Source organism: Xiphophorus maculatus, chromosome 2 (genome assembly GCF_002775205.1).
Source record: "Xiphophorus maculatus strain JP 163 A chromosome 2, X_maculatus-5.0-male, whole genome shotgun sequence".
NCBI classification, from domain to species: Eukaryota; Metazoa; Chordata; class Actinopteri; order Cyprinodontiformes; family Poeciliidae; genus Xiphophorus; species Xiphophorus maculatus.
The window spans coordinates 9,871,186-9,943,274 of NC_036444.1; the positions used below are offsets into that span (position 1 = coordinate 9,871,186).

Sequence of the window (72,089 nt, forward strand, 5' to 3'; positions counted from 1 at the left end):
TTTTTGTATTTTACTGTGAGATTATGGTAGGACAATAAAAAAGGGATTTATTTTAAGGTCTCTTACACATCTTTACCACGGTTGCCAATATATGGAGAGGGTGCACAGCTGTAAGCCTGATTCACTGCATCAACAGACCAATAAATAGAAAACAGTTGATTGACTATTGATCTAATTTACTTACAGTATATTTCTGTGACAATACATTAGATAAACTGGAATTGACATGATTTGTTTATTGATGTATTGAATTGCCAGTTACTTTCACAAATATTGCCAAGTTTGTCTGCTGCAGTTTAAGCATTTTATTTTGTTGGTTAAGTAAACATAAACAGATTAGAGATTCTTTGTATTTAAATCAAACTGTTGACTCTCCTGCATGTCAGCTTCAGGGAGCAATGGCCATAATGGCTGCTGGATGGTGGCTAAATTCTGGCCTTTTTTTGTAACTGTGTGTGAGAACAGAAACAATTCAAGTTGATAGTGGTAGATGGAGAAGTTGAAGCAGATTAGCCAGAGACCGAAGGGAAAATAGTACAAATGGATGATCTGAAACAGCTTGGCAATAGAAAGCACTTTTTTATTATCTGTGTGTAATGGCTGGACAGGGTTCTCTTTTTTTAACCTTCCTGCAGCTGCTCCTCTGAAGGCCTGGAGGTGCTACTTTTCTGTCTGCTCTGGTGTAATACGAGCCCATCAGTCCTGATGGGGGAGTAGCAAGTTCTCTGGGATTGTGGCTGGATCCTCTCCCGTAGCTCAGTATATTTCTCAGTCAGTGGTAATCACTGTTGCAGCCAACATTTTATATCAAATCAACAGAGCTACACTAGAAGGCAACCTGTCCTCCACTTCAACTGGGAACTTTTTTTATTATCTCAGTATAATTGCGAAGTACAGATAAAGCACACATTTCAGGACATTAGAAGACGTAGGTTGTTTTTTTTGTATTTGTACATTTATACATTATATTTATTACACCTTTATGGAATTCCAGAAATGCCACCATTAAATAAATACATATTTTATTAAATGTCACTCTATTTCAAATTCAAAACAAATACATAATCTATAACATCAATAGGTGTTTAAATTTGCCACTTATTTTTTTAATTATTAATAAAAGCACATTTAACTTCAGAATTATTTAGATGTTCTGTTAACTTTACTCAGTCAAAGATCAGAATAGACTCTGCTGTCATTTTTAATTGGTCAGAACTGGATTTGCTGTGCAAATGAACCAATCTGGTTCAGAAAATTGAGTTAATAATTAATTATAATTTTAGAATAGGACATATTTGAATTTACTAATTTATTTTTTATATTTATCATTGTTCGATATATAAATATTTATTAGATAAACTTTTATTTATTACCTCGTGGCACTTTTGGAATTCCATGCTTTTTCACCCAGCCATATTGCTATTAAACATTTCTTTGAAGTATGTGCAGGTGTTTGTTGACATCAGCATTATGTAGCTTTAGTGGTCTCCAAACATGCAACATCCACTATTTAAGGCAGCATTATTCTAGGAGCAATAAACTAGTTGTAGGAGCAAACGTGAGATGCACAGAAATAAAAAGTTGAATAATGTTTCATATTTCACTCATGTCTCTTTCTTGAAATAAGCACATACAAAACTGCTGCTGGAATTACTCTGACAGTAACCTACAAAGTTACAGCTGTATTGAGGAAGATAACATTTTCTAACACTTCCTGAGTTGATGTTTGTTCTGCTGTCTATTTCTGTTTTATTGACTATTGTTCCTTGTGCCTGCATCTTATAGTAACCAAAGTGGCTGAAATGAAAGAACAGAGTTGCTTCCAGCAACAGATCTCAGCATCTTTCTCTATTTTTATGGTGAAAAGATAAGGACAACATTGTCCAAGAATGCTTAACATAATTTTGGGGGACAGTCAGATCCCATCTTGGTTTGGTGTTCAACATTTATGTCCTATTTCATGTTAACGTGTAATTTTTTTCATTTGCTTTTATTCTCTTTAACAGGAGATGAGTGTAGGTTTGGTCAGATGTGCAACTATGATCAATATATTTTGTTGTCTGTGATTTATAAAGAAAATAAGGTCATCAGTACTTGAAGCAGTGTTTTAACTTTTTTTTTTTTTTGCACTGAAAGATTAAGTACTCATTTCACTTTACATGCCGAAAGCTGAGGTTTTCAGTTGATTTTTTCCCCTTACACCATCTCAGGCACATAAGAGGTTCCACTGATTTTCTTTTTATACTGTATTCAGAATAAATCAACTTAATTGTTAACCTAATTTTCATATTTAATCCTGGCAAGTCTTGTTGCACAACACAAATAATAAAACTTGCCATGACTTTAAATCCAGCTCTGCTTTCTGCCTCTCTGTTACTCCCAGTAGAAATCCAACACACTACGGCGCATACATGTCAGAATATGTGCATTAACGTGTCTGGTGGTGTGATTTGTAGTTTGCCTCATTTTTTTTCCCCTTCAATAGGAAATTGTTGTTTAAATTATGTTAAATATTTAAAACATGTAAATCTTCAAAAAATTCATGTGCCAAATCCAGTTCTTGTTTCGTCTAATCCATTCCAAACCGATGTTTGTACTGTAGGCAAGCTTCTGTACAAGTCAGTATAAAATATTGTTTCTCCCCAATAGTCCCTGTATCTGGTGCCATTAAAGGAAACTATTCAAACTTGAAATAAAGAAAAACAAAAAAAATGTGTCTGTCATTGTGATTTATGTGTTCAGAATCCTCTTTCCAACAAGGAGAATACAACTATATATTTATAGAAAATCTGTTTATTACAAAAAATTCAAGATCGAGTCATTGAGCTCGAAAAATTAAAAATATCAATTTACAACAGTCACAACACAGAAAACATTTCACTAGCAGTACAGAATTACAATGTACAGTTCTTACATTAACCAGCTGTGTTACAAAACTTTAAACTCACTGAATATTTGAGAAATTGAGAACAAAACCCCACTTAGCTTATGTGAGAGTAGGTTGGCTTTAAAAATGGCCGCTGGTTGCTTTGAGGCGTTGGGGCAGACAGGAATCCTATTTTTTTGCCTGCTGCAGAAGTCGTAGACCCCCGACCCAAACTCTGGGAGCCACCCCTGGAGCCAGAGGACGATTTATTGTAGCTATAGCCACGACTAAAATACACAGCGACAAAGAAAAGAGAAAAAACAGACATCAGAAAAGGAAACTTTATTGCCCTCCCCCAAACAGATTGCAACTACTTTTAGCTTTTTTGTCACATGTGAAGTGTTTCAGATCATCAAATAATAATCAAACAGAGATAAGCAGAGGGGATGATGGTGGTGATGGCGGTAGGAGTTCATCCTGCAATTGGTAGATTGCCGGTTCGATTCACTCCGCCATTGTCATTGCCTGGTGGTCATCATTTCAGACTGTGAATACCTTTATCCAAACCAACCAAATTTGAAGGTAGATGGACTACTACTTTCCATATTTAATTGGGTTATCTTGATAAATATAAAAAATATAAATATTAAATTTGTCTGATGATCTGAAATTTTTAAAATGAAGGAAAAAAAAACACAGAAGAAACCTGGGAGGTGGTGATTACTTTTTCACAGAGCCGATGGTAATGAAACTATGACTCTACATACCCTTTAGAGGAATAGCCTTGGTTGCCGTATGCTTTCATCTTCTTAGAATACTTGAAGAATGGAGCTTTTTTCCTCTTTTGTCCCTGAGCAGGCTGGTTGCTGAAATAAGTTGAGGACTCCGTATCGTCATCTTCTGTGCGTCTTGTGTCTATCCAGCCATTTCCAGCACTTTCAGTCTGCTCATCCACTACAGAGAAAAAAATAATAATAATCACAACAGTGTATACCACACACATGCATGTAAAAAAAATCTTGTAATACTGAAGATGCATATCCTCCTACCAGGTAGCTGCCATTCAGAGTATTTCTGAAGAACCTTAATGACTTCAGCTCCATACTTCTCCAGTTTGTCCTCCGTCACTCCATCAATTTGTAAAAGAGCCTCCGGATCGGAAGAAAGTTTCTCTGGACGTGGGAAAGAAGAAAGTTATTAAATTCACTTCAAATCAATTTATCTGATACACAGTCTGAGAAATTACCAGATATCTTCTTCAAGGTAGCAGTGGAGAAGATGTTGTAATAGTGAAGGCCAAACGCTTTGCCCAGCTGCTTGCACAGATCTATCAGCTCCTTCAGACAATTCTGAACCATTTCCTCTCTCTTGGAGATGCTCTTCACAGCAGCTCTCTGCTTCCTGATGCTGGACGCGCTCTCTGTCTCATAGAACTCCACCTAAATGAGACCAATATGGAAGACTGTTGATTTATTCCTCAATAAATAAGACAACAAAACAAAAAAGTCACACTTTGTCCTAAATCTGCAAAGTCCATTTGGGCACCGAAATGTAGCAATTACCTAAGATGAGTTAATACTGAAATCTGAAACGATGTAATTAGTATAACCAACTTAAAATGGATGTATTTTTAACATATAACAAAATAAAACATGCCTCTTCAAAACAGAAAGGCACTATCACACAGTATTTGAATGAGCGTGTAGTGCAACTAACAGTGCAGAATGATTGTTTACTGTTGTAAACAGAAATCTGGCAATTTCCATGAAAAAGACTTTTTGAAATTGTATTTTTGGTCACCTGTTGGCAACGCAAAAAAGGATTGACTGAGCACTCATACAAGAGAGTTAGCTATGTATCTCAGATTATGTGTTTTAATTATTTATGACACAATAGTAATATTGGCTTCCTGGAAGGAACAACCCAAGGCTCAGGGATGAAGACAACACAGCTTCATCAGGAACGGTCAGCTACGTCAGACTGTTCCAGCTTTGCAGCAACAAATCCTTTTGCTGCAGTTTTTATTTTGTCATACCCTTATCAGTACAAAACATCAGCTGGCATCCTTAGATTATTTTGTTACATAAGTCAATAACTGTTTTCTCCTCATGTTCCTCCTGTAAGTTTACTCAAAATAATTATCTGCAGCAGCAAATACTTAACAATATCTCACCACACTATCCAAGTGAAGGTTTTTTTTTTCCTGGACAGTCTCTTTCAAATTGTTATGCTATTAGTTTAAAAAAATCAAGCCTCTCCTTAAAAAAATTTCCTAATCAGCTCTGTTGTGTAACTTGACAGGTGACCAGTTACCTCCATGTGACCAGACAGTATGTTCATTGCTTTGGGTCCAGCAGAAATGTAAGATACCGCTTGGCCATTGTTGGTGATGTAGAGATCTTCGACCAGAACATTATCTAAAACCAGTTTCTTGAAGAGACGGTCTGCATTGTGGCGAGAGTAAGCAGCTCCCATCCCAAACATTCCTGTCTGTATTTTGGCAGATTTAGCCCCTGGAGAAGATATGTTTCAAAACATGAGGTGTATAGTAAATATTGGACTTTTTTTAGTACTAGTTTTATAGAAGGGAATAAAAGCGTTTACCTATGAATATGTCCACGAGCATGTTTAGTGTCAGTCGGTTTTGCTGGGGTGTCTTTCCAAACCTTGCTCCAACTTTCTCACAGTTCTCCTCAACAAACCTCACAATCTTCTTCACATCATCAGTCACCTTCCTCAGTTTATATTCCTGCATAAAAAAAAAGAACAACATTCAATCATTTGGGTCAAGGATGGGTCAGGTTTTCAAACCAATCTCAACAGGAAAAAAAAAGGTTCTTACATTGGGTTTGGCGCAGTTATCACAGCTGACGTCCGGATGGTCTTTACAGAAGTTTCTGTTGAACTTCAGTTCTCCAAAGTAGGCGAGAAGTTGAATCCTTCTGCACTCCATCACGTTCTCACAGAAGTGCACCATGCTGTGGAGGTTGTTGTAATGAGTCGTCTTGGAGTGTTTGTTGCCTTCTTGGTCCACTGTGATGACAAAAGAACAACCAGAAACTACTAAAAGGGAGAACATTACAAATCTCCCTCAAAACTAAGAGATATTTAAAACAACAGTTTCAGTACTATTTGGAACCATGAATTGACGATATTTATTTTGCAACAAGTTGGCATGGATGGTTAATCAAACCATAAGTAGAAATAACAGTATCAAATTTGGATCTATTACAACCAATATTCCCAATACTAATAAGGAACCTAGTTCCATATTACAAGTATCATATTATATAATATAGATTTCTTTTTGGCTTAAGTTTTGGAGTGCTCATTTTGTGGAATACCGTCCCCTGTTTGGCATTTAGGTGCTTGTACAGTAACACAAGTATAATAATCTATTAAATTGTTATTTGTCAGCCTATCTGCAACTGGTTTCTTTACGGACATGCAGAACATATAGCGTGTCAATTATAGTTTTTTAAAAATATTGGGAATTTTTAAAGTGAGATTCTGAGATGTTGTCATCTCTTATTTGTAGTAGAAATACGTCATGTCGCCACAGGCTTGGAGCACATGACAGAAAATAATTCAGAAACCGTCAAATGTTTTAGTGAAGTTCTGAGACTGATTATTTAAAACTCTGTTCTAATCTTGATTCTGGTAACCAGTTCATGCCTCATAATTAATATAGTTTTATTTTTATTATTTTTTGTTACATACTGCTAATGATCCTTTTGATGCGGTGGACATCAGTATAGGAATAAAAGAGAATGCAGTGGGAGATCTCTCCATCTCTGCCGGCTCTTCCGGACTCCTGGTAGTAACCCTCCATTGATTTAGGCAGACTGGCGTGGATCACGTAGCGCACATCAGGTTTGTCTATACCCATACCAAAGGCTATTGTGGCACAAATGACCTGGAGGACAAAAGAACAAACAAACCTAATCAATAGGAAACCTCTGCATCCATCAGCAGGTGAGTTAGCAGTTCCCAAATCTTTTAACATTTAACTGGGAATCTTCATGAGTTGTGATCTAACCTGGCAACCGTCCTGATTGATCCATTTGCTCTGCACATATTCTCTGTTGCCATCGCTCAGTCCGGCATGATACGACAATGCCTGTATCCCTGCTCTCTTCAGACTCTCTGCCAAGGCATCGCAGTCATTACGAGACAGGCAGTATACAATGCCAGAGTCTCCTGCCAGAATGAAAAAAAGGAAACAAAACATGAAAAGTGCTGTTATATATTTCAGCAAAACTGGAGTAATGATAGTACAAAGTAATAGAAACATTACTTCTATACTGACAAAAAATCCTGTCTTTACAGCCAGACAACTTTTTTCCTCCTCAGTAGACTGCTATTGCTGCCCTCAAGTCTTCACATACAGTTGAATTTTTAACCTTGCAGTAACAACAGCGTTCCAAAAATAGCGCCAGGATCGGAAAATGACTGAATTATTTACGTGGGTAGTGCTTCTTGATCCAGCTGATGCAGTCCTCGTCAACCTTTTTGGGTTTCTTGGGCAAAACGGCGTACTTGAGGTTTGTTCTGTTGAAACTCATGGTAAATCTGAAAAACAAACAGAAAGAATGCAGTCACTCCTGGCTATCTGAGGTCGGCGTTCAGAATTGCCGCCATAAATAAGTGATGCGGTCTGAAAGATACACATACACTTGTGGTTTACTCATGTTTAGCTGGTTGAGGATGTCTTTCTGCACACGGGGGGTGGCGGTAGCGGTCAGGGCCATCATTGGTATGTTGGGAAACTTCTGACGCAGTTCATGCAACTTCTTGTAGTCTGGACGGAAATCATGACCCCACTGAAAAACATAGGGATAATTTTACGGTTCATTAAGGTTGATTAAAAAATGTAAGCATAGTTGTCTGTACACACACAAGTGCAACAACATACCTGACTGACACAATGTGCCTCATCAATGACAAAGCGGGCTAGAAGGCCTCGCTCATAGAGGTTCTGCAGAGCAGAGATCAACCTGTTGCTTGCACTCACCTTAAAGGAAAAAGAAAACCACCAAACTTATATATAAATAAAATGTTAGATTTTACAAACACAAATCACTAAAACTCACCTTTTCAGGTGTGGCATACAGCAGTTTAATGATTGGGTCTTTGCGGGAGAGCTGCATATAAATCCTTCCTGCCTCACTGTCACTTTTATCACCAGACAGACTTGTTGCTGGAATCTGAAATTTAGGTAGAAGTTAATTTCTTTATATTTTATTGCGTGTGGTGAAGTAAACTAAATATTACAACAACTTATCTAATCTTATATTCAATGCAAAAAAAAAGAATGACTAAGCAAAGAATGAATGAGGAAAAAATGAGGAAAAAAAAAATAAAAATCACAAAAATGTAACTTTATCGTTTGGTTAACATTCCTTCCAGCTGAGCAATGAGTTTAATCACCTTATGCCAACAGCTTCCATACACAACATTCAACTGGTGCCTGACAAACATACTCACATCTAGAGTGGTGAGTTTCTGGATCTGGTCAACAATAAGCGACTTAAGTGGAGAAACAACAACAGTCACTCCAGATGAGAGACAGGCAGGCAGCTGGTAGCACAAACTTTTACCCCCTCCTATAAAAAGCACACCAAGGTGAGAAAAGAGGTTATTTTTCACATAGATTTGTTAGATTAATTGAAAACAATTGGGACAGGATGCTAAAAATGCAGCAGATTGTTATTGTTGACATCCAGATTTTTGGAATAAATGCCAGAGACAACATTCTTTCAAAAATGGTAACCAAAAGAATTTGCCACTATATGAACTAAATTAAAACACTAACAAGGCAAACAACAGTTCACCTTACTAGAAATGGGTTACATTTTAAGGGTGAGGCTTGTTAAATATAACAGAAGTTTGCTTAAACCAACCTGTTGGCATCAAAACAAATGCATCTTCTCTCAGCAAAGTGGCATTAATTGCTTCCAGCTGATTAAATCTGAACTGATGGAGTCCAAAACGTTTATGAAAAATCTTCATCATCTCCTGCGAATGAGGGAAGTCAAAGCCTCGGAAGCGATCGTGAGCCGGGTTTTTGAAGTTGGGCTCTAAAAAATGCGAGAAAGAAAAATAATCTGTAAAACTGAATCAATGTTAAATAAGAACATATGCAGTGTCCTGTAAAAAATAAAGATTATATAATATTGGATTAGTGCAACATGACATATTACAGTTTCTTGAGAGGTTGATAAAAATACTTCTCCAGTGTAATTTACTGCCATCTAGTGACCAAATGTAAAACTACTGCCTCTAATATTTTTGGGAAAGAAAGAAAATTGTTTTTCCAAGTGAAAATATTCACATATTTCATTTGAAATACTGGTTGCATTTTGCCTTGCCTGGTGAATAAATCTTCTGAGGTTTTGGAGCAGAAACAGGAGTCGCTGGTTTCTTGTCCCATGGCGGCTTGTTTGGTCCTCCTTTTGTCACAGCAGCACATGTAGTGTTTGGGTTTTCACTCAACGTAGACGAAGTTGGAGGTTCATCAAAGTAATCAGGGATGTCAGAATCATTAAAGTCATCTATATCAAAATCGTCAACATCAAAGTCGTCTGCTTCAAAGTCTGTGGTAATTGCATGTGTTGGGGTTTTGGATTTGAGTTGCTCATCTTCCAATTTCTTGGCAGAGAAGAAAGGATCAGTATCATTAACATCAGAGCTTGTTTTCTCTGAGAGACTAAAATGTGGTTTTGTGAAACTTTGGGCTGATGGAGAGTCACAAATACTGCTTTCCGTCTTATTCCCGGGCTTTAAACTGGCACTGTCCAAGTAATCAGAGTCATAGTCCACAGAGATTACTGACAATCTTTGGGAATTCAGAGGTTTCTTAGTGTCCAAAAAGAGGGAACTGCTGGGAGACGTCAGACTAGATGCACTACAACTGGAAAAAGTTTCTTTGTAGCTGGTGTCAGAAATCACTGTGCTGTCCGGCTGCGGCATGCGCAAAGAATCAACCCCACAAGCAAGAATCCTTTTCCTGTAAGAAAAAAGGGAATGACTGCAGTCACACTTAGATTCAACCAAATAAGACATTAGCACATCTTCTGCTGAGTATAAGTGAACAAACCTATAAGCCCTCTTTAGCAAAAGTTCATTCCCACAGGTCAAAGCTATCAGTTCATGTTCGGGGATGGAATCAACCAGAGTACAGATGGACTCCATAATGCTGAAGAGTTGTTCCTCTGCAGGAATGAAAGAGATAAAACTGAGTACAAAAACTTTAAAAAGAAACAGAAAAGGCAAACAGAAAAGCAAGTAAATCAAACTCACTTGTTTTGTCACTGGAGAGGTTATTAGAAGGTTCAAGCAGAGTTGCAGCAGGGATGTTTGATTGGAAAAGTTTGTCTCTGCTCTGTACAATGCCTGAGTGAGTTCTTCTATAAAAAAAAAAGAAAAAAAACATTTTGCTGAATTTTATGAGACCTCAGGTCTGTTCCACATGCAGATGAATGGATTCAATAAGAGGGTTTAAGAAAGTCAACAATTGAATCTTGATTACCGTAAATGTATCTACTCTAAGAATATTCTCTAAAACAATAATTATTAAAGTAGATTTAAATTACTATTTTCTGTTTTCCCCCAAAACGTGTATTCAAAACTAAGAAGCATTTAAAAACTGAAGCAATTTACAAGATTTTTTTCAGTGTTCAGTAGAACAGAAGAAAAACTTTTTGTATAAATACACGTCTTTGTTGTCAAAATTACCTACCTTATCATATTAAAATTAACTCTATTCTCAATCCCATGTATGTGAGGGTGGATGAACACATAGATCAGTAGATCAATAAATGGATTCACAAACACAATGGTAAAAATATATGAAAGGATGGTCAAATGGACAGATGAACATATGGGTAGACAAGAAAATGAAATAAAGAATGGACAGAAATATTTTTCTTTACTTATCCAACCTTGGAAATCTTCCATTCAAATTTTATAGCAGGAACTCTATTTCAATAGCTGTGTGACATGATATTTGCCCACCTTGTCTCTGCTGAAGAAGGCCTATAAAAAGTCTCATCAGGAGGAGGTGAATCAGGAATATAATCCACATCTTCCTTGGGTTCAGAGTTGTCATTTAGCTTGATCACTTTAGGATCAATCCATTTTGCCTTTTCATCTGAGAAGCACAAAAAGTATCTCACTGTGACCCGTTGTATTTTAGTTTTTATTAGGACTATGTCGGCTGTCCATATTCAAACGTTATAAACCAGAACGCCATTTACCTGTTTTATCTTTTAAAGGTTCAGACATGGTGCTGATCTCCTCATCGCTATCACTCAACACAGATGTCACATGTGGAGGAGGACAGCGCCTTCTGGTCCTTTTAACAGGAGTATCTTCCACTTCATCGTCTGGAAGCCCATCAACTAAACTAGGTTCTAATGAGACTGCTGTTTTACCAACACCGGGTTCCGGTTCTTCTTTCTCCATACAAGATTGTTCTCTGTTCTTCTTGCTTAACTCCGATTTTAAATGACCGTGGCTTTGTTTTCCAGTAAACTCTGGAAATTCTTCATCTGAGGATGACACTGTCTTGGTGACCCGTACTGATTTCTCTGAGCAGAGGGAGTCGTTTTTTGTTTTGGTAGGTGTTTCAAAGTCTTGAAAATCATCCCAGTCGTCAAAAGGTAAATCAGATAAATCTAATCCTGTGGAGCTGTTTCCTTTCCCACCACAGGAGGACGGGTTGTCGGGTTTAGCAGGAGCAGCAATCACCTTACCGCCAGTATCTGCTGGGGGTGCCTGACATGCTGAAGTGGAGTTACCTGCTAGGCTGAAATTGGACTTGGAATTTGTACTTGGAGAGAAGAAGTTGTTGATTTTGGATTTCTGAGTCCTTTCAAGCTTGTTTGAAAATGTTAAAGAAGATTTAGTCAATAAACTGTTCCCCTGCACATTCACGTTCCTGTTTGCCAAAATGTTTGGACTGTTTACCTTTGTTGGGTACTCCACTTTAGTTGTACCCGATGAAGATTGTTTTTTGAACGAGAAAGCCCTGAAAGTGCAAACATATAATAAATTCAAAAAGGAGATACAGATACAGGGGGAATATCGTGTGTCATTTTTTTTAAATCAAGCTTTAAGAACTGAAAACTATATGAAGACAATTATCTTCTTCGTTTTAGGTATGTTTTTCATGCAGCTTTTCTTTGTGTTAAATTCTTTACATTTCTATCTTCAGACCTACTGATAGTTGATATGCTTTAAGGGTTTATTTTGTCACTTTTATGGGACTGCTGATTTTTAAATTCAGCACGGCATTTTTGAAGCACGTGTACATATAATTTGTAATTGCTTTGGTAGAAGCTGCAGATTTAGCTCTCCAGAAATTGGTAATAACTTGACTGTTATTATCTTTATCTCAACTTTAACATTTTAATTTAAAGTGGGAAAACCTAGTTCTAAATACCCCCTTGCTACAGTTTAAAACGGATAAGCATGCATTTTCCGATAAAATAAAGTGAAATGACTGCTATGATACAAGCTAGCACTGTTGATAGCTCACACGTTAGCTTTTTTTTTTCTTTTCGCTTTTTGCTGTTAAGGAACAGCACTTACCCCGTTTTAGGTTTAGCCAGAGACAGCTTGCTGTGAGCAGCGTTGTTGTGCCTCGCCAGCTGTTCCTTCAAATTATTTTGAGGCAGACTGGACATTGTTGTTGTGAAGCTGAGGTAACCTATGCTAGCTGAGGGGCTACAAGACTTCTGGTCAAGAAACTGCACTCAGTTTCCAAAACATTGCTCGCGACACCGGACGGGAGCACGTGCGTTTAGTTCTTCCAACCGCTGGTTTGCAAATCTTAAAGTGCATTAAAGTGGCGCAAAAGTTTGAGCTTCTCTTGGACCAGGAACTCAGCAAAACACTGGATTTTGCGCCGAATCAATAAAACAAATTCTCATTGGCTGAAGATAAGCGCGAAAGAGCATTCTGGGAAATGTAGTCTGTAGGTGTGTAATATATCGCTGTAATATATGAGGGCCAATTTTAACAATTAAAATGACTTTCAGTAATTTGGAAATCACACATTTCAAGAATTAAAAGCCAAGTCTGGGTGATCTCCATTGATGGTTGAAATGTAAAAATCTTTCACCAGGCTTATATAAAAGGATGATTTAAATGAGCTTCTCATTTAGAAAATCAATTCAGTTTATTTAGTGCCAATTCACAGCAGCTCATCTCAAGCCACTTTTCAGAAAAAAAGATACAATTCATTTCAATTCAATCACATAAATTCCAATTAATCCTAGTTATTAGCAGTGCATTAAACTTTATTATTCAAATCAGATTAGAAAGTTTTCTATCAAAGGGCATCTAGCAGGTAGCATCGAGTGATTGTCTTGCAACATTCCTCCTGGATGAGCATGTAGCGACAGCAGACCATCACTTACGTTTTGCAGTTGACTCTACAGCAATCCACAAAAGCAATTTTCAAATTATATATATTTTTTACCCAGGGAAATCGCTACCCAAGCCAATTTGGCACTATATAAAAAAGTACTTTCCGTCTGAACTGCATGACAAGGTTGTACCAAACTGCTATCAACTGTTATGGTAAAAGCCTACCCAGTCTAAAATCTTGATGATTTAATTGGTATCTTGACATAAATTAGTTAATTTTTTTCATAATCTGACATTATTTATCTCACCAGGGTAGTGGATTCAGTTAAACTAAAATTTAACATCTTTATGGCTATTGGAGGTACACTGATTTATCTTATTTTCTTTCTTTGCAGAAAGGCATTATTACATGTTTAACTGAAATGTCTTAAAATTATGCACCAACATCTAAACTGGCAATTCTTGAAAAACTAATTTCCTGTCATATCTGGGAAAGCTCTTGGCACCTGCAATAAACTGGTTAAAGAAACACACACACAAGTTAAAAATATTTTATTTTTGAGTTTGATGTATGAAACAATAAACAACAATGTGATCATCTCAGGTATCACAATTGCACATAAATCTAAATATGATTCAATCCATCACATAGTAATGGCTTAGTAGAGATTAAAACTCTTCAATCAAAAACAGAAAATAGCATTTTATTGCTATGGTTAAAAAATTGCTCACTGTGCCTTCATTTTGTGAGACATGTAATTTTGTAAGACATGATCATGTAATAAGGTCACACCACCGGAAAAGATGAGCAGCCAGCGAGTCCACACATATTCTTTCCCCTTTCAATAAGGAAGTACCTGTGAGGGCAAAAAGTTGTTATTTTTGTAGGCCTGCACTGATATTTTTGGACTGTGTAACTGAAAAAAGAGGTTTACCCGTCTATGCCCCAATAAGGTCCCCATGAGTTCTTCACTATCCAGTAGGGGGTACCGTTCTCTTGTCCATACCCAACAGCTAGCACAGCATGATTCACCTTATCTGTTGTATTGTGGCATGTAGTGCTGGAAACAGTAACAGACCAAAAGTGACATGTGACTTTTTTACTCATGACTGATTGTATAGGAAATGAGGAATTGAAACTATAATAATAACTTCTGTTTACATAAAAGTCCTATGTTTTAGTACTAAGAACTTAAAGTCAAATAGAAAATTCTCAACATTGAAATGTAAACCTAAACAGCAGATGTATGAATTTAGCTTTGCATTTTACTCATTTGTGAGAAAATTTAAGACACAAATTTTGATCTACTCTAATTACAGAAAATATCAATATATATAGCTTAATCACAAAGATATATGTTTTTCATGTTAAGTTTTAACAACTTCCATGTCGACATTTGCTCTCACCTGGTGTACACACCCTGGTGGTAATGCATGAAGTCACTGGTTACCTCAAAGGCGAAACTAACAGGATTCAGAGTACCGACAGCATCAACCATTCCCATCTCGTCGTACTGAGAAACAACAGTAAACCTTTTTATCTTCCTTCACTTTCAGAAAGATTTTTTTTTTAAATCATGCCGATGGTCACTTACCGCTGTTATGTTCCTCACTTCCTTCACAAAAGCAGCAGCCATGGATGGCTTATAATAACATACACCCTCCTTAAATAATCCAAGAGAAAACATTACATCATATCATTATAGGGGCCTTTAACATTCAGCATTTAGAATGGCTGAAAAATTACCACAGATGTGTATGGGTAATCCTTCTCTGTCATCAGCCCCTTGTTGTACATGATGTACTCAAATGCTTGACTGGGAAGACCGCTAGGGGACAAATACAGGTCTCGATTATAGAGAGATGACTGATGCAAGGAACGCATTAAAAGTGGATGGTAACATGCTAGCACATACCCTTTACATCCATGGTTGTTGAAATCCTGGGCGCAGTCTACCAGCTGCTGTTCTGACTGAATCATATCAGAATCAGTATTAGATCACTACAGTCATTTCTGGGAACAAGAATATAAGTTTTGGCAACAGAGTAAAAGTATGTCACCAGAGGCAGGAGCTTCCCAGTGGAGATTGCAGTAACGGACTCCAAACAGCCAGTTGTGGAAAAAGTCCAGCAACTTCCACATGGCCCCTGAAATGTAATAATTAATAACAAACCAAAAAAAGAAGAAAAAGCTCACTGATGTCACATACATAGCTCATATTTATGGGCTATATATTTACAAATCTGGTCTAAATAAAGAAGAATGAAAGCCATTTTTTGTGGGTGTTGTTTTGGATGTGTTGTTATTTTGTATATTGTATGGGTATTGAGATGAAGGGTGTGAAATTCAGAGTGCTACTGCATCAGGTAGGAACTGTCAGAGAGCTGTATTAGAAGTAACATCACTTTCTTATTTTTATTTCCCATTCTTAATAACTGTCTCATTATCTTGGGCTGGAAGTTTAATTAGCTCATCATATTAGCTGAATTAATTTGACTTCAGGTCAGACTGGAATCACTCCAAGCTGATATCAGTGAGTAGTAATCAATTCCCTAACAATGGTGATAACATGGAGCTACATATCTCATCTCAGAGGTGTGACTTTGTTTACTGGAACATCATTCGCTTAAAGCAGCTTATCTTCCAGTACCATTTAAGTTCGAGGCTGATCTACAATTGTGCAATAAATGTATAATAAATGCACTTCAAAAATAATTTGTTTAAAAAAAACACAAGAAATAACAAAGAAAACAAAATTGCGCAAGAATTAGAAATTACTACTATAGTTAATAAACATAAAGGAAAGTAAAGGTATGAGTCTCCCCTGTTAAGTTTAAAGTTTCATGTTACGTTAAAATGCTATGTGACACTAAATATCCAAATATCAGGGTATTTTGACAGTAATGGGAGCTGTGGGTTGTTCATGTGTTCAAGAAAAGCTCAGTTTTTACATGTTAGTGTCTCCTTTGCAGATATCAAAACTTTGTGCAAGTACAAAGTGCGCTATTTCTATATAAATGGAGAAAAAACCTATTTAAAAAAAATGCTATATTGTGAGCGAATGAATTTAACTTCACCTGATTCTTTACTGGTGTTATATAATCCCCCTTCTTTCTCCAGTCAATGGAGTCTGGATGTGGTCCATTACTGCTGAAGTAGTTCCCCTTAGTGGCAGAGCAGTTCTGAAAATTGCAATAGGCCAACAGGTTAATGTGGTGACAAAGAAAATCCAACACACAAGTTCTTTGTGAACAAAGTTTGGTGCCAATGACATTACCTGTGGCTCAGACAAGAGGAAAGACTTTCGGAACTCTTTGAATGTCATGTCCGAAAATTGGTTGAGTCCCACTTTATAGAGAGATTAGAAAAACATAGTTTAGAAGGGTGTCAAATAATAGAATTAATGACATTAATGGAAAAAAAAAAAAACTAATCCTACTTGTGAACGAGTGATTCCCTTCATTATGTTTGTCAATCCTCCTCTTGTTCTCTGTGAATATTTGCAGTCTTTGGTAGTACTCCTCGAAGTCGTATGCTTTGTTGTACTGTACATGCGAAGTTTCCTGTCAGTGCTGCACTGATTTTTCACCTCAGGTAACTTCCGTGTAACATTGCACATAGAAAACTTTCAGCAGGAAGAAAAAAAAATGTAAACAGACCCACCTGTGCCATCCATGATTTGAAACGAAACTCGTCTGAAAAGTAATACAGAGCATTAAAATGCGTCGGGTGCAGAAAATAAACAGTAAAAAGTAACTTGACACCAAGGCGGTATACTGAAAGTGAAACTCTGAAAAAGCGAACAATAAAAGCCACTGAAGCAATAATGTCTTACCTCGTTTAGTCAAGTAAAACGCTGAAGTTAAGGACACGAAGCTAAGTAGAAGCCAAACGCTCGTCATGTTCACTTGTTAGCGCTCCAGCCGGAGGTGAAGGTGGAGAGAAAACAGATGAAGGAGTCACGAGGTGAACGCTGCCCTTCAAGTAACATGAAACATTCAGCAGTTTGTGACGTCAGTTTGTTGTCGGAATAAGGCACCAATAAAAAAAACGCAGCTCCTCCTGCCAATCAGTAACCATGGAGTAGACGAGAGGAGAGGGAGAAGCTCAGCTAACTGACACAGGTATAATGTTCAATCTGCTGCTGAACCATAGCTCAACTAGGGAAGTTGTAATAGCATTGCTATGCTTTAACATAACTTTGTAAATATGAAATGAACAAAGTAGTAAAAGAACACCAAAGTCCAGTCTTTCCTGGTTTCAAGTTGGCCAATTAGGAAAACTGACCAAATCCCCATTTAGTTTTATTCCTCCTACATTTTATTTTCAATTTGCAAGCCTAAATACCGAGAACAAAACCTTTAATAACGTGGTTTCTTTTCATTTTACAGACTACATGCAATTTATTACAGTTATTGATGTAAACCTTTGATCCTGAAAATATTAATACCCCTGGCAAATTTAGGTTTGAAGTATCTTTTACTTCTACCAACATTTTTCGTCTGACTCAAAGTAATTTTGACATTTTGGAGTGGCCCAGCCAGTCACAATATAAACCTAACGGAGAACCTGTGAAAGGAGCTAATGATTAGGGCAATTTAAAGGAGGTTGTTCTGTTCACAAATGTGTTGTGCTCAATAGCAAATATAAACAAATATAAAAAAATAAATGATTCAATGGAAACATGCAAACAGGGTCAATGAAAAACACTTACATACTTTTTCAAAATTGATACTCTTTTTACATTACTTTGTTGTCTTTAGAGATATGCCTATCTCATTGTGTCTTAGAAAAAGAAATTCTTGGTTGAATTGAAACAATATTAAATAGAAATTACTTAATGTTATGCTTCATTGTAACAGAAAGATACAAGGTAGTATCTGGTTTTTCAAGTAGTTTTTACATCGATGATTGAAGTTTATATATTTTGTGTAATTTTTATGGAGTCCGATTCACCTAATTTAGAATCTCAAAGTCTTTCATAAAAAGCGACTCTGCTTTTTAATTTTAAACCGATATTCAACAAAGAAAATGTGTCCTAGTTTTTTTGCTGGACACTCCATATATATTAGCCTTATTACAAAATTGTTTGTGCAGAACTATTAGATCTACAAAAACACTTGAGACAACATAACCCTGAGATAAAATGGATTTATTAACAAGAGGTAATTGGGAAACATATTTTTGCTTATTTGTTGTTATGTTCATCTTCATAATTTTCTTTTTTCATATATATATATATATATATATATATATTTTTTTTTTTTTACAAAACTGGGAATATTTCTTAAGCTGTGGAAACGAAAGGATTGAAAGATAATTTTCATACCACTGGGTATTGCTAACAGCAAAAATGTTTATTTGTTTAAATACCTTATAAGATTATGTGCATGTATAAGTGTATACATTATCATTAAATAGTTCAATTCTGTCTGTGAAGGTGTTGCATGCCTACTACATGAGCCATAAAAGTGTACTGTACATACATAGTAAAAATACATACAGATATTCACAGAATAAGCACTACGTTACTATATTCCTGCTAACAGAAATGATTATAAACAGGATTACAGTATAAATGCAAAACACTTTGAAGTTGTGTCTCTACCTCTAAGTCATGGTTTCAAGACCACACTGTTGTAGCATTTTACGTAGAGCTTGTTTTTGAGAGGGATACACTATTCCACATTGAGAAATATGCCAGCTCGCATGTACAAAATGTACAGCATGTTTCAGTGAAGTGAATTAACAACAAAGTACAAAATACTTCCCCAGGTTCATATAAAGAGCAGGTTCACTCTCTTGTATACTACTACAAAAATAGTGTTTGAATGCTGCAGGCAGAGGTCATTCACATACATTTTATCATAGTTTTTAACAGCAATGCATATAACAGAGTGATATACAGTCACGTTCCACAATCACTGGAACAGCAAGAAGGACAGATTGTCTTTTTAATTACAGAAGAGTAACAACCTTTTACTCTACAGAAGTAAAACCCAAACTTGAAGGTATAACACATAGAACCTTATGTGGTCTTTTAGTGAGTCTTTTAAGAAAAGAAGTTTGAACAAACTGTATAGTTTTGTCAAACCTTTAAGCAACAGAAATCTTTTTTTTTTTAATTTTACCTTAAATCATTCCAATGCATAAGAAAATAAATTTTCTTAATCACTGCAATTTGTCATCCAGCTTTCAGCTGAATTTCTTAATTAAACCAAGATGTTTAAAGAGATTCTGGAGCCCTCATGTAAGAGGGGTAGAACACTTTCCTGGCAAAATTCATACACTTAGTCAATTTCAAGTTAATAAAAACATGTATCTCAGAGCTGAGGTTTGCAAATCCTGGACTGATGACCATTGCAAGCCTTTACAACATTTACCAGACAATAAAACAATTGTGGGATTAAAATCAAAGACAGAAAGAAACTCCATAATCTAACAGATGTTTAATAGTTAAAAAGCATTTATCATGTTTTATAGCCAGAAAATTTACATTTCCATTGGTTTTAAAGGTGTAAAAGTAATTTTTAAAACAACTTTCTGAAAGGTAAAACAAACCCCCTGAGCATAAAAGAAAAACTTACTTCCCTATTCTATTATGACATGCACCTTGAGATATAGCACTCTCAGAGGGTGTAAACAGGTAAATGAGAGGCAGGGGGGAAAAACTTTCTAAGATTTGGCAAATTTGGATTAGTTCAATGGAAGTAGGCACAGTCAGGGAGGATGGATTTTTCCTCAGTCACCAAATATATTCTCTCCATTTGAAACTTGTGTTTTCAGATATAAATCACTAGAAATTCAGATTTAAGAGAAGGAACAATCCAAAACTACGACTAAGGACACAATAATTTATACCTTGGCAATAACAAAAACTTTTAACAGGTAATAAACAGTCTCTTACTTTTAGGTGTCCTCTGTTGGTAGAAAATAATATGTTGAAAACCTCAAAAAAAATTGACAGCTATTTCACTGTAGTTTAGTTAAAGCCTATGTGGAGCAATGTGGAACCTTTGCAATCACTGCATGCTAATATAAACTAGGCTAGTTGCACAGTTTTTTTTGTTTTGTTTTTTTTAGAAACGCATGCCTGTGCACATCAAAATAATATTGTTGATTAGAAGCAGATAAGAAATTGCTATCTGAAAGCTGCCAGAATTTGGGTGTTTCAAATTACATGATTTTGTCTCAATTCACCAATTTTTATTCACTAATACAGTGAATTAAATACATTGTGCTCAGCATAGAGCACCATTATTCCCCCCAGGTTCATGTCTCTGGGCTACTCCCTGTCAGACCACATCTTTTTTTATTTTCCTCCTCAGTTATTAATCTGTCTATAGATGTTTCCCGGGCAAACTCATACTTGAGCTCGAAACTTAGCTATCACATTTTGTTTTGGAAAGCTAATGTGTAATGCACTGAGTGTATGAATTTGGCATTCCAATTTGCCATTATTCCAAGGCAGTTTTTGATCGTGGGCAAATATCACTTTTCTGCTAGTCTTCCTTTCAAAGTTTTTACAAAATTTCTAACTTTCTGTTATGGAAATTAACAAGTAAGTTTCAACTACAAGCCTAAACACAATTGAAAAGTTGTAAAAATAGATGATATATGCCCTTTAATAAAGTCTGCATAATATCTTCTTAAATGTGACGATCTAAAATTGTAGCTGTTTTTGTTTGCATATATTTATTACAAATTAGAAAGAAAAAAACCCCTGTTGTCAGATTTCTCAGTATACCTTTGTCTAACTGACATGTAAGCAATGTTTACATATTCTAACCAGATTTCCAATTCTGGAGGAATATTGTTATTTTATGGTTTAGAACCAGCTTAGAAGTGTCTCTATGCTCAAAACATCCCCAGAGCAAAACCTTATTTTGTGAAATTTGCTAAGAATGACTTTATCATTGATAATACTGTATCTAAAGGAGACCATACATGCTGTGTGATTTCAGCAACCTACTTTTGAATGCCAAATAGGTATTAGGATTAGGATTACTCTAGAAGAAGAAACAAAAATACACAATTCTGTGTACCTTAGAAGTGAGCAGGATGACACGAGCATTTTCAAAATATAACAAATATAAACAAAGCTCCATCTAAATTGCGATCCTGGTTGGTCGGATTAGGTTGATTCACAATAAAAGTCAGTGAAATTGATATAAAACAATTGGGAACCACCAGAGATTAGACTAATGGACATGAATGAAGACACAAATATCTTCCTTTTTTGGTTTGGGAAGCACAGAGACAGAAATGCTTTGGATATCTTGCTGTCATTTCCACTGATCATCGTTCCCTCTTTTAAAATACAATTAGCCTATTTCCTCTGGGTTCTGTTACCTGATTTTTTTTTTTTTTTTTGCAATTCATTTATACAATGCTACATTGGTTGCAGAGAACTTCGATGATCAATAAAACCCAAGCCTGCTGAACAAAGGCCAGCAGCATTAGTGCTCAGAAAGTGCAAATTCGACACAGTATTATATGATGCAAAATAATGTCATTGGTCACTAAGAAACACGGTTGCATGCAACTACAGTGACCTCTATTATTATTATTATTATTATTATTATTATTATTATTATTATTATTATTATTATTATTATTATTATTATTAATAAAATACTCAAACAATTTAAAACAAAGGTCCCTACGGGAGGTGTCAACATGACAACAAAAAATATACACCAAAATGATTTGTGTCATCAAACAACTTTAAACATCTACTGTACAGAAGAACAAATATCTTTACCATGTACAGCTATACAAATGCAAATGTAGATGTTAACTTATATGTAATATTAACAAAGGAAACAAAGTGTGAAGGTCCACTTTCCCCATCAGTTGGGCACTTTAGGCTCAATTCTGAGTGAGGCTTCATACATGCTTTCCTCATCAAGGACAAAGCTCTTGTCCAGTAGGTACTGGGCTACCTGGAACAGACCAAGAAACAGCAAAGGTTTAGGACTGCAACAGGTTAGGTAATATATTTAGGTTCAAAAACAAAAGATCTCTGGCAACCAAATATTTTCTTTGAACAATTACAGAGATATGCATCATTAACACTGCAAAAACTTTTTTTTCCACACTAAATCTAAAAAATACATCAAGATATGCTTGTATCAAAGATCCTAAAAAATAAAAATCAATATGGAGTAAATTCAGTTCATCTTGAGCTTGATAATTACTAGTGTTTAACAAAGAGCTCTTAAAACCATACCATGGTCCATTGCAAAATTTTAACAACAAAATACTTTCTAACACATGCATTTTGGTGCTTTTGTTACCGGACATTTATCGGTTTGAGCATGATTTTTAAAGGCCTATTCCGCTGGTCAAGAGGTGACTACTTCAAAACATTCAGTTATTAAAAGAGGTAGATATTTTTCCGTAGTTACCTTAAATTAGCTTCAATGTATGAATAGATCTTACCAACCAGAATATGTGGCCTTGTCTTATATTCCTCTGGGTTTATTTTGATTATTGCAAAGCCATGGACCTATACCTTTAAAATATCTGCTGCTTTGAAAATACATGCACCTAGCACTCACCATTTAGCCTGGTCCAATGTATTTAGTACTATTACTGTAAATTACAGTGAAAGGCATTTTTTATCCTTGGTGGAAAGGGTAAAAAAAAATCTAAACTACTTCGTCATAATTTGGCAAACTACTAAAGCTAATTCATGCTTGGAACTTGCATATCTAGGCACTTTTCATAACTATGCAACCTCAGAAACTGTCCCCATGTGTTGCAGATTGACACTAAGGTCCCTGGGAACCTGGATAGACTCTCAGTTCCTCTCCACAGTGCTCCGCCTATCAGGCACAAAAGCTCCAAAATAGATGGATTCAGGGCACCTTTAGGTCTCCTTGATTTATAAAAAACTAATTTCATGGATGAAAAGCAACAGTCTCTTATTTACCTTTGGTTGCAGGTCAACCTTATATGCTGTTTGCTGAAACTGCCTGATTTCTCTGATGATGTGAGATATCTATAAAAAGAAAACATGTAAGATGCTACTTTCTGCATGTAGAGAATAAAATTTGCATCTAATGCAACAGAGCCCCAAACATCTCACCATCCTCATCTTTGAGAAGTTGACCAAATTGTCTTCAGTGTAGTTCGGCGTTCCTTCTTCAATGAAAGCCAAATCAGTGAGGTACATCCCCAGATATGGTACACAGGGAGGATCACAGCTAGTGAAAAGAAAACGTATTATCAGCATCCACCTTCTCTACTCGACCCTTTATTCTCTTACTTCAATAGGAGGTGTCTGGACATAACTTACTTCTTCAGAGCTTCTCTCAGGTTTTTGAACCTTCCCTCTGATGAAACCAGCTTTTGGAGCTTGTCAATAAGTGCTTTTGTCTATGAAAAAGAGTGAATAGGAAATGTATTTTATTGACAGAGGTTCAAGGAAAAGTTGCAACAACATCTGCGGAAACTCATACCTGTTTGGAGACTTTTAGCCAGGTCTTCTTGAGGCGAAAAACAGAGCTCCGGTTTAGAGATGAGGTGATTTCAAGCACAGCATTGTAGTTATGCAAACAACGGCAGATGTCAGCCACAGCCACCCATTTCTCTATGACAGCCACTCGAGTGACCAAGTCATCACACCGCAGGATCTCTGTTGCGATCAGGTTGCTTGTCTTCAGAAGAAAGAGAAAGAAAAAATAAGTTTTAGAGTAAATAAAATTAGCTTAAGTGTGTTTATAAAACTTACATCATTGAAATGCTTGGTGGTTCTCATGATGTATGGTGTCTTCTCATTTTTATCATTCTTCATCCAGCCTTGACCGAAGAATTCCCTGAAATACAAAGAACTCAACTTACAGGAGAAACTTGAAAGATGAACCTCGCTTAAATAACTAACAGACTATGTGGTGCATAGGTTACATATGTGTTCAGCTTTACTGTTGCACTTACTCATATGGGATGACTTTAAACACCAGGTGGTCAAGCAGAGTTAGCTGCTCTGCAATTTCCAAGGCAGAGTGGCTCTCAAACGGCTCGGCCTTCCCCCCTCCTACCTAAGTGAGGTAAACAAATGTGAGCATCAGTTAAAATGCAAAACATAAAATAAACCCTGAAAAATATATTTTATTGAAATGTTATTCAAGTGCTTTGTACAGCCACTTTTTACTGCAATCATGGCAACAAGTCTTTTGGGGTGTCTCCACATACTAAAGCCTACTTTGCATCAATTAGCCACTTGATGGCACAGTAAAGCAAATTAATTTCATTGGAGTTTTGGCCCATAAGAGAATTAAAATAGATGAAAAGCTTAAATGTGTCTGAAAGCTTTATCTCACCATCACTAGGGTTTACAGCTGATTTAGGCATAATAAGCTGTTGATTACATTAAAAATAAATCTTTTAACATGTTGAGTAAAGAATAAGCATTCATCTTGTTTGACCAAGCAATGTGTATATACATTTAGACAAATCATGTCCACTTGGCAATTCACAGATGTCTGCAGGGCTTGGAAAGTACAAGGTTTCAAATACAAAGTTTGAAAAAGCTCTATACTGTACAGCCACAGTGGGTTACGGTTTAGGTAATTGATGAAATGCTGTAAAAAGGCTCCAAAATTACAGGTTTCTAATATAAACAATTTGTGAATGCCAAAAGCAATTGACTTCACTCACCAATTGTGTCACATCCTCCATTGTGATCTGGTTGTCACTGTGGTCTTCCTGAGTTAAAGTCCTGACAGAGAAAAAGAAATCAGCTCCAACATTAATTGGGTTTCAACAAAACCATGAACTTTGTTTTTGTCAATTTGTTCAGGTGTGGGATGAAAGAAGACTTTGCTAAGTATTATAAATGAGTATACCAAACCACATAAACAATATATCTCGGAACACTTATCAGAAAACATAAATATATATCGATATATTTTTTGTTAAAAATAAAATCACATAATTAAAATAATAATAGTAATAATTATATATATTTTTTCTGTTTTATTTTTAAAATTATGTGTTTTGGTTGTTTGCTCACCTCATGACCACTGTGTTGCGTTCACAGCATAGGAGTGCTAATGATTATGATATTTGTAATATCTTTTCATTTACTTGCCCATAAATAATCAAATAAAGGATTTATTGTAATTTTTACTTAAGAAATAAACAGATTTAATTGTTAATTAATGAATTAAACCCATTTTAATCCCACAATGTAGCAGCAGTCAGTGATACCTGATGATATTGGCTGCTGCTTTCCTCTCCTGGGTCAGCAGCTCAGGGTCATGCATCACTTCCTCCAGAAAGGCAATGACCTTTGTCTTCAGCTCATTGTTACTCTCAAAGTCCTGAAAAGACATAGAGAACATACGTCCGGATAACTTTACAAAGATCAGTTATTTGGGTCATGATTAAAAAAAAGAGATAGAAAATCGGCATCTAAATGTCTCTGAACAGAGCATTTACCGGAAAGTGTTTGGACACCCAATGCCTCAGTACATTCAGGACTCTGTTGGTTGCTGCTCGTCTGATCACAAACTCCTTGTCACCGTTTCTCTGATCTGTTGGAAACCCTAATGTTCACAAAAAATAAAAATAATAAAAGTTAAAACATCAGGAAAACATCAACAAACCACACAATTATCAATCACTTTAATTCTTTACACTTAATGACAGTTATTATCAGGATGTAAGTGAACTTTGGTTTATATTGTATACAATGAAGTGAGCTAGCAGTGGGTATATGTAGACCAAGCTGCTGTTCAGAGCTTCTTGCTGATCTGGGGCCCCAGGAGTGCTTGAGCAGAACAGTTTGATAAATGCTGTAGTTCAAATTAGCCCTATATTTATGTTAGCAAAGTCATTATTTAACCACTCTGACGCCAGAATTATATTGCTCATATGTGAGCAGGGACCTGGGGATACCTTTCAGACACAAAGTGTTTGTAAAAAGGCCTTGACAAGTATCAAAACAACATCAGTTTTTAAAAAAATATTATTATTATTTTCATTTTAGCAACTTTCCTAAGCCCCCCTGTTCATGCATGTGGTGTATTGTTTTGCTGATGCAATCTGCAAATGGAGTGAAACTTTATAGCTCAAACTTTATAGCTCAAATCACTACTTGTGATTTGACAGGAATGCACTTTGTTCAAAATATATAAAAAGTCATGACACATTCCACTTTTTTCCAAGTATTGTTTTAAAACAATAATTCCTAAACATGTTGGATAGGTGGTGCTCCTTGAGCAGATTTGTATTTATGTTAGAAAGGGAAAATGTGACATTGTTTCAGCCAGCTTATTGGAAAGCAAAGTAGTACTGCTTATCTCTTTTCTATATGCCACAGATGAAAACTCTGGTGATTACAGCATTTTCTTCACATTTTTAAAAACAGTGGTATGTCTTAATTAAGGAAGTTGGCCAATGCCTACTCAAGTAACACATATTTTAGCAACTCAGTAATAGTGAACTAGTAAAAATAGATATCCGGTTTTGGTGAAGTAAAACTTCCCCCAATATTTGCAAAACAAACTACCGGTATATAATATTTTGTTTAAAAAAAAAAAAACCCTGACATGCAGATAAATTTTCTCAAAATAAACATAATGTTGTAAGAGCTAGTTCTACCAAATTGATGTGTATCCTCAATAATGAATGTGTGCTTTGTTTTTCAAGTTGAGACTCTCATTCTGCATAAAACTTTGAGCTTTATTTACATATTATTGCAATTATTGCAGTCACACATTTAAAATCACCTATAAAGTTCAACGTTCGCCAACAAAAAGTCATATCAATTGAATCGGTTTCCAACTAGAAAAACTTTATACCACAAATATTTTCTAAATATTAAAATGCTTATGCCAAGTTGTTGCAAAAGACATTTTGTCACTTTCAAGACTCTATTAGTTTTGTCTGTGAGGACCTGGATCTCCAGTGAATAGCTTCTAGCTTCCATGGGGCGACCCCTTCACACTTACAGCTGAGATATTGTATAAACTTAAGAGTTTAAGATTTGTATTTTTATTTCACCGTCATCTTCATTTTAGCTGTGCAAATAAGAGAAACTGATCTATCAATGAGTAAGGAGCAGCAACAGAAAAATAATGACTTGAACAAGAAAAAAGTCTGGAAAGAGCCTTTTAAGTCAGTTTTACAGTATGTTGATTAATTGTAAAGATTGGAGAACTTTTAATTTGACGTGATTGTGAAACAAAATACTGGAGAGTGCATTCAAACTTAATTTTTTATAGATAGCTCACTGGTTAAAAAGCAGGAATGGAAGAGATGTTAGAGGTGGACAAATGGGCCTAAATGTCCCTGTTCTACCAAATATTTTATAGTCCCATTAAGTCTTACCCTGACCTGACAAGACCGCATACCTGTGCTGGCAAGGGACATCCGCCGATATTTTTCCTTTGTAGGCGTTCCCTCATTGGCTCCAGCTGTGGCAATGGCAAAGGCCGAGGCAGCAGACAAAGCGCTACGATTGTTGTCGAGCTCTCGACATGAGGACATGACCATGCCATTGTTGTAGGAAAACAGAGAAAACTCTACAGACAAAAAAAAAAAATAAATTAACAGGTTCCTGTAGTCAAAATAAATCATTTTCAAACAAGAACTGTTATGTAACTGCATCTTACTAAAAATAACCGAATGTATTCAGACTGCAGAATAACCTGGTGTTGCTTGCACACACCTCCACTAGGGAGCACTAGAGACCGACATAACAGTTTCCCTCTAGACTTTTCTCTTCAAGAGGCTTTGATATTTAAGATGGTTGCTGCTAAATATAGCCAGTAAATATCAGCATAACAGCGAAATCAACAGACTCTCAGCTCTCTGCCCTGTTCGAATCACCAGCTCATACACAGATACAAATCTGCAACCCTGCTCAACAGTTTCACTAAATGTACATGTCGTTGTCCAAGACTTGCTGCTAAAAATCTACCATGCATTTTTTTGGCAATAGATTTATAAGGCGAAAATAATCTTGGTGGCAGCAAAACACTCATCACTGGGGGCGGCAGGGAAAGCACGCTCTTGATGTAGTTGCTATGACACAAGTTTTTCTTAACACCTACTGTAGCCAAGATCTGGTTTTCCCCACATGCTCATGAACCACGAACACATTATGATGTGCAGCGGCTTTATCCCCATTTTCTTCAGATAACATGCAGGTCAAGAATTTTTTTTATCTTTGAAAGTAATTATTGTAGCACTGTAAGTAACTAAAACTGAAAAAAAAATAGTTTAAGGGATAAATTTTGAGTGTTAGGGGAGTGTGCAGTCCAGAAGATTATCTATCATGTTCATGATGTGAGATTATGTCACACTTCTTGTTTTGGACGCAATGTACCTGAGGAGTTTTTGCATTTGATGTTTTTTGGTGTGGTTGGAGACTTGGTGGGAGATGCTTCTGGATCCCCATCATCGCTCTGGTTTTGATCGTTGTCGCTTTCCTCTCGCACAGAAAGATCTGAATAAAGATCAAGGTTTTGATCACATTATAATGTCAATATAAAATCAAAAGAAGCATTTTTCTAGGATTGCCTGCAGCTGACCAACCTTGTTTGCACACTGATGTGTCTTCCACCTTGTCTTTCTTGTCCTCTCCCTCATCAGGGATCTTGCTTGTGATCGGGCTGGACACGTACAGCTTGTTGATGTCCAAGGTAGTCTTACTGAATGGTGACATGGTGGAATACATGCTTGCATAGCCATTGGAGGAGCAGCTGAGGGCAGCCAGGTCAAGAGCTTTGCCCCCAGTGATGATGGGGATGTTGAGAGAGAGCTTGCGTCGGCGGTTGGGGGATGAGTTTTTGGCAATAGCAAGAGGAGGAGGGGAGGAAAACTTCCTGCTTGCTCTGGGAGAGCTCGGAGCCTCTCCATAAAGAAGCTTATTGTTCTGACTGCTGGCAAAGAATAACTCCAGGGACCTGCAATGTGGTTAGCATAAAGAAATATGTTTGTATGATATAGTAGAATTTTATTTAGGTAATAGGCTAACTGAACAAAGAACACTTATGGTACTGGTCAGAAGTTTGCACAAACTTGTATGACATTGGGATATTAGAGTTCCTGTCTTGGCTGAATTGGTAACGTAATAAAAGGATCAAGTCTCACGTGCAGTCAATCATTAACTGTGGCAAATGATAAGCAACTCATTTGTATAAATTATCTCATTGATTTAAAAAATCTGAAGGAGTAATTCGTGTTCTTCCTTATTGACCTTTAATTACATATGTTACAGAAAAGAATGAGAGAAATATACATCTATCCATCCACTGTCTATATCTGCTTATCTATGTAAGTGGGGCAGCTGGTGCCTATCTCCATCGGTCATCAGACTAGAAGCAGGGTGCACCCTGGGCAGGCTGCCAGTTCCTCACATTGCCAAAGATGAACAGGAAAAATTACCATGCCTTCACGCACATATACCTAAGGGCAATTTATAAAAACCAATTAACATAACAGTCATCTCTTTGGACTATGGGAGGAAGCAAACTCCATGCAGAAAGAACCCACACCAGGATTCAAACCCAGGACCAAAAACACTTACGGGCATAATTTGAAGTTCTAAATACATGAGCTGATTTTAAAGGACACATTGCAGGTTCACCAAAACAAACCAAATGAATCTGGCTGGAACTTCAAAGATTGGATTCACCATACGTTAAGGTGAATAAAAGTAACTCAACACAGTTTTAACCAAGTTATGGCAGATTTTAAAAAATTGGAACTGCACTTGGTTCTGCCATTTGTGTCTCTCCAAGACTGTGTTCCCATGACTGTCATTCAACTCTCTTCTTATGAAATTCCCAGTGCCAGTCAATGGAATACAGGATTATGGTAACTGAGTCTAATTTGATGAAGAAAAATATATTTAATATATAATTCTGATCCAGTGTGGATAAGAGACAAGCGACACTTGATTTAAATGTACGGTAATCATTAAATTCCTATTTTTTAAAAAGGTGTGAATTTGTTTGCTGTATTATCATTCCACCCACAAAAAGCAACAGTTCAAATGAATCACAAAAAAATCACAAATTAATATTAGATCCATTCCATGGATGAATGCACATAAACTTCTATCCAGAACTTTATACTTTTCTTGTAAAACAAGCAAATCCAGCAATCAAAACTGTTTTTGCGACCAAGTCTCAACATTTTAGAGCAGGATACAGACTGCAGCATTTCAGTAAACCTCTCCCACTCCCTGCCACCCTCCTGCCGACCTCACGGGTTCCCATAAATAGCACAGCGAGTGATAGTGCGCATGGCCACTGCTGACACAAGCAGCCAAGTGTAGGTGTCTCACAGTGACATTACAAGCACCATGGGAAAGCATACTGCAGGGCGTGGACATGGGGAGTTCTGTCTGATCTGAACCCCACAGCTGGGTCCTCACTCTAGGCATGCAGTGATGGGAGTTAGCCCACAATGCAACACTTCCGTCTATATTTCACGCTACAGATATTCTCAAAAAAATGAAGAGAGGGAAACAAGCGAAGGGTGGGGTCCTGCAGCATAAAGCATGGTTGCCATAGCGCGACAGATCAGAGTTTGGACACTCCCAGCCAAAAAGAACTAACTGGACCCAATTACTGACCCAAAGCACACATACAACCTACACAAGTTCATGCAGACAAATTGAAACATAGTGGAACATTGCCCTTATTTGATGCTTTTCTGTTTTCTCACTACTTGCTGAAACAAATATCTGCTGAAAAGTATTTGGCCTCCAACTGATTTCTTCTGCTTCTTCTTTTTGGTATTTCTTACATGTTTCAGATTGTTGGATATATTTTCTGATAACATGCAGTCATTCTTTTAAATGATTGTAGAGGAAATTTGGTCTGTTCTTTGTATGATTGTTTTAATTAATCTGCAATTGAAAGTAATCAAACCTGTTATGATTTCAGGTTTAAAATCATAACAGAGCTTCCCAACTTTTGCTAAATTGCTCCAAAACCACAGTTGTGTTACTGCTTTTAACTGTTCAGGTGGACTTGCTGCAGTACCCGTGTCTGCATTGGCTAAGTTCCCAAACTGATAGCAGGACATCAGGTTTGCTGCTAGAGAGCAGAATTCATAGTACCATCGATTATGGCAAATCTTCAAGGTCACGTTTAGCATCAAATCAGCCTCAAGGCTACAAGAGAATTTTGCAGTCCTTTAGATGTTGTTCTTGTTCTTTTGTGAGTCGTCAATGCACTCTTGGGGTAATTTTGGTCCACTGGCCACTCCGAAGAACGTTAATTGCTTTTTCATGTTTTGCCCATGTTTGCATAATGGCTTTTGATGAGGTATGCAAGATTCTCAAAAAACTAACAAATGCTTTTGTAGTTGTTTCTAGACCAACAAATGTTAATGACTTTCTTTAGCATCTGTTCTTCAATTTTTGGGCCACAATGTGTCGCTTTTTGCCTATTTCATGTTGTTAGACTGATTCTATTTAAATGGCTTAATGATTTTGTAATGCTAGCAGTGTTTAAGCAGTGGCTGGAGAAACTGAATTCAGCTTTCCAAAAAAAATGTAGTCAAAGTTTACGATTTATCACGGACAAGGAAGACAAATTTCCAAATATCTCAAACACTTGATGGCATCTACTGACAACAGCAGCAAGACCAATTATGTTCAGGAAGAAAATATGTTTTCACATAGGGCAGGGTTAATTTAGATGGATGTTTTTGCTTAGTTAATGAAATCATTAGCAAACTGCATTTAGTATTTTGTGAGGTTATCTTTGGGATCAGAATTTGTTTGATTATTTGAACATTCAAGCGTGATTAAAATGTCAAAACCTTTAAGTGGAGAACACACTTCACAAGCATCAGCCTTCTATTCAAAGAGAGAGATGCTGATATGCCGGACTCTTAGAGTTTTATATGTTTTCTGATTAAAAGTGTCATCAATGGCAATAAAACATTCAAATATGTTCAAATATGCCTCATGACTCACCGAGCAGGGATGGCACTGATGGGCTTCTTGTAGATAGTAATGAGTTTATCCAGTACCACATCAGCTGTGGTGAACACGCGGTAGGAGTGCAGGAAAGTGTTCAGAAAGTCAATCGAAAGGAAACGGAGATCGGTCAGTCTTTCCAGCAAACGTTCGACGCTGGCATAGCGAATCTGCAGCACTTTGCAGGAGTTCATCATCTTGCTGAAGCGGATATCCACATCATCACAGTACAAACTCGAATCGGATCTATTTGCAAAAGAACGGCCCACAAAAATCAGAAAAGAAAGGGCTCAGAGCAGGCAAGATACACAGTATTGAATGCAAATAAAATACATCTCACTTTATCATCTGTGGCACTGTGACTTTAGAGTTGTCTTCAAAAGCGTTCATCATCAGCCCATTGCAGCGGATATTGTCTATGCACTGCAGGAAAGGGGCAGTGAAGTAAACAGAAGAGACAGAGGAAACGTTAGTGAGTTCTGTAATATGAAGGCTTTCAGCTGACACGCTCAGCTTCGTGTCTCACTGCTGGGGATTGTTATGTGTGTTGACGTGCCTGGCTGATGTCACTGGTCCACGCAGACTTCTCCTGCCTGGAGGAGGCCACCAGGATGATCGTGAATGACTGACTGTCCTTTGGCTCCACAACAATCTTAAAATCCAGGTGCTCCATGTCCTGGCCACTCTTATCGGATTTAGCTTTGAGGGGAGCAAAAAGACAAGATGTCATTCTTTATAGCTCTAATCAAATAGGCAGTCATGGCACAAAAAATATATATTTCAAGTAACTGTAGCCAAATCAGTTTAAAATACAAAGCTTGTGATGTAAAGGACAGAGAAATTGCTCTAGTATACCTAATAAGATGTCTTTAATTATTTTATTCTCTTATAGATGAGAAATCGGCTAACCAGAACTAACAGTTTTCTAGCCCTGACCAGTGACCAACTGGTCAGTAATTGCACCATTCACCAATAACAACACTGCTTTATGAGGAAGCTGTTACAGACTAAACAAGACTCAGTGTTACCTAAGTTTACAATCCCTTGGGTGTTCCAAATAAAGTCAGAGGAAGCACAAACTAGCAAGAAGCTAAATCAAAGAAACTGTTTTTAATGAATGTCTGCATTTCATTAAGGTTGCAAAACTTTGTGAGAGAGCAAGACTTTCTGCAGACAACAGGAAGGCTAAATGGAATACAGCAACCTGTATGTGTTATGGAAAATAGTGAATTAAAAGATGTTAGGAGGTTTTTTTAAGACTGCAAAATGAATGTAAGGACCTGCATTCTTTCTGGAATAAATACTGTTTTGGTAATGTTAGCCACTCTATGTGAGCCTCCACTACTACAAAATGTTACAGAGTTAAAATGTCAATTCCAAGTTCTTTTGTCATTTTGTTCTTGAATATTAGTAAAATCCTATTTTACAGTGACTGTGGTGTGCCATTACCTCTGCTCCTAATATAAATAATGATTACTTATCAAATGCCCTAAAATATATAATGTTGTTCTTTTATTGCTTTACATTATAGCTCCTGAAAGAAAATATTTTGGTTGTTCTGCTGAACTGATTAAAATTTTGACTCTTCCAATGATAGAATATATAACGTTACTACATTATTATGCACTGTGGCAATCAGACATTACACAAAATCTCAAACACACTGCATATAATGCGTATTGCTGCAAGCTGGAACATGAATTAAACTCTTACACTCGTCATCTGTCCCCTCAGGCTCCTCCATCAGAGTGCAGTCTATAAGCGAGACCACTCCGTTCTAAAAATAGCATGTAAAAAAATAGATTTAGTGTTTCACACCAGCCTTTTTTCACTCAACAGAATGCATCTTTGTGTGACAGCAACCAACCCTGCTAGAATACTAATAATTTTAGAATGTACATTTCTCAGAGTTTGTAAAAAACATCACAGATTAATCATATCGTAATGCAGATTAATGTTTGTATGCACACCATGTATAGATTGAGCAACGAGAATGAATAACATAAGTCAGATCTTAAAACCTTCAGAGTTGAGTTATGTGGAGTAATAATGTCGGCGTTGTATAACTTCTTGAACACAAATGTACAGCGGATCTAAAAGTCTGCATGCCCCTGTTAAAATGGCAGGTTTTGATGAAGCAATAAATGGAGACCGAAGTAATTTATTTAAAAATATTCACCATCTGTCATCTGTTCTGTGCAATTCAGCTAAAAATCCAACAAGTGTGTTAGGAGGAGAAATAAAGAGATAAAGGTGCAACAGTCCGGATTAATTAGTGTGAACAGCCTTAAATTAATACTCTGTGAAAATACCTAGAAGCTTTGGCTTTCAGAGTTGTTTGGCCGGAGTCTGTCATCATGCCACGTCTTGACATGACATTAACTGTTCTCTTTTGTCCAAAGCTTGCTTCAGCTAACACCACAGATTTGTTCTGTCAGCTTTAGTTCTTGACTCTGACTAGGCATTTCCAAAACTATATGTTTGCTTCCACTGAAAACGTTCCATTGTTGATATTATTAAAGTTTGATATAGAGTGAAGTTAAATGTCTGAGAGGATTCATGATGAAGTGTGATTTCAACTCCCCACCTCACCAACTGCGTTGCAGATTTCCCTTGTCTTCACAATGAATGAATGGGTTAGATTTTACGTGAGGGGCCGCACATTCTCCTGTCAAGGATGATAACGTTTGGATGGAAAGTGAAATATGCCAGTTTCAGGCCCTGTTTTGTGCATCATACTTGGGCATGATGGTAATTCATTTGAATATCCTTGTACACTACTTTCCATACAGTACTACTTTCCAGTTGATTTACATTTTTTTCAAACTTATCTGACAAAACCTTATCTGACAAAACTGCTGCAATCTTCTTTATGCAGGCCTTGGAAAACTCTGTGGATTGAATCGTTGATGCCTGAGTTCAGTGTTTAATTTTAGCTGCTTTAAGTGGGAATAAATGCTATTTTCATTCTTCATCATAAATTACATCTTAATTACATCTTGTAGAGCAATGTGAAATATTTTTCCTTCCCTTTATTGTTGTTTTTAGATGACATAAAGATATATGAATAATACATAAAATTCCCTAATACTAAATATCCATATGACCAAATACGCTCAGAAAACACAGACTGCCTTGAACTTATCCTCATTTTTTCCACATGATTGCATTGGTGCATTCATTCTTGATATGTGTGCTGTTGATTATGGTTCTTTTTTTATCTTGAACATTCACCGTACCACTAGACATGTTAAAAATGAGGAAAATATACAGTTCTAGCCAGCTCTGCAGCTTAGGCTCACCTTAGTGAGATGAAGCTTGCCTCCTGAACCCCTGGTGCAGATGATCAAATGCTTGGAGAAGAGAAAGCACTGCCTCTCCCCCTCCTTCTTTAGAGAGAGAGAACCCAGTCGCCCACGGGTGATCTTGCCCTTCTCGCTCATTGGCACCTGGATTAAAGACCCTGCAGTCCACAAATAGAAAAGGAGATAAATATTAACAGTAGAAACCAGGTATTGGCATGCAGTACCTAAAAAGACAAAAAAACATTGTTTCCCCTCATCATCTGCCATGAAGTAAGACTAAGCTTGTTCTGTTTCATATCAGTTAGGATTAACAACCTGATTTGTATTTTAAGAATCCAAAAAATGATGAGGTCATTTTATATTGTTTACTTCAAATTCAAAACTTTACATCTTTGAATGTATTCTTACGCAACACCTTGGCACCTTGTGTGACATAATGGAAACACAAAAATTAAAAGATATATGTCAAGACATCAGGAAGAAAATTGTGGACGTCCGCAAGTCTGGTACACCCTTGGTTAAAATTTCTACATGCCTTGAGGTGTTCATATGTTCATCTAAGCAAACTATTACGGTACATACTGGGGTGTGTAATGGCTCACCGGTAAGATGAGTCATTTTGCAGAAAGTTATGACTTCAATTCTGTCTTCCTAACCTGCCATATGTCAATGTGCCCTGGGGAAAGTCACTTAGCTGCAATTTACTTAATACTTTGCATAGCAGTGAATGAATGTGTGCACAGAGTGGCTTGTTGAAAGTGGCTATGGTGTAAAAATGCATCAAAAGTGGTTGGCATGACTGAAAAAAGCTACATATATTAACTTCATGTAAGTATAAACAGCATGGGAATATCCAGCCATCATGACTTTTAGATAGGAGACGGGTTCTATGTACTAGAGATGATTGCGTTTTTTTGTTGTTTTTTTTTTTGGCATTTTGGCACAACTCTTGTAAAGATGCTGAAGGAAGCCAGTAAGAGAGTATCACTATCTACACTGAATTATTTCTTGCACAGTGTGCCTCAGAACAGTCTACCTGGACTGAAAAGTCAGTCAGAGAAGAAGACATTACCAAGAAGCCGTTAACATCTGATTAATGCACCAAGGAACAACACCTTAACTTGTAGAGATATGCCCTGTGGTCTGATGGAACAAAGAGCAAAGTGTTTTGCCACAATGGCCATTGTTACATTTCAAAGAAAAAGAGGGAAGGTTGCAAGATGGAAATCACCTTCACAGCTGTGAAGTAAGGTAATGGCAGTAGTTTTGTGGGTCTTATTGTGATGGATAAGAAATTCAGATCACAAAATATATGGCATCATGAGGAAATAAATTATTGTGTACATATTGAGGCAAAACATCACAATATCAGACAGAAAGTTAAATCTTCTGCCCCGATATGTTTTCCAAATAGAGAATGAGCCTACTGTCATACTGTCAAATTAATTACAAAGTGACTTAAAGACAACAAATGTATCTTTTTGGAGTGGCTTTCACAAAGTCCTAATCTCAGCCCCATATAATGTTTGTAGGCAGAACTGAAAAGGTGTGTGAGATCAATGAGACCTACAAACCTGACTCCGTCATCAGTCATCCTTAAAGAAGAATAGGTCAAAGCACTGGCAAACTATTGTGAGAAGCTTGTGGAACAAACACAATACTTTAAAGGTTAGCTACTAAGATAATGTTTGAAAAGTTTTAAATCTGAAGACAGGTAAAACAACATTTTACATTTCTTTATTATTATTATTCCTAAAAGATCTAAAATAGGAAACATTTTGTGTGATTAAATGCCAGACAGAAATAATAAAAAAAAAGCTCAGATATCAAAATATCTAATTTTGAATGTATAAACATAAAAGCAAGGATTGGTTAAGAGTACAGAAATAGAGAGAAACAAACATGTAGTACATTAGATAATAGGGATTGAATCAGCTTCCACCGCTTTTCCCCTCTCCTCACCCACAAAGGCCTGTTGGGGACATGTGACATTTACAGTTCCTGATTCATCATCACTGTGCCTCAGAACAGTCTAATTACATTAGGAAATTACAGGCTCTCCCTGTGAATAATGCTCACACTTCCCAAAGAGCATCAAGCAATTCCCTTTGCTCCCCGTGAGATCAGGCTGTCGGTCTGGTAATGTGAAAGGACAAGAATTCCCCTCATGTTGTGATAGCGGTGGAGGATACCTTGTCTCACAAACGTCTGGCTGGTGTCAAGGAGGACTTCGCAGCCCTCTATGATCATGCGTTCTATAGCCAGGTTCTTCCTGATGTTTTCCGTCTCGCTCACCTCATCATGCATTATTCTACAATAGAGGAAATTTCATCATTCACATTTAGAAGGACCTAACTTTGAAGATAAGCAAATATTTGATGATCATTCTGAGTTTTGGTTATGTAAATACCTCGAAAGCTCCTCCAGCTTAGATTTGGCGTAGTCCAAGCTGTTCCTTTCTATGTGTTCGTGGGGAGTGTGGGCCAGAAGCTCATGGAGTGTAAGAATGTATCTTGGAATCTGGAGAGACACAACAGTAAATAAAGCAGGTACTGTGACAACAGCATAGTTGAAAATGGACATTCTATATATGGAAAAACTGTCTGACTTAAAATTAATTTAATTTAAATTTTCTTAAATTATCTTTCTATGGACCTATTTCTGTCTTTAATAAAGCTGCTGATTATGATAATATCCTTACAAACTGCGAGGAGAGCTTGGCTCCCTTGGGTTAAAGCAAACCCGAGCTTTAACCCGACAGCAAAACATGGTTGTTTTTGTGATATTCAAAAAGATTATTAATGGCAAAAACAAACTAACCTGGAACATTGGGTAAGTGAGGAAAGTCTCCAGAGTTCGTTCCTCACAATCAGGCTTGGCCTCATACTGCTTCAGCAGCTTATCAAAATCCCGGTTTTGCTTACAGTGAGCCAGGATCTGCAAGCTGTACTGGTGGTTTCTAACAAATTCTTGGTAGATGTTCAGCATGGGTAGCAAGATGTCGAAAAGGTCAGCTGTGGAAAAGTGCCAATTCAAAGAAAGTATACGTTTTCAAGGGACTCTGAGGTTATTTTAATCTTGTATGATGAGAGTAAAAAGTAAAGGATTCTTACCCAGTACTAATGTTGGCCAGCTAGCTATTCTGGCCTTCAAACCCTGGTAAAAAATCTGATGCAGGAACATAATAGTTTCACTAAAATAAGAAAAGAAAAAAAACAAACATAATTTAATTAGTAAAAATAACATTTAAAACCTATAAATCTCAAGACAAATCGGGAGTAGGAATACAAAATTCTCCTGTTTGATTTAGATTTTCATCTTAATTTATCTTCAAAATAGAAGCTGAAGAACAAAATCAAATATTCATGGAAAAACAAAAATGCCAGAGAGAATAATGTAGAGTACATTCTTCATAGTAAAATCAATGCTTATGGTTTGCCAACAAGAAATTGTGTTTTATGCAGTTTGTTATTGATAGTCATTCCGTCTCTTGCTCTTGCTAAAGAAAATGAATTACAACTGACATGTATGTAACACGGAAGATTTTGTTTTGCATGCCACTGAAAAGACAACAGGAAGAATTTTTTTTGTCATTTTGCGAAAATTTGAAACATTTAAAGCTAACTAGTTTCATAATATCAACCCCGTATATAATGTCCTACAAATCTGAGGATGTGTAATGGATTTGTCCACCACATATTGTGTAAGGTTAAGCATCCAAGGAAAAGAAGAAAGTTGGAAACTACAGTACCCCTCAAGATTTCTGTGAGGAAGAATGAACCAACCTGTTGAGGAAAATGCTGCTGACATCATCATGTGTAATCGGCGGCTTCTTAGAGCTGGCGGCCATGCGCAGTGGCCTCAAGAAGTTGTTCACCAGGATGTGAAGCTGCTGGACGTACTCGGCCTCTGAGTCCAGCATGCTGAACACCACCTGGTTCCTCTTCCTCATGCTCTCTGCATGAGGTGAGCGGATGTAATCCTGGATGATGGTCTTCCACTTTCTCCTGCAGATCCAGCCTCTCAGAAAGCTCTGAACCTGCAGGAGGCAGAGTAGTGTGTTGACATCTAAAACAGAAATGCATAAATGAAATGAAGCTAAAAGTTTAAATTCTATGCAATTACCTTTTTGATCTTTTTGATTTCTGAGTCGTCTTCTGTCGGGGCGGCTGCTGGGCTGGCATGGATCTTCTCATTGTCTTTGAGCAGTCCAGAAATCTGTGAGAAAAGCAGCCAAAATAAAGACTAATTGTTCACACTTTAGTTGGTATCGTTCTCACACTTACTGTAGCAGCAAGTAAACAAAGTGACTAAGTCATCTGGACACATCATAGGAGTGAAAATTGGCGTGACTAAATTAGTGTACTGTTCACTTCGCTTGTAACTATGCCTAGTGTCAGTTCTAAACATCTATCAGTAAAATCCAGAGTATTTAATGACATTTGATTCAGTCAAACTATGATGTATTAATAAAAGCTAATTGGGATGTTGGAAAAATATAAATCCAATGAGAACCTACTCTGAGCTATTCAAATCTGTGGGAAATGGATTCTTTCGTTTTGTTGCCACAGAAACTGTTAGCTGTCACTACATTTCATAGAGAGTTCATGCATATTCCAGAAACGGTTTGATTTAAAGCCTCATGTTTGCACATTAAAGTAAAATGACTGCTTGATCATTTGCTGCTCTGTGAACCTGATATTCAAGTTCACAGAAGGTTTTTTGCTTGTTCGTATCGTTTGTTTGGGAGGAGATGCAAAATAGAGCACTGGCTCGTCTCACCAAATTAGTCACTCTCCGACTTATTTTATGGCTCTTTAAAAACCTTCACATTGAAAAAAAAAATTATCTGATTGATTGCAAATCTGGTCTACTTGTCTGCAAAATATTGACAAAATGACAAAAGTAACTTTCTCTGACCTTACACAGTAACATCTTTAAATATCACACCTTCCATCCCAAAATACACAATTAAAAAAAATTATTTCATTATTTTCAAGCTAACCATATAGTGACCATGATACCATACTGAAACTGAAGAGATAATATAAATGCATAGACAAATTCAGTTAGGAAAAATACTTGCACAGGTTTTACCAATATTTTTCATTTATTGGCAGCCGTGATGATCTGCAATCCCTGCATTAACATATGTTACATTCCAGTGTATCCTGTGAGTATAAAAACGACAACAAAAATCAGTAAATGTTACCTCTGACTTTAGCCTTTCAATCTCTATTTCGCCATCTTCTATCTGTTGACGAAGTTGCTTAGCAACTGTTTTCTCTGTCTCGACAATCTGAAGCAGATGAAGATACTTCTGCATGAGAGACTCATGCTCTGTGGCCAAGTTTCTGTAACTGCATCATATGAAAGTACACAGAAAACACACTTAGTTCTGTGCTGAATCTTGAGTAACATGTTTTATGATAATGAACACAGCTTCATGTCATGTTAAACTAACCAAGTCATACTTCTGTGACAGCCTGAGAACCTGAATAGATGTCTTACCTAACCCAGTGTCTAATTGCCTTTGTGTGCACCTTTACCTGGCGTGTGATATTGCAGCCACCCATTCATCGCAGTCTTTTACATCTTCTGTACGCAACTCAAGAGCCTTTTGGTTTTCATGGGTGAAGTTGACAGTAAAGTAGTACTGAAACAAAGAAGAGGAAACAAATAATGAGTGGTGGGATATAAAAAACAGCAACTTCTTTGATCTCTGATATAAAGTTCCAACAAGGTTTATTTCTTTGGTTTGCACCTACAGTAGTATAAAGAGGCCCCTTGCAGATTATTTTATTTTTCATGCTACAAAATCTGCTCTGTTGGAACTGAGTTGATGTAACAGAGTGGAAATGCAAGTTGATTCCAGACATGTTTCAGCCTCATCTGACTCAGTAAGGCACTTTTTTATCAAGTTGTCTCTGCCGATTGTGGTATTAAAAATCAATTAATCAAATTTGACAAGTCTTCATTTGACAGATTTTCTTGTTTTGAAATCTGCTTTTATCTTTCCCAAACTTTGTCTTAGGTTTAAGTCAAATATATTTGACTTCGAACTGTGTGCAAATATACTGCATTTAATATAATCTTCATCTGCTATACACAGTTGCTCGACTGAGGCCTCTCCACTACTTTGTGTGTTTGTTCTGCTGCCTTGTTGCTGCAGACATCAAGCGGGTGATTTAAACCACACAGAGCCTGGGGAAGCCACGTCTTCTTCGCCCACCAGTGCAGCTGATGGAGCACACTGAGGAAAGCCTCCCCCAATTCAGATCCTGGGATGTCTCATGGTTCCCTGGAGGAAATGCTATAAGACACAGAGGCTGGAGCCACAGCTGAGTACAGAACAGTGCAGAACCTGTTTCCTAGCAACTCTGGTCAGTCAGAACAGTTGTTCACAGCTGTTGTTTTATTATTCTGTCTGTTGTACTGAATCTGACTGAAGAAATAAAGAGAAGTCTTTCTTTGTTTTCAGCTATGGAACATACAGAATATTTTACTTGCTTGAAAATTATTTTCTGTGATGCCCTTATGTTTTAAATTGATTTGGTGGTATTCTGTATTAAAACAAACTCTTCTCAGGTTTAAAACAACATGCCTTACCTTCAGACATACAAGAGAATACCTGGTGAAGAAGGACACAACTGAAGGAATCCACCATGCATACAACAGTGCTGTGATTATTTCTCCTTCAACTGATTTATTTAGTCTCTTTAATGTCCCACTAAAATTTTAACTTCAGACAAAGGCAATCTGAGTAAATACCAAAACCAGGTGGGTTTAAACGGCCTCTACCTCAATGTCAGGTGCCTGGATATTTATTGCTGTCAGTGTACTGGGTCTGTTCACGTGGAAATCCACCTCCAGCTCCTTGATCTTCTCAATGTTGTCAGGAGATGGTTGTGCTGGAACTAGTTCACAAAGTCCTGAGTTCACTGTCTGCACTCTGACTTGTCCTCACCTGAAGAGGCTGACTATGGCAGAATCAGAGAACTTCTGCATATGGTAACCTGGGGAGTTAATGGAGAAGTCTGCAGCATAGACTTCTGTAGTGTAGAGGTTGAAGAGGGACAGTGTCAGCACAGCTCCTTACAGCCCTGCGTCATCACATACTACGAATGGACAATGATGTAATCCATTATCCAATGGGACATGTGGCAGTCCACTTCTTATAGTTCCAGCTTGTCCCTATGAAGTCCAGAATGAATGGTGTTAAAAGTATTGGTGTAGGACAAAGTCGGTCCTCGAGGGCTGGCATCCTGCATGTTTTAGTTCTCTCCCTGGTTTAACGCACCTGGATCAAATGATGGCTCGTTAGAAGGCCTAAGAAGAACATTGACATGCTGAACAGTATGTCAATGTTTTCTCCCTGGTGTTACTACCACCAGGGAGAGAACTAAAACATGCAGGATGCCGGCCCTCAAGAACCGACTTTGGGCACCACTGATGTAGGAGGTAGATGATGACGTCATCCACCCCAATACCAGGCTGGTGGACAAACTGCAGCTTATTCGATGAAGACCTCACCAGGTGGACCAACCTATCAAAGGTCTTCATCAGATGCAGAGTGAGTGCTACCATCCTGCAGGTGCTGATGTCTTTAAAATGTGTGGTATTTGGCACTGGTACAGCCCATGAGGCCTTCATGTTAAACATGTATCCCATGATGGTAAACACTTTATCTGGACTGCATCTCAGGAGCTTGGAGCTGATACCATCAGAAACTGCAACCTCTCACACCTTGATGCTATGACTTTATACAGGACGCTCATGTTCAAAAACTGTAGCTGAATTAAAACAAGAGTGGGCCACAGCGATATAAAAGACTCACTGCTATTTATCACAAACCCTTGAAGGCAGTTGTTGCTGCCAATAATGGATCAACTTGTTATTTAGATTTACACGGACATAGTTTTTCCGCACAGGGCCAGGTTGCTTTGGATAGATTCTTTTTGGCTAAATAGTCATCATTTGAAAACCACTTTATCTTTGTCTGCTTTTAATTATTTGGCAAAAGTAAAAGAGAAGAAATGTGTAATAGTAGCCAAATTTCAAATTTAAAATCTGACAGATTTTAAATTCAACTTAGGTCTGGACTTTGACTAGGATGATCTAAACCATTCCATTGCAGCTGTGGCTCCACTAACATTCTGGACCTCACCATCAGTCTTAATTCATTTGTAGCATCTAACAGATGTTCCTCAAGCATCACCCTGCATTGAGCTCCATTCACCTTCACATCAACTGCGGCCATGCTCTCCTCTTCCTGCTAATAAAAAGTACCTCCAGATCATGATGCTGCTGCTACCATTATTCACTGTTGGACGGTGTGTTCAGGGCAGTGTTAGTTGTTTGCTACACATAATGTTTTACATAGAGTTGCATTGTGATCTCATATAAGATAATCTTCGGCTATATGGCACGTATAGGAACAACAAAAATAATTTCTTATTGCTTTCTTTTAATAATGAGTTCCTACATTCACATTTCCATAAAGGTTTATTTGTGGTATGCACAGCTTATAGATGTAATGCTGACATGAGCAGATGAACAGAAATGTCTTGAAAAGTTTGCATTTCGGTCTACTTTCATTGGAAAATTTAGATTTTCAAAGCTCTATATGTTTTATAACCTAACTCTACTTTAAACGTATCTGTTCTTTGGTCTTGACAGTACTATTTGTTGAGTAATGTTATGCAGAAACATCTGATGTCTTCACAGAACCGATTTATTAATACTTAGGTTAAATTGTACACACGACAGCACCACAGCTTTAGTAACTAATTAGGTGACGTCTGAAGGATTTTGTTTTTGGGTTCTCTGAATATAACATGCTGAATACAAATGTGCACCACCTTTCATCAGAGTTAGACATGGAAAAGACTTTAAAAACTATGTATCCGATTTATAGTGATTTGCAATGATGCACCACTTTCTGTTGGTCTGTTACAAAAAAAAAACAAAGAAACAACTAATTGAATATAAGGTTTGTTATTCAGGGAACTGCTAAAGTTCAATGGGGTTGGATACTATTGCAAGTTAACCTATACTGTGTGGGCTTGACCAGAAGTGTTTGTATCAAACGCAAATGTAGTCAAAATTAATACATCCCTGAAATCCTTGATGATCACAAAAGATATTAAGTGCTTAGTGGTTTTAAATTTACGTAGTTATTTATGCACTACAAATTTTTCAATAAAAATACCTCAAATCACCAAAGACGTGTCAACAGACAGGCAGATTATGTATGTATATATTTGAAAATAAATCAAAGGTTTCAAGTGGTGTACAACTCTCCTCTAACAAAGCGTTACTTCACCCTAAAACTAGCCATTGTCTCTCCTTTGAACTGCCTTAGTCAGATCAAATGAGACCAATTGTTGGTCTCAACCTGCAGCTAATCATTATTTGTGCCGTGTTGCTCCACATTTGGAATAACCGTATCATCAATATGAAACAAACTGATAAAAAGAAGCAGACATGTTACAGGTTTCCCTCATGATCTTTAAATTTATTCAACAAAACCTTGTTTTGTTCCCTTTGCCGTTCTCAAACTCTGCTCTGTTTTCTAACACCACAATCATTTATTCTATATCAGAATATATTTAAGAGATGAGTATGTTTACAATCATTCTGCATACATGCCATTTCATTTCAATGATAGTCTTCCCCTTACTTGCAACTGTTGCCCCTAAAGTGTTTTTGTGAAAACTGTTGGTACATATAACCCATGCCCATTGCAGTATACAGCCAGCTTTGCGTGTTTCTGGCAAAAGTGAGGCTGCAACCAGGCGAGAACAAGCTGCATTTTTCTATAATTGGACTCTGACCCCTCGAAGGTACCGCAAGGAACAAATTTAACTCTGATGGCGCTTGCATTAATAAAAGAGATGCGATGCACTGATTCCCCCTGTCTACCTCTCTCTCCCTGTGTCTGTTATCGAGCCTCTTCCAACTGCATCATTCTTTAGGATGCAAATAAGGGTTGCCATGGAAACCCTGGGCTCAAGCGTTATCATTTTCACACTAACTCCATTTGAGAACACATAATATAGAGATTGTGCGGCAGGATCTTTAGTTTCAGTAGTTGTACATTGCTTAAATTTCCAATTAGATGTTTCTATTCAATTTGTTTCATTAATGTTTGCAAAAAATCAGCTTTGTAAATCTGTTATCTTTGTGCATCTCTCCACGTTTTGCCAAAAGCATTGAAATGATGTAAACATTTTGCATTTGGATTTGTTTCTGCAGGACGCAGACATGTGTGCAGCAGGTTTCAGAAGAAATGGGTTTCAGATAGGTGCTTTGGTTGCCTTTCAAGCAACTCTCAGAGCGTGTGCTGCGTTCTGCTTTGTCAGCAGAGGGGCAGCTGTTCGCAGTGAGAGTCTGGCCTCAGTTTGGATAGCAGACCTATCTACAGAGCGGGGAGAAGCTCTCTGAGGAGCATCATGTTCAGTTCCTCTGTTCACAATAACAGCATTGAGACCCATCAAAATGTTGTGCAGGCAGTGGAAATGAAGTGGAGTGAAGCTTAATTTACAGTGGTTTATTGTACAAATTTTGATACTTGTAGTTTGGTAAGAACATTTCAGACATACTCCTGACTGTGACTGACCTGTAGGTTGTGTATTACTATCATTAGAACTCTCCACACTCAATCATTTGATCCAGGTAATCCAGATTAGAGGGAGCTGAACGGCAACTATATGATTTCGCCACAAGGTGGAAACCTTGAAACCGTAACTTTTTTCTAAAATTCTCATTATTTGTGCTTGTTTTATTTATAAGCCATTAGATAGGTTCCAACTTATCCACCCTTAAACGTGGATTACACGACGGCTGAAAACCATTTATGTGTTTAATGTGTTCAAATGCCTTTTCCCCCCTCGCCAGTTCCATAAATATATTTACATTTTACGCACGAGTGAAAAGTGCCAACTGCTTAGAAAAGCAAGAGAGGAAAAAAGAAAGCAGGTTTTGGTGCGAAACAAAAGACGCTGCATTGCTCGCCACCAGGACTCCTGTAACACCATTAGGTGCTATTTTTTTATTCTTACCTCATCATTAAAGCCGTGCATGAATTACATAACGTGCAACAAAGCAATCTGAAACCTGACGTTTTTCTACTGCATTGGATTTGAGATCCTCTTGCGGATTCCTATGAGAAAAATACGTGCATATTGCAAGAAAATGGACATTTTTAGCGCAAAGAAGCAAATTTTACATTCCGTGCTGCACCTTCTCTATTTTTTGCACATAGGGAGAGGATCGTATGCATGTGCATGTGTGCGCGCATGTTGTGTGTACCTGTATGTGTGTGCGTGTCCCTGCCTGTGTGCGCTCTCTCTCTCTCTCTCTCTCGCTGTCTCTCCTTACCTGCTTTTCCAAGCACTCCTTGGCTGACAGAGAAGGTTTTGGTGAAGGCGCCCTGTCGCATAAGCACCCCTCCAACAAGTATAATCCCGACGGCCGAGAGCTAGATTCGTTCTCAAAATAAAATAACATGTTCTGCAACAAAGCGAACCACTTTGTGTGCCATTTCGTGTTGTCCGAGCTCTTTTTGCTTAAGCACCCTCGTCTTGTACCATCCTTCTTCGCCAAAAGCCCCAGATAGGTGACATGACCATCGTTGAGTCGTACTCCCTTTTGCATTTTGATGGGGGACGCTTCAGCCTGCACACGGCAGGTCGGTCGTTACATCCTTCTGAAGTGAAAAATAAAAACCAAAGAGAAGATGATGACTTTCTCAATGCGGACCTCCAGCAGCGGGCTCGTCCACTCCGTCCGACGCATTCACCGCGTTGGCATTTAATTAAAAACTATAGTTGCAGAACCGCAAGCAGTAGTCAGTCCAACATGCTAAAATCGTTTGTCATACTCACAGTGCGTTGAACGTCCTCATTATCCGTGCGAAATAGGGGGGGGTGAAAAAGAGCAGAATAGAGCCTTTAAAAACTGCCGCAGACGCAGGATGAGAGAAAAGGGGGCTTGAGGTCCGTTTCTCACGTGAAATCTCCAGAAACCAGTAAGCTCGGTGCTGAGCTCGGCAGTCACATGACGCATGCTTGGGAAAGCAAATTTCAGGACCTTGGAGAGGGTCGTCCGTCTGGTGGGCTGTTGAATCTGAAACATTTAAGTTAGACATTGTTATAACGTAAAGTTGTACTGCTTCTCTGACACCGGGATTTATGAAAGTAATTGTAAAATTCTTTACATAAACAATTATGCAACTTTAGTGACAAAATAAACTTGTTACTGATGTTATCATTTTCCATTATTTTCTAAGTGTGTTTATACACTCAGAAATGAAAGTGCTTCACGCACCTGAGCTTAGAAAATGCTGTCACCCTTTTCTCACCCCCAACATATGTTGATATAATCACTAATTTCTAATTTCATAAGTTCCACTGGTTTTATCTAAGCTGAAGCCGCTTGTTATATAACCAATTTTTACCCCCATGATAGTGCAAAATCAAAAGGAGCTCATGGTTCTCCTCCCTGCCTCTATGGAGTATAAGAATTACTATTGTATAGTAATACTTTACAGCTTTATGCCCTTTACATGAACAGGCTTGGGCAATATAAACAAGATGTTTACAATGCTGTGGTGGCTGTTGAGTAGTAAGATTAACCCAGTCGTGTCCAGAGTCTGCATGCTTTACATATTTACCTGTTTTAACACACCTGAATGAAATGAACGAGTCTTTAAAGTTTCTCCTGGAGTTAATTCAGCCATCTGAATCAGATGTGCGCTCGAAGACTTACATTAGAGACTCAAAGTGGACAGCCAAATGGAAATCCATAAGGAACTCACACACACGGTCTAAACAAGCAGTTGCACTGAATAGTATTTAAGGTTATTACAAAATACACATGGATGCCACACTTTTCAGATTTTATTTGGACCTCGTAAATTTGCACCACTTTATGCTGTTCTATCCTACAATATAAAAAATATTGAAGTTTGAGGTTGTTGCATACAGGAAAGGTTAATAACAGTAAAGTGGGATGCTTATGCTTTGCACTGCATAGGAGCATGAAACTGCAACTGGGCAAAAGTAAACAAAAAGAGCAATGGTACACATTGGATGGATTAAAAAGAAAAACATCAGATCTGTTACTTTTTAATTCTCCTCCATTGAAGAGGATTATCATGGGCTCTAGTTCATCTTGCAGCAGTGAATCTGCTGCCTTAATGGGAGCTACACAATCAGTCTGTTTGAATGCAATTACATATGTTTTTATGGCTATCTCAATGAAACATTTACTAGAGCTCAGGAAAAAGATCAAGCAAACAGTCGGCACATTTAACTGGATTCTTGTAAAATACATTCAATAAAGTTTCATCCCTTAAGGGGCAATTTGAAAAAAAAAAAAAATCTTTTTATGGGATTTTGTAGCATTTTCTAACCAAATGCTGTCAAGAGTGAAACTAACCTCTTGTGCAATCATAAAAAAATAAAAAAGTAAAACAAAAAATAAAAGAATAAAAAAATAGTAAAACAAAAACATATTATTATATATGTATTTTATATTTATTAGTCCAACCTTCTGACATGCCTAATTGTTTTTTCATTGCACTTACTGTGTGTTTAACAGGCAATATTGGAAACTTTTTGTCGGATCATTGTATACCTTTGGAAACATTATTGTAAAAGCACCACATTTTCAGCATAATCTAAATGATTTATAATTGGCATCCTAGAACAACCTTTCCTCAGTGGATGGTGTTAACAAGTAAACAGAAGACATTTTTTCTGAGTATTTCTAATCAAATAAGGCTAGACAGATAAAAGTGATAATCAAGAATCTTCTCTTTTGTTGTTGTTTTCATATGCAATTACTGTTTATGCCATCAAATACATATCCTGTAAAACTACTGTAGCAATGTTTTAGTTTAATGAAGACACAGCAGTGGTAAAGCACTGGTGTGTTAGCACAATGAAAATTAGTAATGGTGATTAATTTGAAACTTTAGCCCACCTTCATATTTTTATTGTCCTGCAGTGCTATGATATAAAGCAGAAAATACAGAATTGTGTAGCTCAGGAGCTGCACAATAAAATGTTTTCTCTGTTTATAAAAGCTTAAATTTGAAGGTAAATCTACTCCTGCCACGTTTATATCTTGTAGAGGGGGGGGGGGATTAACAAAGTTTATTTAAACTTTTATGACTGATAGTTTGACCTCCTTCCAGGTTATACAACATTTCTACAAAAAACTTTTAATTTTCTTTGCTTAAATATTTAAAAGAGTGACAGAGTGAAGTGAAATTCTGACTGAAATTTATGATAGGGAGACGACAGTTGGCTCATAAACTGATCCAGTGTTCAAAGTAAATAATCCTTTTTCACATTTAGGAATAAATTTGCATAGATGTCAGAACCTGGTAACAGTAAATGTATTGTTTTTGAATGTAGTAGAAGCTGACCGGCAACAAGACTGTGCTGTTGGACTAAATAGCAGGGTGAGTGACCACCCTGCTATGTGGTCACTCAGACCAGTGAATTTGTTTCCTAGTAATGATGCACCTGAAAATGAGATTTGTTGCTTATATGAATTTGTGTGGATTTTGATGTGATTCTACTTTGTTTTGCTCCAGATAGTTTTATCAAGCAGATATTTCACAGCTCTGAAGGGAAGTCTTACAGAGGAGGGTATATATAGAGGAAGGAGCTTTTCAAATGTTTTCAAAACAATTGCTGAGAATATGTTTAAGTTGTGGTTTTGTGAAATTAGGTAAATGGAGCCAGACATTTAAAATAGAGTAAAATAAAATCACCTCATCTGACTCTCCTAGGTAAAACTAATTTTAACCGCAGTGAAGACATGCCGCACTTTCGAAAAGGAAACACTAAGGTCTATTTAGAATCCCTCTCTTTTCTGGCTGTGGGAGGAAGCAGGAGGACTTAGAAAAAAAAAACATGCAGATATGAGAGAGAACATGCAAACTCAAAGCAAAATGTATGACGTCAAAGTTTGAACCTTGCCATTTTTTCTCTGATGCAACAGTGTGCTACACTGTTTTACATTTGATCTATAAATGTAAAGCTCCCACCATAAAAGAGTTGGATAGTGTCCCAAATATCATTAAACCAAATTACCTGAGCAGAAGCCTATTCAAAAGAAGGGCAAACACTGAAAACTGAACAAGACATGCAGAGTACATTGATGTAATATGCAATCAGACAAAAGTAATCCCATCCCTTAAACTTTTAAAATTTTGTCACATTGCAATCATTAACTTCAATACATTTTGGAGGGTTTTTATTATGCGTTGTGTCCTTTTGAGTTCTGTCTTCCTGAGGGAATACTTTATAGAACCACCTTTCAGCCTTTTGAATTAGTTTCCAACCAGTTTTGCAACTTCAGAAACTACAAAAGAGAATTAGGGCCACTGACAAAAAAGAATTCTGACTTTAATCTCAGAATTCTGTTTTGACTTTGATCTCAGAATTCTAAGAACAAAGACAGAATTCTTTTTTTCCAGTGGCCATAATCCTCTTTCATATGAAGCTGTATTTGTGTATCACTATTATTTGAAAAAAAAGTGAATGTGGAGTCATCTCTGAATTTTCAGATGGCAATTTTAACAGTAATTTGTGATATTTCCAACAATTGGGTTGTTCTACAACCTAACTCTGGTTTAGACATTCTCCCTGATCTGTCTGCTTTGTTACTTAGTCTATGTAACTGATTTTCCTTAAAAACCTCTAAGTACATGACATAATAGATGTATTTATGGTGAGATTTAATTTCAAACATGTGGACTCTGGTGTGTAATGTTGTGAAACTAGGCTAAAGATAAATGAATGACACACTTAACAGTTTTCCATCAGTACAAAAAGTTTTTTAAAAAAAGAATCAATTCATCATTTTACTTTTGTTTCACAATCGTCCCTATTTTGTGTTGGCAAACATATGAAAATTGGAGGATATGTCTATAAATAAATGTCACTACAGATTACTCTGCATATCACTAAAGCCGCATACTAAACCACAGGTCAGGATTGGGTTGCTTTCCAGGCCCAGATAAATGAACGGAAGTGTTGTTTATTTTCTTATGACACGTACAGTATATCACACATACAGCAACCAGAAATGGATGGTGATTGAGTTTGAAATGATGATTTTTGTCACAGTTCATAGTGCCACCAGAGCCTGATCTTGTGTCCTCTTCCTTCCCCAAGCCACCAATGTAAAGGCTCCAGTCCTAATTATATGATCCATCGGGCTTCTAATTTGCCATACTCTCCTCAAATGACATTTACTAATTACTTCTTCCTTTCTTTTAGGAACGGTTTTCTGGATTCCCCCTTCCTCCCCCACCCGCCAACCCCCATCCTGTCACGCTCATGTCATGTAGGGACAAGCAAGATGGCTGTTATCTGCTCTGGCAGTCACATCCTATTTGACTGAAAGCTACTGAGCAAACACACAAATGTCTATGGTCCTTTTAAAGCATGATGTTGTGTGAAAGAATCTGGATAAATTGTTTCCCCTTACAGCAAGAAATTTTACAAAGTGAAGAGGGAGATGTTGGAGAAATTCTGTAAGGTAGACACAGAAAGTTGTCGCCTTAAACAGGCCATATCACTTGGAAATGCTAAAATGCATAATAAAAAGAAAAGAAAATGTCTGTTTGATTGGCTGTTTTTATTTCTTGTAACAATGTTTCTTGATATTAAAGCTTTCATTATTTGAAAGCCTGTTTATTGCCCTTAAAATGGTGCAAGAATTGTCACAAAGATAGGTGTTGGGAACATTATTATCTAAGTTCATTTAAATTATGAGTTTATCTAAAAGATTATGTTTTCATATTATTATTCTTTTGTGTTTTTACTAGGCTCCTTTTCTTTCTGTGGTACATTATTAACTGTTCTTTGGATGTTTGTTTGGAGGTTAGAAACATTTACACACTCTTCCTGTTTTATCAGAGATATAGGAAACAATGCAATGTCAATAGTCACGGTCAGATTTAAAGATAAGAGTGTGTATTTAAATGCTGTGTAATCAATTAGGTCACGTTGCAGCTGTTTAGAGCTACAATGTTCATTTGATTAGGTCATACTCTGTTTCAATAAAAGGTAGTTGAGGACTGAGAGCCAGCGAAATTGATCCCAGACAGTGTTTGACTGCGGTTCTCCATGTCTGGCTTCTCTTCCCTCTTCTGCAGAAGAGTAACGTGTTTTTGGTCGATTCCTTGCAAGTTGGGAGCCAAAATAGACCCAACAATAGGTTTTGAGAGTTGAACACCTATCTGAAACCCATTTCTCCTGAAACCTGCTGTTTTGTTTCACTGTGAAAAACGTGCTTCGTTCTTTCTATCAAAGCCAAACAGCTTCTATTGAGATGAGATTCTGCAAATAGCGGCAATCTCCTATCTCTTAGAGCCTAAACTCTGTCTTCCCCTAAAATTGCAAAGCTTTTGAGAAACTAGCTCCAGAATTTGGTAGGGAAGATGAAATGGTCTGCCTTCAGTCCTCACCTCAGCCTCACTGAACATTTCTGTGGTCAGCTTTGGTGTGCGTTCATGTAAGACTAGGGGTTTTTTGTCGTTGCTTTTTTCCCCAAACCACCTTAGTTTTGGTATGTAGTGTCATTCAGAGAAAATTTGTTGGAGCTTGACAACTCATCATCCTCACATTATGAGAATTTGTAAAGGCATCTGCATGGATAAGAAGTTTGCATTGTCTAAAGCCCAACAGAGTTTTGGAGGGACCTTGAAAAGGGAGCTCTTCCAAGTGAAAGGTAAAGTTTTTGTGCATAAGAGTGGTGATAAGAGTGTGTGATTATTTTTAAGAAATGCTGTGTAAGTCATTAACAGACTCTTGTTCATTATCCATAAAACAAACACATACATCTGCATGTCTGCATTACTCTAAGGAAGATTACATAAGAAATCAGCTTTATTATGTCACTTTGCAGCTTTTTCATGTTAGAGTCAAAATGAGCAAAAACAGCATCAAGGTTGAAGACGAACATTATTGTTGAAAAAAGAATGCAATGTTGATTATCTGAAAGACATTTTAATAAAGCCCTTTAATGATTCAATGCCCCATAGGCTGATTTAATTGAAATTGTTATTAGGTGAGGGTTCTTGTATACCCTGAGGTGGCATAAAAATGGCACTTGAACTAATCTCAGCGTACTTCTACAACATTTTGGCTCCTTAGATCACAAACGGAACAGTGAGTTCATAGGCACTGATTACAGGACATTAAAAGTGTGAAGACCCTCCGTGTTTTATCGATTGTTGTGTATAAACACATCAGAAAAATTATCTGTTTCTGCCTACTGTCTTTATGCTCCACTGACCTAGCTGGATACTGCTTGGCATGTTTTTTCGAGACTGTGACCAGAATAGAGGCTGCAACGTCTCCCTGACGTTCTCCAATCTGGCACGCAGGCTTTGCTCCCACGGCTGCTCCCTCTCAACTCTGACTGACTCTCCTATGTCAAGGCTGGTTAGCCTGAATGCCACTCACAGCTCATGGACGGGAGAGAGGGAGATACTGGACACACAGCAGACAGTGGGGGTCGCAGCACACAGCATGCTGATGTTTTTCAGGAAACAGGCTAAATTTCCGTGTTTTTTAACAGTTTCATAGTCAAAACTGAAGCCATATTTCGGGTGCTGACTATCACATAATTTGCATGTCTTGTTCAATTTCATAGAGACACGTTGAGGCGACTGGGTCCCAGTCACATGGAGGAAGTCTGGACTTGTGCACATGTCATTGCATGAGCACTTTATAACCCGCTAGAAGGAAATGTTGGTTCTTATCTTTATAGGTGAGATAAGAACCTCACCTGTAAAGGTGAGGTTCTGTATAAATTAACTGTATAAATTAAAACACAATCATTTTATTCATCCATCCAACATGGAGAAATTACTGCAGCAAACAGCCTACATGTCAGTCTCAGTCTGTCATTTCTGAACTTATACCACCTTTTACTGCACACACACAGTTCTATTTTCTGCAAGCATGGATGAAACACTGTGTGCTGTTCAAGTACTCTATTTCAGGAGCAGAACATGAATTATAGAGATAGTGGCAAACAATGAGTATGGCAATCCCTTTCTGCTGACCTAAGTGTGCAGCCAGACAGAGAGAGGACAGGGCGCAGAGGGTCTGAGAAGAGTGACCATGAACTGCTCTTGGAGTGTTGGTGGGCTCTGTGGTAGCAGGATCCTGGCTCCTGGCCAATGGACATGGTGCCGTGATTTGTGTGTGTCGCTGCCCACAGGGTCGCCACCTGGCTGCCACCTCCCCAAATCTCCCTGGGTTACATAAAGTGCGTTCACAGCAGGTCTGTAATTGAATTCCACACATGTAGCAGTCAGCTTCTTTGAGTTTTCTTTTTTTTTTTTTTTTTTTGCAAGGTGTGTGGACAGTAAACAATGACATTTCTTGCATTGTCATCAATCCCATTAATTCACTGGGATGTAATCCCAGTGAGGTCTATTAGTGAATGTCAGTGAACAAACAGCACCACAAAGAGTCAAAATTCACACCAGACAGATACAGGACAAAGTTGTAGAAAATGAAACAGCAAGATTAATTAAGTGACAAAAAATACTGAAGACATTGAATTTCCTTCAGAAACATTTGCAGTGTTAGTTAGCACTGCAAAATTGCTAACAAACAACAACCAGTCAAGACACTCAAGTCCTCAAGGGTTGCTGTCCTGCCACATTTAGACATTTAACACAGCTAAGTCAAATGAATCAATTATTTCCTCAACATTAAATTTCTGCAGAGTTTGGTGTGTTGAAGCAGAGATGCATCTAAACGTCAAAAGACACCAACTCTATAGATCACAGCATACTCACATGTTAAAATGGCATTGTCAAAGGCCAGCTCTAAATTGCATTGACAATTTGTGGCAAGACTTGAAAATTGCCATGCAGAAACTCTTCATCCGAAACAATTTTCAGTTTCTGTATGTGCTAAGCTGCACCTATAGGGGAAGGGAAGGGTGGGTAAATAAACCATTAACTGCATGAGACTCGACCCAACTGCATGTTAAAATGTCTGACATCGATATTTGTGGGTCTAAAAACTAAATAAGTAAGTAAATAAATAAGTAAGTGATAATTTTATTATTTATTTAAATCCAAAATTGGAACTTTGCGCATGAAATGTTAGAGCAGCAAATGCCATACAATTCTAAACAGGCAACAAACGCTCTTCTAAAAGTAGGCCAATTACCAGTCTATGAAGAAAGACATTAATGCAACGTGGCAGATTCCAAGAAGTGAAGGCAGGGTGTCTTCCTTCAGCTAATATGAACGCGGAGGGGACATGTAAACAAGTGCTTCCATTACATAATCAGTCCCTTCTTCTAAGAAGCACCCTCTCCATCTTTCCTTATACCTTCTTTTATCTCCGTAGACATACGGACAAAATATTTCTTCACAATATTTTGGGTTTAGGCATTACATCTTTGGACAATAATTTGCCCGGGTTTTGGGTGCCGTGGAGCTGGAAGGATTTATGTTCTTTCAGTTATTATGATGCACAACTGTGGCAACAAAGTATGATTTTACAACTAGGAGCAGTTAATAAGCATCTCAAAAGTAAAATAAATAAATAAATAAATACCTGAACTGTGACCCCAAATCTCAAAGGAGCTTAACAGGAGGATTCATGGATGCAGAGCATTAACAAACAGCAGAGAGAGTTAAGGGCAAAGTTCAAACCATCGCTTGCTCTCATCGTAATGGGCAAGGATCATTTCCCCATCTATCTGCCCGACTTTCTAACCATGTGGTTTAAAGAGGAGTGGCAAAAGCAAATGAAATGGATTAGAAGTGCTTGCCAACAACTGATAATATCAATTAGGACATATTCCCTGAATATCACCTGGAATTGAGCTGTTAGCATGTCGTGACAGTCACGAGACTGTCATATGGTCAGTCAGAAGCCTCTTCAAATTTGTTGCAGTACTGACAGCTATTGGAGATCCTTCCTGCCCTCAGCATCACCAGCCTCAATGGCTCATTGAAGATACTTGGATAATATGAGTTCTTTTTTATATAGTTATGTTTGATTATTGTGTAATATCTTCCAACTACTTAATGAAGCAATAGTAACGAATTATAAAAAATAACATAGTAAACAAAACATCAGTTTCAGAGACACAGCTAAATAGTTGTTAAATTTATTAGAAAGTAAAACAAATGAACTTATTATTTCTAGCCCTTTTACTAATTGTCTTCTTTTTATGTATTTAGATATAAATTGACCACAAAAAAAATCACGCCTGCTTGTAAATTAGCAACATTTTCAGAGTGACATGCTCTGGGAGTATATTTCACCAGTGTAAATATTATAAATTTGCACCAGAAGCTGCTAGAAAGGAAATGGCAAACACATTATACAGCATAATGCTCTTACTCTTAGATGGAAAGATGTGTAATAAAGGAAACAGCTTGGTAAAAAAAAAAAAAAAGGCCAGCAGATAAAGATTACTAGCACAGCAACAGATCCTATGCAGGGTTCATTGCCAATAGTCTCCTCAACTTAGCACTCAATCACAGCTAAATTAAATCTAAGGATGACAGATGCCACTAATATGTGATGGGTGAGTTAGGTCAAATTAAGATCCATAAGCTGACCTTTACTGCTTCCTTTCACAGAGCCTATCATCAGGCCTATCAATAGGGAACTAATGAGTCTTAATGGTGTGCTCCTGGCACCGCGCCATCGCTTACACTGCAGCATCATGCTCACCAGAGCTCAGGAAAGGTTACACGACTGTTGACAAGGGCTCTCAATGAAAACACTATTATCTCAGCTGTTGCAGAGCATCAACAGGCTCTTGAACACAATTGATCCACGACGCACAAACCTGTTCTCAAGCCTCTTCACTCTATCAGTTCTTTTCTTTTCTGGGTAACAATACAAGAAGACTGAATAGATGAATACAATTCTTTTGTTACTGTCATCATGTTCTATGCCATTACCACCAAAATGCATTTTAATGCAACAAAACCAATATCTTAAGACCTCAACTAGAGTCCAATACATGCTTTTCTGATAGAAAATGATCAGGGAACCTTTCCCTATTTAAGACGCTGTAATTGTTGAAGAGGAATTCTGCTTGTGTGCTCTCATTGCAGTTGGGAGCTATCTTTAGCTGTTATCTTCCCCTCAAAATGCAGTTGTGAACAAATTTGGACACTTGGGGGAGCTTTTATCTGTCCTTGTGCAAATGTGCAAGCTCACACAGGATTGCACACAGTGATTGAGCCATGAACCATGAAAATGTCAGCTCCTGTTAATAACAATGCATTGGATCAAGCATGCTGGATCCAGCGTCTGCACTTTACACTGCATACATGCTGTATTGGTGGACGGTCAGCAACTCAAGTCTATTTATGACACACAGCCAGTGCATGTTTCTCCTTCGATTGTGGCCTTTGGAGTGAAACTGCAGCACAGAGATTAATAAGCCTCTCGCAGTCTGCCTGGGTTAGACTCAAAGCCACAAGGAAGCTGAACAGTTGCTGCCTGCAGAGCATAACAACAGCTCAGAATCTGATGGCAATGGACAAGTCAGTGTAAGGGTGGGGAAAAAGAATCAGTTTTTTTTCTTTATACATTTACTGCAACATGGCATTGAAAAACTGCAAAAAAAAACAAGATTTCATGAAGGAGGGTTCATTATATGTTACTGGAAACTCTGAAATTGAAATGATTTTTCTGTCACACATTTATCCATCATTGCATTAGTTGATTATAATGTAACAAACATTAGGGCCCAAATAATCTGAATGACAAGAAAAAACAAGGTTAATTTTAGAGGTTTCATTTTTTTTATGATCCAAGTCAGAATTCGAATTCAAATTCTACGGAAGAGGATTACGGCCACCAACAAAAAAGAAGAATTCTGAGTGTAAAGTCAGAATTCTGACTTTCTGACTTTAATCTCAGAATTATGACTTTAAACTCAGAATTATGACTTTATTCTCAGAATTCTGACTTTAAACTCAGAATTCTGACTTTAATCTCAGAATTATGACTTTAATCTCAGAATTCTGACTTTAATCTCAGAATTATGACTTTAATCTCAGAATTCTGATTTTATTCTCAGAATTCTGACTTTAAACTCAGAATTCTGACTTTATTCTCAGAATTATGACTTTAAACTCAGAATTCTGACTTTAATCTCAGAATTATGACTTTAATCTCAGAATTCTGATTTTATTCTCAGAATTCTGACTTTAAACTCAAAATTCTGACTTTAAACTCAGAATTCTTTTCTTTTTTTTCGGTGGCCCTAATCCTCTTCCGTAAAATTCAGATTTCAATGTCAAGATTTCACTCTGTCATCATGTAATGTAGTACATGATGACAATAACAAAATAATTCCCAGTCCTTTTCATTCCACTTTTGAAGTAGTCCTACTTAAAAAAAAATACATATTTTTGTTTTTCCCCTCTACCATTATGTTTAGCAAAGGAATTAGTCCTCTAATAAATGATCTTCCACCTGTGTTTTGTGGAAGGTAATGTTCTAAAATGAACAAAAAGCAACAAATACATGTTTAATAAGAATATTAAGATGTTACAATCTGTTTTTCATATAACATATATGGACATATAGTAGATGTCAATTTCATAAGAAGATCATGTCAAAAACAGTGACTGACTCAGTAATAAGATACAAGCTGCTAGTGTTGAGTGAAAAAGAAAACTGTTGAAATTTTAGCATAAGCAGACATAATGCTAATGCTTTCAGTTGGCAACGTAATGTATTTGGCAACATTTAAGAATCTATTTTTAACAATATTTTCAGCATAAGCCATATTGTGAAAAAACAAAATCTTTCTCAAAGTAGACAATTTGAAGTATATTAGAAAAAAAAGAAACACATAAATAAAACAAAAATAGATTTTTCAGCTTTTCATATAATCACTGAAATATTTGTTGACTACTATACATTTATGTTGTTGATTTGTAAATAAACACAAAAATATTAGACTTTATAGTTACCTGAATGAGTTTGGTGTTAATTAAAAATACAATCTGCCAGAGCTCCACCTTATAACTTAAACTGTTATATAATAAACAACTGTCATTCCACATAACATATGAGCACTTTAAAGCATCTATAATTGATCCACTAAGAATATAAAAGCTGCTGATGATGATGATCCAAGGCCCTCAGAGGAGTGTTGTGTCATTTGAAAATTACCTTGCATGTCCACCTGTGTTGAATTTGTTACCTGTCAGTTTCTTTCCTTTATCTCTCATAAATATTTATGCTGGGACCTGCATTTGTTTCCCTCAAGAAGTGCAGCCTCATCATGTGCAAATAATGAGCCTTGCGGGCAAGCAGTCCCCAATCTGATGATTTTTGACCTGATGTTGCCATCTAGCGGTCAAATGAGGGAATACTCAAACAACAAGCAGTATGTGTAAAGGTCTAAATTTCAGTGAAAAAAAATTCACGTTATTTAAACAATAGAAAAAATTGTCAATATTGATACACATATGCAGGTTTAGAATTGTATTTATTTTTTTTGTTTATACCAAGTCTTCACTTTAAAGTCAGATAAGAAAAAACCATGGTATTATCCAAGCTTCTTAACATATCAAAGTCCCTGATAACATTAGTTATAACGAAAAAACAAACAAACAAACAAACAAATAAACAAACAAAAAAAACAACAAAATCTTTAAGGAAAGGGACAAAGGCAGAAAGATCAACAATGAGCAGATTAATTGTAACTCTGATCAATCAATCAATTTATATACACAGCACATTTCAGCAACCAGGCAGTTCAAAGTGCTTTACATCACAAAAATACAAAGTCAAATACAAAGTTTAATTTGTGTATCAAATGTGAAGTCAATCTTAAAACAAACATATTTTCAGGTGAAAGTGAAATTTTTCTTTTCCTTTGACAGACAGCCATTACCTGCTTTGACATTTATCTGATTAAATTTTAAACAGTGTATGTAGGTATTTTTCAAGCAGGTTTGTTTATGCTAATATTTTTGTTGTTGACTGTAATGTAAGCCATTTTATGGAAGCTATTTTCCGGGTTAGTTAGAATAGAATGGAAATAACCCTTCTTATAATGTACATGTGTATGTGCATAGCTGTGTAGTGCAGAAAAACAGATGTACAATTAGAGCAGAAATATTTCAAATATAAAAACACTCAAAACACCTTTGTGGATCCATGATGCAGCAGTCTGTTACTGGAGGATCTCTCCAGTTTTATGCATTGGGTTAGTGACATTGTCCAACAGTGATGTTATTTTAGCAACAGTTCTTCTGTCTCTGCCCGCCTGTACTAGGTTGAGGGCGAATCCTAGCACAGACCTGGCCTTCCTGGTGAGCTCATCTAAATGCTTCATGTCAGCTGTAGACAAACTGTTGTTCCAATATGCTACACCATGGAAGATGGTGCACTCCTGCACTCCAAAATAACCATGAAAGTATTACAACTTATGTTCAGTTAAATTTTACTTCTATTTTACTTTTTAAAATTTCAGCATCTCTCAATCTTGGAAGAGAAATAATTACTCTTGGTGTCTTTAGCATTTGATCGAGTGCATCAAATAGTGCTTACGTCATGTGGAGACTATGAGAGAGATCAAGGGGACTTTCATGCTTTGAGTATCATGGAAAGTCATCGCATGCTGATGCATATTATGGACTACATCTACTTTTGAAACGCTTATAGTAATTGAAAACAGAGGGAAGTGAGGGAAAGTCAGTAATTCATATTGGTGGTAATGTAAAATATATAGAAATAATTAAATTGCTTCCAATTAAATAATTTAATAATTTAAAAATCTAGAAACTTTTACAACTAAGAAATTACAGGGAGAACTTTAATATTTCACCCCTACACATTTTTAAATTAAATCTCTTTGAAGGATTGAGGAGACAAATAAAAATCAGGACCATTTCTTCACATTGATATAGGATGAAGTCTGAAACAACAAAGGATATTCTGGTGAATTAGGATAAAAAATCAAAACCTACTCCACAAACTCACAACTTTGGCACACTGCTTTATTTATACATATTTTTTCTCTGTTTAGTTCCAAAAAAGAGAAAAAATTACCAACAGTGTGTTTTGAAATAATAATTTTTCTTGTTTTAAAGAATATATTTGGATCAGTTTATACCCAAACTAGCAGATTTTGTTTTACTATACATCTTTCCAAAACACTTGTAAAAAACATTTAAGAGTATATTGCCAAATAAAATGTTTCTTCATTAAAAAGTGCAAATTGTTCATGTTGATAGAATAAATACCAATTATGCATTTTGTACATTTTGAATTAAAATATCTCACATCCAAGGGGAGCCTGAGCAAGATCTGATTTTCACAATACATGCCTCTCTGTTGCTGACCTGGAATGCATTACCTAATACAGACATTAACCCTCATCTCGCTCTGCCTTCTTAAATGCATACCATTTCTTGTAAAAAAGCCATTTTGTTGTCATGGACACAGACAGAAAAAGAGGAGGAAAAAAAGGAAAACATCATCTGTGTCCATAGCAACTGAGTCAAGTTTAGTGCTGCCAAAAATGGTTTAGGCAAAAGTCTACTGAGTGATGTTAGATAATGTGTGTGCATGTGTTATATGGCGTCATATGGTTCACACAAGCAGCACACATATACACAAACACCTGCACACTTAAAGAATTGGAACAGCAGGAGATTTTGATCCAATCAAAAGATTGAATGTAAAACCTGCAATTTAATGTTGCTTGTATAAGGTGAGTAAATAGAACAACATAATTAACTAAATGTTGTGATGGTGATGATGCAAACATTAGCATGCTTTGTCTGCTTTTAGTGCTCAGTAAGAGAAAATAGGCCTCTTTCCCTGCAAACAGAGCAAAGCATCCTCAGGAAGCATCTAATCCCCTTTAGAAATCTTAGTCAACTACTATAAATAGAAAACATCACTTAGTGCCCTCTGCTGGAGATTAATTTGAGCCACAGGTTTGAGCTGTGCTCTGTACTAGAGAATATAGGAATGCCATGACTCTCCTCAGACAGGTCTGTGCTGGATTATGTGAGAAACCGATTATATTGTCAGTGCATCACTGAGCAGTCAGTCATTCTGTCTCCGTCCTCTCAGAGTTGCATTGTCTCTTCAGAACAATCTTAATTAACTAATAATGTATTTTTAGAAAAATGCCTGCATATTCTTGTTTTCAAATGAAACAGAAATCCCAGTCAACTTCAGTAAACACGGGACAGTGTGTTAAAATGCTCTGTCCAACTGAAGCTACTTCATTAATAAAAAGAAATGGAGAAAAATAGAAATGAAAAAAGGCAATAAACACTGAATCACTAAATATAAGCAAAAGTGGGCTCAAGCTGTTGCAGCTGTATAATAATACATACCTTAAGCTAGTTTTATTAAACTTGATAAAAACAATTAATTAATAAAAAAAAAGATTTTTCTTGTGCTCTTGGGCATTTATCTGAAATCTAGCATTTTCCACTGAAATTTGAAAGTCTGTCATACTTCAAATGCAAACCCTTAAATTAAAACAGGTGGGAAACAGAGAGGAAAGCCTTTGTTCCACTTCTCACAAAAAATACAACAACATTGTTAAACTGCAAACTCATCTTCCTCTACAAGGAAGTGTGTTTCTGTGTTTAAATAGGAGAGGGGATGTTGCTTTAGAATGGCTCAGTTTTCAGTGTGACAGTGAGAGAAAACAGAAAAGGTAAACCAGACAAGTGTGAGTGCACTGGAGACAGAAAGACAAAGAGAAAGAAAGCTAATTCATGTCTGAATGTGTGTTTGTTTGGGTAGCCAACTGTGCCCTTGCCTGCACTCTGTTGTGTGTCTGTTTTATGATGGTGCTGCTGATGGTGGGAATGCAGCGCAGCTAATCCCAGAGGAAGGCAGAGCACTGCAGAGGAGATACTTGGCAGATCTCCCCTCATCCGTGTGACTGCTGTTGGCGGCTGGTGTGGAGAAGAAATCCGGAACTGGATCAGAAAGCGAGTCGGCCGTGTTTAATTTGGACGGGGCTTTTCCCACTGAGGGCGGGCGGGCAGAGATAAACCATCAGCAAAGCACACAGAGGTGTCTGCTGTCCTTCCTCAGCCAACTGCACACCCACAGGAGCAGCTATAGATAACAATCAGGGTCAAAGTATGTCACATATTTGTTCACTCACCCTTACTGATCCTGATGTAAAATATTTGGCTCAAATGTAAGATGAAAATGCAACTGTACAGAGTTTCAAGTGGCATTAAGGATTTTTTCCAACAGTGTCATCATATTTAGAATCTTCTTAAAGAGATCCAGTGAGCTGCTGTAGATATGTAGGTGACATTACATTACAAAACTTAGCACTTTAATATCCAGAATCACCAAGTCATGTATGACTTAAAACCTGCAGATACAGTCACACAAAAGTATTTCATCCTATATTTTACATATTTGGACATAAGGATGTTACTTTTCACATCCTTAAAAATTCTAGCAGCATAACTAAAGAAAGTGTCTAAAATGCATTCTGGCTGGTTTGTGCTACTGTTGACGTAAACATGCACGCCTGAGCAACCAGACAGAGATGGCACTGGACTAATTTCCATTTTAGGACTGGCCAAAAACCAAGAAGTGAAAAATCCTGAGTTCAACCTTCTGAGTTGCTGTGGGTGGACATGAAACAAGCAAAAAAAATATTTATGCATTTCAAAGTTGAAGATGAGTAGTGCGGCCAACTTTCCTCTGAACCACCTCAGTGTGGTTGATAACTGCAAATTAAATTGTTTAAACCAAAAGGGTAACACTTGTTGTTGATGGTAGGGTGTCCTAGCTTTTCCTCTGCTAGCAATATTTATTTAAATGCAATTAAAGATCTTTCTTTTCAAAAGTTAAAAAGGAATAAGATTAGACATGAATATGTGATCATTTGTAATGAAAAATGAAAATATAATGAGCTATCCTAACTCGTTTTAAAATAATTGTATGTTAAGTACTTAACAAAAATGCCTAACACACCTGAATTTCTATTTAAAAAGAGTAGGAGTTTATTTATGTAAGGAAATGTCATAAGTTTTCATTCTGAACTTTAATTTACAAACCTTTTTTCTCTGACAGCCAATTATCAATTGGATCTTAATTTGCTGCTGTTTAATTAAGAAGAGTTTCTCGTGTGATTAAAATTTAAAATTTAGATTCTTTAGAACACAAACCAGACAGAACAATAATTTGGGAATGAAAATAAAAACAAGTTACTTGCTTTGAGCTTTGACAGAGGAAGGACAGCACCATGGACAAGGTGGAGTCAGGGGCCCATAAAACCACGGGATGTGTCCTGAAAGTCAGTTCTTCTTTTGGACGCAGATGAACGCTAAATGTATTCACATCTGGACGCTGGCCACTGCTGGACCGCAGTTTAATCCTGATCACTAAAATAAGGACATAATTTTTCCGTAATTTGTAAGTCTTATCTATAATTAGCTCTGTTAAACACTTTCTTATTTCTGATTTTGTGAAAAAGATCATTTACTGTTTCATTATTACACCAATAGCTGTTCAGATTCTAATGTTGTCAAGCACATCTCCTTATCACTTTTCCAGTCCAGCTATCTATCAGACATTTGTTGGACGGAGAACTGATAAGGGTATGTGTCTGGCACTTTCCGTCACAATATGCTGGATACAACATTCTCCCACTGGTGAAAAAAAAAACTTTCTGGATCATCAGAATGAGAGTTATTCACAATAAAAATAAAAAATAAAAAAAAACAATAATCCTAATCGTCAGGGTAATTTTGCTGTGAGCAACAAAACAATTTTGTAGATTAACGTTCATGTGTGTAACTTCCTTTATCCTTTACCAGCCTTTTTTTTCTATGCTTTAGCTGTTCAAAATATTATAGGCTGCATTTCAGACTTTATGAATGTAATTTTTGCATTAAGTTTTTAGTTTGCGGTGGCATTTTGTCACACAATCCAGTTCATCTTACTGGAAAGGTCAGTGTTAAGGCTCTTTCTAAAATGTCTTTTGTGCCCCATCTGTGCAATTTGGTCCATATTAAGGTACTTGTCGTAAGTTGAGTTTATAAAGCATGTTTTCTGGCTAACTTGTATCAACTGCCGGTGTTACTGGATGTCTACAGTCTTCACGCAGTCAGTGCATGAAAATTAGAAAGTTTCATAAAAGTGGAAATAAAGTGGATCTGCATCAAATTTCTTGTAACTGATTCTACAAGTTCTTTCGTTTGTACTTGATGTACTGTCAATAAACAGAAACTATATTGATGTACTTTTTAATAAAGTGTTAATTCATACATGTACATTGTGCCACACAAATTACTGATTAAAAATGTTATCATGCTATATATAAAATCTTGTTTTCCATATAATTTAAAACAGGGTGGGGGAGAAGAGAAACTGTAATGCTACTCATTTTATGTATACATTCTGAACATTTTTGGAAATTGTGATGCTTTTAATATACACCTGTGATAAAACTGTGTTTGCGACACAAAAACCTATGTGAATTGTGACAGTGTTTTATGATCAACACTATTTCAGTGTTTCCCAGAGGTGCAAAGCGTTAGGGGAGATGGAGGTGGTTAGATGAAAATTGTCTACATATTCAACACACCATTAGTAGAAGCAGAAGATGAAAAAACTGTTTCACAAATTTAACACAAAAATATCAAACAAATTTTTACATTATTGTGCTTTAAAGTATTAAATTGCTATTATTAAATTGCTATGGATTAATTAGATTATAGTCTTGTTCAGATAAACAGTAGCATAGAGAGAGCAAGAGGATACAGTTAAAAGTGCTGAGAGTCAATCTGTTTGAAATAATTAACCTGTGTCACATATTCATGACAATTGTTTAACAGTTCAACAGTTAATATATATTTTTTTTAAATCAAGAAGTAAATTTAATTTCAGTCACAAATTGTGAAATAAATTTGAAATCACTGTCAGCTTAAATGGAAAGATGTTTTAAAAGATTTACTGTAAACGGTGAGGGAGGACTGAAGGAAATATGCAATTAATATCACTAAATTTAGTAGGACTTAATGAATAATATTTTTGCTCTTTGATTGTTCTGATTACCACACCTGCAGCTATTTACATGCTAATTGAACTTTTAAAAAAGAAATAAACTGAGAATACCACATTCCCTTACTTTCTATGCCACAACTTTTCAAAGAGTCAGCTGCCTTTCTGGTGAAACAAAAATCATTTTATAGGAGTGACCAAGAGTTTACAGCAGCAGGTAATACAATGGCAGTCTTCCCATACAGTTTGAAAAAGGAAATCACTTACTTCTAAATTTTCTCTCACATTGCATTAAAGGGAGTTTAATCACAGGAACAATCTGACAGAAAATTTCCTTCCTCTAACAATTACAACTAATTCTCCATAAAAACATAAAATCAGCATTTTATTAGCTGTTGGAATGAGCAAATATGAAACATAAGATAAGTATGTATAAAATACAAAACTTTTACAGTTACTCATCTGATGCAGGAACAAGACTCCCAAAATGTCCCATGCTAAGCTGGGTGAACTCCTTTGGGTGAAATGCAAATTCATGTTTCTATTTTTAAAAAGTGAAAGTAAAAAAATATGGTTGATGGCAAATAAATATAAACATTTCATGTATTTTTTCATCTCTATTTTTCTATGCAATGGCATGACGATTATTATGTTGCATTAAATGTGACTTAAAGTACAAAAACTTAACAAAATAATTGTTGCTGTGACAATAAAATATACTTTTTATTTTGACTTCCACCAAACAAATCTAAATAAATAGTTACAGTTCAACTAACATAGAGAAAAGACTGTAAAAGTAGAATCTTGTGCATCGAGGCACTGCAGCTGTGTCTGTCAACACAAGGGGGTATTGTTCTACTACTTTTGGAGAAACCCTAGTTAGTCATAATATACAGGTTAATGTTTAACTCTCTGCACATAGTGATGATGTGCTCAAAGCGCTCTATATAATACCGTGGACAAGAGAAGTGGATGCAAAACATAAAAAAGAGATCTAGTTCAATGACAAAGAATAATGTAAAATGCCCAAGATCAAATCTCAGTATTCAGTGGCAGCCACAGAATACTGAAGTGTGTAGAAGAACAGATAGTTAATATGAAAATTTACATGTTCTTACATTTGAACAACAGAATATTTAACTTTTCTTTTTTGCTAATGTTTTCAAAGTTTCAGTGGAAACTGGATTTTTCTAATATGGTAAAAGTTGTCATTCCCCATAATTTGTTTTCACATTTATTATTTTTCTTTTACTATGAAACCACAAACTGAAGTATATTTTATCTGAATTTATAGGATACACCAACACAAAGCAGAACACAATATTTAACTGGAAATCTTTCAGGTGCATGTTTCTATTAGCTATGCACATTTGGAGACAAATCCGTTTTCAAGTCTTGCTACAAATTTTCAATTGGATATACAGATGGACTTTTACTGGTCCATACAAATACAGAAATATGATTTAATCTAATTTTATCCAGTGCTTGTAAAATAACCTTTGCCAAAGTGTCAAGTCTTTTGTTGCTTGTTAAAAGTGTTTCTTTTTTTCCAGGGTTGTAGTACTTCCAACTATCTTTACAGAATCTCTTACCACCACCATGTTTTGCTGTAGGAGTAACGTTTTCAGAACGATGTGCAGTATTATTTTCTCTTTACAAACAGTGTTTTACAAGCAAGCCAAACCGTTTCATTTGCAGGTCATATTTTAAAAAAAAATAAAAAATCTTAGTCATAGTTGAGAGTGCTAATATCATATCCAACAAAATAAAAGACTGATTTCTTTGAAAACAAATTTATTTAATGACAATCTATAGGCAGTATTACTGTAAAGCAGGTTGTTCTTTGAAGTCTTTCCAGTAGCTATGTCAACATTACTCCCTACACAGTTTATCACAGTTTAGAGGCAGTTATGTCTATTTTCTAGTTTGCATAACAATATATTTCATTTATTTCACTTGTTGCTGCCCTTCCTCTTTCCTCTTTGAGGAGACTACTATTTTTGGTGCAAAATTTGACGAAATCGCCTCCTAAGAACGTCTGAGCAATTAAAAACCGATCATGGATTGATCTCCTCTTTTGGATGAGTGATGCTATGCCTAAATGTCACAGTCATGATTAACGATCTTGTGTCTCACAATGTTTCTCAATTACAGCAAAGGAAAACATAACGTGAGAAGAAGACGTGGTGAAACTGAGAATGTTTGGCTCATCCTTAAAAATTTTCCTGCATTTTAATCAACGACCTATTTTTATTTTTTATTTTTCTAAGTATTGCAGGACACGTTTGACGTCATCCATGCTTCTGTTTGAAGACACAAACATGTTTACTGAAACTTACCATCTTGTAAAGAGGGTCAGACAAAGATCATTTGTGGGTTTGCCACCAGGATCTTCACTCAGAGCTTTTAGGAATCAAACAAAGCTTAGATCAATAGCGGTGTGTGACAGCTGTCCTCTGTGTTTGATACTGCATGTATTTATTTATTTTTACCACATGTGCTCTGCATGCTGAAGCTGCGTGTCCCTGCTTCTAATTAAAAATTAACCTTTGGATGACGACACAAGCATAGGTGTTTGGAAAGAGGTCTGCAGACTGAAATAGTCAATACGTCTAAAGCTCCTTCTTTAATTAGACTCAAAGACGAAAACCCATCACCATGACGACACAATAAAGGGAGGCGAAGGAAGACAGGAGTTGGTGAGCATCTCTGGGAACCAGACAGGGCAGTGCATACCATCATACATTTGGCTGTAATTCGCTTTTATTCTCTCAGCGTCCTTTTAATAAATGCAGCTAATTTAATTGGATGAGCCGTTCAAACCAGCTGTGACACACACACACACACGCCCACACACCCCCACACACACATGCACACCCCGTCTTTATGAATAGATAGCAGCTCCCCACTTGTGAAAATATAGAATGTCAAACGAGATATGATTATGTCCAGTATATTCATGAGATGATCAACGGCCTGGTCATACTTCTGTTGTGGAGAACGGAAAAAAAAAAGAACATCTAAGAAAGGATGAATGAGATGAGACCCACCTCAAATCAAAAGAGTAGCACACCCACCCATTATCTGAAACTAACAGCAGACCACCCACTGGTGCTTGGAGCTCCAAGCTACCATCTGTTACCATGTGCTAGATGTTTACAAAGGCATCAGCTGCCTCAGATACTTTGCCACAAAATCAGCCTTGTCAGAGCCCCATCAACGGTGTGCCAGCCAACCTCAGAGGAAGAGCTGACTCACAGGCTTCATTGACTCAATGTGGGTTCAGAACAGGAGCCCAGCAAATTGTGCGTGCATACGTTTGTATGTAAACCATGTGCTTCACATGATGCTTGCTGTTGCCAGTAGCTGGACAGATAACAAAATGTCAGTTGACAGTAATTGCTGGGAAGCTTTAATCAAAAGGACAGCCTACTTTGCCCTGTACTACTGTCTACTATTCTGGTGATAGTTGAATGTGTAGGTGTCAGGTGGGAATTACAAAGACTTTACTCTGCTGGTGCTTTTGTGACTTAGTGACTGAAATCTAGCAAAGTTTGATCTGATAATAAATATATATCAGTATTAAAATGCAATAAGTCAGGATGAAAAAAAGTCTTTGTAAGCTAATATGTTCCCTGATGTGATGTAGGATTGACAAACTGTGTTAACTATGTCAGTTTAGATAAATGTACCTGCCTCTTAATTCAGTCAAATCAGTCAGAAGAGTGACTTATTTTCTTTCACTCTGAATTAACATTTGCACAAATTTCAGTTTTTTTTCTCAAGATTTATATTTATTAATGGGACAATCCCAACATGGGAAAATTAACACAGTAAAAATCAATTTAAGTTGTGCCAATTCACAGCCGATGCCATCTCAAGGCAATTAACAAGACAAACAGATTCAGTTTAAGTACTGAAAAATATTGACAGAGACAAAATCAATAACATACAAGTGAGTTAAAAACAATGCAATTAGGTTGTGTTTAATGTACTTATTGGTAAAAGTTTTCCATTTAAGCAAGATTGCAGAGAATCAGACTTTTCAGCAGTAGTTCCTCCTGAACAAGGACGTGGTAAAAGTGAAAAGGACAATATGTAGAAACCTTTAGAAAAAATCCAGTGAGTTATCATCTGCCTGTACAAAGCTGGGGTTTGACAAGACAGAGCACACACACACATACAGTACACCCCCACACACAGCAAACAACAAAACAAAATAAAACAAATCAAAACAAAACACAGAAGTGCTGTTCCAGGAGAACAACAGTTTTAGTTGCTTCATATGGGAGAGAAACAAAATCATAAAAGTTCTTAACCATTGATAAAATCTATGGAACAATTAGGATGATATATAGCAACATATGTGCTGGTTAGTAGTAGAAATTGTACTGTCTAGAGGAAAAACAGGACTGAACATAAAAGACAGGGTCAAGTGTTTCATCTATAAAGAGACAGAATAAAGTTAATGACAGAAATAAGTACTGCAGATAATGCATAAAGAAGACTCAGTTGCAAAAAGTTACGGGAGGTTTTTAAACAATACAAACATAATGATGACTTGCAGAACTTTCTTTAGAAATAGATATTGAAGCACATGGAACACAAACAACTATTTTACTGCACATACAGTACAGACCAAAAGTCTGGACACACCTTCTAATTCAATGGGTTTTCTTTATTTTCATGACTATTTATAAGGCAAGAAATCCCACTTATTAACCTGACAGGGCACACCTATGAAGTGAAAACCATTTCAGGTGACTATCTCTTGAAGCTCATCAAGAAAATGCAGAGTGTGTGCAAAGCAGTAATCACAGCAAAAGGTTGCTACTTTGAAGAAACTAGAATATAAGGGGTATTTTCAGTTGTTTTACACTTTTTTGTTTAGTGCATATTTCCACATGTGTTATTTATAGTTTTGATGCCTTCAGTGTGAATCTACAATGTCAATAGTCATGAAAATAAAGGAAACTCATTGAATTAAAAGGTGTGTCCAAACTTTTGGTCTGTACTGTATTTACACACATATGCACAGAGGACCATCTTGTCAATAACATATTTTCCATAATGATGTCTTGACTTCTTCTGTTTATTTTGTTAATTGACATCTGGTTCAACATGAAAGCTTTAACTCCATCTTGCAAAATAAAAAGCCAGTTCTTTCAAAATGTTTTCTAATTATACTACCCATTTAATATTTGTGAAAATGCACAGCCACGTAAATAAGCAATTCATTCTACCATGTAATTTTGCATAGTGTTACGTTACACCTATGTAAAACAAATTTTCACCATTGCAGGATAATGCTATTTACAGTACTGTGTAGAAAAACATCTCTTCAGTAATAACCAATCTCTAGGTTATTTGTCACTTGGTACATTTTAAAGCTACTGTGTAATTAATGTTTTTCCGTTTGTATTTGTACATCATCACCATGACAATTGGGGTTTCCTATTTTAGAAGTGCATGTGCTGCAAAAAAAAAAAAAAAAGAAAAAAGGTTTTATTTATGTGAGGTGATTTGTTTAGTGTGATGCTTT

General features: G+C 36.8%; 3 protein-coding genes across 5 annotated transcripts; all 3 read right to left on the bottom strand.

Moving 5' to 3' along the window:
- Window positions 1-2,775: 2,775 nt before the first annotated feature.
- blm (Bloom syndrome RecQ like helicase) lies at window positions 2,776-12,786 on the bottom strand. 2 transcript variants are annotated; one of them, XM_023326274.1, is made up of 22 exons: window positions 12,461-12,786; window positions 11,837-11,897; window positions 11,125-11,746; window positions 10,883-11,018; window positions 10,169-10,275; window positions 9,966-10,080; window positions 9,238-9,875; window positions 8,770-8,946; window positions 8,354-8,472; window positions 7,960-8,073; window positions 7,782-7,880; window positions 7,541-7,689; window positions 7,332-7,438; window positions 6,906-7,066; window positions 6,587-6,782; window positions 5,709-5,899; window positions 5,471-5,615; window positions 5,180-5,379; window positions 4,113-4,305; window positions 3,916-4,038; window positions 3,634-3,820; window positions 2,776-3,153 (listed from the first exon to the last, which is right to left on the bottom strand). In XM_023326274.1, exons 1-22 carry the CDS (start codon window positions 12,553-12,555, stop codon window positions 2,982-2,984), a joined length of 4,107 nt encoding a protein of 1,368 aa, XP_023182042.1. In that variant the 5' UTR covers window positions 12,556-12,786; the 3' UTR covers window positions 2,776-2,981. The 2 variants fall into 2 exon arrangements, with proteins under 2 accessions (XP_023182042.1, XP_005798332.1); XM_005798275.2 differs by having other exon boundaries at window positions 11,125-11,897.
- Window positions 12,787-13,775: 989 nt separating this feature from the next.
- Window positions 13,776-17,238, bottom strand: ctsh (cathepsin H). Its single transcript, XM_005798219.3, has 12 exons — window positions 17,077-17,238; window positions 16,905-16,936; window positions 16,681-16,786; window positions 16,519-16,589; window positions 16,319-16,423; window positions 15,302-15,388; window positions 15,157-15,212; window positions 14,988-15,069; window positions 14,836-14,904; window positions 14,648-14,754; window positions 14,176-14,301; window positions 13,776-14,097 (listed from the first exon to the last, which is right to left on the bottom strand). Exons 1-12 carry the CDS (start codon window positions 17,141-17,143, stop codon window positions 14,028-14,030), a joined length of 978 nt encoding a protein of 325 aa, XP_005798276.1. The 5' UTR covers window positions 17,144-17,238; the 3' UTR covers window positions 13,776-14,027.
- Window positions 17,239-18,577: 1,339 nt separating this feature from the next.
- On the bottom strand, window positions 18,578-47,627 carry LOC102227154 (ras-specific guanine nucleotide-releasing factor 1). 2 transcript variants are annotated; one of them, XM_005798217.2, is made up of 28 exons: window positions 47,387-47,627; window positions 46,881-47,208; window positions 41,048-41,154; window positions 40,711-40,858; window positions 39,624-39,716; window positions 39,284-39,537; window positions 38,612-38,691; window positions 38,319-38,512; window positions 37,909-38,018; window positions 37,691-37,809; window positions 35,496-35,656; window positions 33,907-33,970; window positions 32,750-32,892; window positions 32,534-32,616; window positions 32,191-32,439; window positions 28,791-29,161; window positions 28,582-28,701; window positions 27,605-27,775; window positions 25,689-25,795; window positions 25,458-25,570; window positions 24,906-24,966; window positions 24,183-24,286; window positions 23,980-24,064; window positions 23,708-23,905; window positions 23,545-23,624; window positions 23,335-23,452; window positions 23,179-23,247; window positions 18,578-22,186 (listed from the first exon to the last, which is right to left on the bottom strand). In XM_005798217.2, the coding sequence occupies exons 2-28, from the start codon at window positions 47,154-47,156 to the stop codon at window positions 22,094-22,096; spliced, it is 3,771 nt and encodes a 1,256-aa protein (XP_005798274.1). In that variant the 5' UTR covers window positions 47,157-47,208; window positions 47,387-47,627; the 3' UTR covers window positions 18,578-22,093. The 2 variants fall into 2 exon arrangements, with proteins under 2 accessions (XP_005798274.1, XP_005798273.1); XM_005798216.2 differs by having other exon boundaries at window positions 46,881-47,627.
- Between the last annotated feature and the right edge of the window lie 24,462 nt (window positions 47,628-72,089).

Coding starts and splice junctions, on each gene's coding strand:
- LOC102227154 (XM_005798217.2), bottom strand. CDS start 47,156: ATGCAAAAGGGAGTACGACTCAACGATGGTCATGTCACCTATCTGGGG. Junction 38,692..39,283: donor AGCAGCATTTTCCTCAACAG/GTTGGTTCATTC, acceptor TTCTTATTTTAG/TGAAACTATTATGTTCCTGC. Junction 23,248..23,334: donor ACTTCTCAAAGATGAGGATG/GTGAGATGTTTG, acceptor TTCTTTTTATAG/ATATCTCACATCATCAGAGA.
- ctsh (XM_005798219.3), bottom strand. CDS start 17,143: ATGACGAGCGTTTGGCTTCTACTTAGCTTCGTGTCCTTAACTTCAGCG. Junction 16,937..17,076: donor GTTTTACTTGACTAAACGAG/GTAAGACATTAT, acceptor ATTACTTTTCAG/ACGAGTTTCGTTTCAAATCA. Junction 15,389..16,318: donor TAACACCAGTAAAGAATCAG/GTGAAGTTAAAT, acceptor ATTACATTTCAG/GGGCCATGTGGAAGTTGCTG.
- blm (XM_005798275.2), bottom strand. CDS start 12,555: ATGTCCAGTCTGCCTCAAAATAATTTGAAGGAACAGCTGGCGAGGCAC. Junction 8,074..8,353: donor AGAAACTCACCACTCTAGAT/GTGAGTATGTTT, acceptor CCTAAATTTCAG/ATTCCAGCAACAAGTCTGTC. Junction 4,306..5,179: donor TACTGTCTGGTCACATGGAG/GTAACTGGTCAC, acceptor GGTCTCATTTAG/GTGGAGTTCTATGAGACAGA.